This window comes from Brassica napus, chromosome C4 (genome assembly GCF_020379485.1).
Source record: "Brassica napus cultivar Da-Ae chromosome C4, Da-Ae, whole genome shotgun sequence".
NCBI lineage: Eukaryota > Viridiplantae > Streptophyta > Magnoliopsida > Brassicales > Brassicaceae > Brassica > Brassica napus.
Genome location: NC_063447.1, coordinates 23850357 through 23922445, shown reverse-complemented (window position 1 = coordinate 23922445; position 72089 = coordinate 23850357). Strand labels below are relative to the sequence as shown.

Genomic DNA, 72089 nt, shown 5'->3' with positions numbered 1-72089 from the left:
TGATGATACGTATGATGCGTATGGCACAAAAGAGGAACTTGAGCTTTTCACATATATATGCATTGGAAAAGTACTCGTTCTCCAAAAACTTAAAAAGTTTTTTTTTTTTTTTTTTGGATTTATCGATGGCTGGCTTATTACATGACTTGCTAATACAGGTGGCTTCCCGAAGCACCTAACGGGATACCTGACAGCATGAAACACCTTTACCGGGTCATAATCGATTTCTATGATAAACTCGAGGATAAGCTTGAGAAGCAAGGAAGGTCCGGTTGTAGCTTCCATCTTAAAAAATCAGTTAAGACATTAAGAGTCAATTCTACGAATACTTTAATTGTTTTTTATTTATTTTAAAATCCTCATATTCAGACCTAACTGATGATTTTTTCTTAATCAGTTGAAATCAACAGCCAATGGATACATGCAAGAAGTAAACTGGTTGAGAAAGGATTGCATTGCTAAATTTGACGAGTATAAAGAGAATGCTATCTTGTCTTCCGCTTACTATGCCATAATGGGCGTGACATTCGTGGGAATGGGAGATGTGGCGAAACTTGATGCTTTTGAATGGTTAAGTTCGCATCCTAAAATTAGGATAGCAGCTGAGATTATCTGTCGATTCACAGATGACATTACTAGCTATGATGTGAGCACAAACTTCGAGTTTAGAATCCTAACCATATATAAGTATATCCAAGTTTTTCTAAACTATATATACACGTATGTCTCAAATTGAATATTCTTTTGCCAAGGTATTGAGTACTTTTGACATATTGACATATCATAATTGCAGTTTGAACACAAAAGGGAACATGTAGCGACGGGCATCGATTGTTACATGAAGCAGTTTTGTGTTTCCAAGGAATTAGCCTACATGGATTATTCAATATTGTTTCAAATGCTTGGAAGGAGTTGAATCAAGAGCTAATGAGGCCTCACTCGTTTCTATTCCCTTTCTTGATGCGAATTCTTAACCTTTCGCGTATCATCGATGTCGTCTACAGGTACGAAGATGCTTACACCCACCCCGAATTCTTGAAAGAGCACATTGTCTCTTTGCTCATTGAAAATATCCCCATTTAAGAATTTTTATTGTGGTGGACTGGTGGAGATTATTACAATCCACGGAATTTGACCTGATCCATTACGCAATGATGGCAAGGTAAATTTCTCATATTATGGTAGTTGAGCTATGTCGATCCCACATATTATTTGTATTTTTTAACCCCTCTTACTTAGTCTGTGTTACTGCTGTATTTGTACCTATTTTTATCAGTAAATTGTTTTTTTATAACATCTTAACTTTATTAATTTCAAATCAATGTAACATATTACATGAATCATAAGAAACATCAAACATGTTGTTATGTTGTTAAAAAGAACATTTAACAGAGACAGCAGTAACACGATGCTTCCTAACGCATTCGTATGATAGGCTGATTCGCTAGCTTTCTTCCACTTCGTTCTTGATCTTATAAGATCTTTCTTTTGGCTCTCAATTCTTGTGAGTAAATGCATTTTTTCTCTAAAAAGATCATTGGATACGATCCATCTGTTACATCGCAATCCGTCCCTAACACTCCCAAACCGGGAGATAACATGTTTAATTATACCTGTCCATGGCGTTGATATTCTTTTGCTTTGAAACCAATAAAGCAATAACTTCAAACCGTTTTGTTGTTGAGATATCTTCAGACTCCTTGCTTTAAATCGTACACTTCCCCATTCACTCCTCTGTATTTTATTCTTAATCATCAACACCACTGGATCATGAAGGAAAGCTTTTAGAATAAACAAGATGAGTAGCAATTGCACCACGTTTGTACGACATGAACCACCAAAAGTATAACCCAATGATTATACACCACGTTTCCAACTCCTCATGTATGACACGCATCCATCTCTTGAAATCTCCTGGCCATGAAGGTATTTTTTGTCGATTCCTTATTTGCACAAGGCAAGATCCTCGAATGATTATATCAACTTGCAACGAGTGCAAGGAAAGGCCATCGATACTGTAACTCCATAAGACTAGGAATTCCAACACCGGAGAATGATACCCCCGTTGGGAGAAGAGACGCACACCCAACGCTCAACGAAAACGCATAACTGATGATATATCTCCGAAAAATATCATAGGTGATATTCGCCGCTGACTAAATCCGGGTGATCGCAGTGGTGGGGTGACAACAAAACGCGATTTGGTTTTCTCCAAATCGAAAAACTTGATGTCCAATTCATCATGAATTGGTTAGATTACTAAAGTAACAATAACTAAAAAGAAAAAACAGGAAACTCCGACGGCCGAAGCCGCCGGAAACGTGGACCTCCGGTGTAGAAATGAGTTTGGTGGTGGTTTTCAAAAATAGCCTATAGCGTCGCTTTGCAGAGCGGTTTTTATCATTTATTTTATCAGTAAATTGTTTTTATTTCGATTCTTCTACCCATTTGTATTTTAACTATTATTTCCATGACTTGATTTCTATTGGGATATTTTATATATATATATATATATATAAATATATATTTGGTCGACTTCTACAGTGTTGTAAATAACAACCACACAATGGCAAGAAGAGTTTGACCTTAAACCAGAATCAGACACATAAACTCATTGGCATATTCTCTGACGAGCTCGCCGATGTAAGTTAGAAAGTATGAGTTTGTCGAAATATGGAGAATTTAAAAAAAAACACTGAGTAAACATAGAAGATAGACACAAACAATTGTTTATCCAGAGTTCACTTAGAATGGCTACGTCTCAGTGCCTGGCAAAGAGGCAATCCATTATAATCTCGAGTACAAAGATATAGAACATCTCTCTCTCTATCTCTCTCTCTCTCTCTCAAGCCTAACGGCTTGCTTAGTGTGAAAACACACACACACAAAATTGGAATACACGAGCTCCTCTTATATAGAAGGAGTCTATTACATTTTCCTAGTTGGATTAGGGCATTCGCCTCTTTCCATAATCATATTTCCAAAATATTTGCAACTTCCATAACTCCATTAAATAATATTTCCAGGATTCTATCTGTTGAAACCACGATAGACAAACTGTTTGACTTTAAACCAGAATCAAACACACAAACTACGACACACTTTCTGACAGAATCGTCGACGTAAGTTAGAAAGTATAAGTTTGTAGAATTATGGAAAACAGAAGAAGAATGCGAAAATATAGAAGATGGACACAAGTAATTGCTTACCCAGAGTTCACCTAGAATGGCTACGTCTCTCGGGCCTGGCAAGAGGCAATCCAGTATAATTTTAAGAACAAAGATATAAAACCTCTCTCTCTCTCTCTCTCTCTCTCTCTCTCTCTCTCTCTCTCTCTCTCTCTCTCTCTCTCTCTCTCTCTCTCCCTCACACACACACACACACACACACAATCTTACAATAGGCTTACTTCGACAAGAGAGAAGAGAACACACGAGCTCCTCTTATATAGTAGGAGTAGGGGTGTCAAAATGAGCTAGCTCGCTCAACTCAGCTCAGCTCATGGTGAGCTCGGGTCTTTCATGGGCTAGCTCAGCTAAACTCATTTATTATATGAGCTTCAATATACAAACTCGAACTCAGATCATCTCGATCATGAGTTAAATGAGCTAACTCGCGATCAGACATAAAAATTAAAAATAATTAAAAATATAAAAAATATTCTATTTTTATAGTATAATTTTAAATTAAAAAATCCAAAGCGTTAATATTTAAATACTGAATAAAACCAAGACCTAATAATATATTAAATCAAAGCTAAATCAGTGATCCAAAAATATATTTTACATAAAAGTCTTGTGATGATTCATATTCAAACTCTTTATCTATTCAAATCGTAAAGTTATATATATTCCGCATGAAAGTCTTAGGAATATTTATTTTTATATTTTAGTTCTAAAGATATATGATATGAGGATTTATATCAATATTCTTTTACATTTTAGTATATATTTATTACTTTTTGGTTTTATATTTTAATTTTATAAGATAAATATGATTAATATAGAAATTAATTTTTCATACATAAGAAAAATAGAAGTCATCCATATATACACATATATAAAACGACCAAGCTCATGAGTTAGCTCATGTTCATTAAAGATCGTTCATATAACTCGTGATCTAATTTAAACTCGATCATTAATAGACGCCTACTGTAGGAGTCTATTACATTAACCTAGTTGGATTAGGGCATTTGCCTCTTTCCATAAACTTATTAGGAATATTTCCAAAATACTTTCAACTTCCATAAACCATGAAAGTAATATTTCCAGGATCCTATCAATTTCCATAACTCATAAAAGTGACATTTTCCTTTCCTTATATGACGTCCTTGTCTTGGTTTAAGTTATGTGATCTTGTTTGATATCTATCGCCAAATCCTAACGAAGTCCCTGACGAATTCCTTGACGCTGTCTATGATGCCGTCCTTGATGAATCCCAACAAACTCCACCTTGATGACATCAAACATGATCCACTATTTAGGTTATGCAAACTCGTGCTTTGCCAGGCAATGCTGAATGATCCTCAGTGTTCGGACATCACAAGGAAGTCCACAGTTTCCTCAAACTTCTTTACCAGAACCACCTTGGTTAATATATCAGCAGAATTCTTAGAAGTACATATCTTCTTCACACTACATCACCTTGAGCGATAATATCCCTAATGAAGTGCATCTTTCTGCTAATGTGCTTAGTTATCTCATGAAACACATTATTATTTGCCAGACACAATATACTTTGAGAGTCACACGATATATCCACCGTGTCTTGCTTGAATTCAAGCTCCTCCGCTAAGCCCCTTGACCAAATTCCTTTTTTTGACTGCTTCAACCAGCTCCATATACTCCGCTTCATTCGTTGACAAAGCCACTACACTTTGTAGACTTGATCTCCAACTGATTGTATTCCCACCAGCCATGAAAACATAACCTGAGATCAACCTTCTCTTGTCCAAATCTGAAGCAAAATCAGAACCACATAAACCTTCAACCGTAAACACCTCATTCTTCCTGAAGAAAAGTTTCACATCTTGTGTTCCCTTCAGGTATCTCAATACCAACTTAAACGCATTCCAATGAACCATCCATTGCTTTCTCATAAACCTGCTAGACAACCCCAATGCATACGCCAAATCACACCTTGTACATATCTTAGCATATGCTTCCGATGGCATTAGCATATGGAATATCATCCGTACTTGTCTCTGCTTCATCATCATCTACGGCAGACAATTTGAAATGTGCGCCAACAGGTGTTGACATACTCTTTGACTCATCTATGTCGATACCTTGAGAATCTTCATGATATAACTAGATTGAGATAGTGTCAGAATCCCCTTTCCACGATCCCTCTCAATATCCATTCCTAAAATTCGTCTTGCAGGACCCAAGTGCTGAGTAGCTGCTTTACCTTCCTGATCTCTGCCGCATCCCTTGACGCAACCAACATATCATCCACATATAACAACATATAGATGTATATACCCTTAGTTACCTCCTTGATGTAAACACATTGATCATATTAACTCTTCACAAATCCATGACTAACCACAAACTGATCAAAATATTTGTTCCATTGTCTTGGCGCCTGCTTTAGTTCATAAATAGCCCTCTGAAGTATACAAATGTGATCCTCCTTTCCTTTAACATGAAACCCCTCTGGTTGCTCTATGTAAATCTCTTCTTCAAGTGTACCATGAAGAAACGTAGTCTTTACATTAAGTTGCTCAATCTCCAAATCCAGATTCACTGTAATTGACAACATAAATCTTATGGATACATGTTTCACGGCGGGTGAAAAAATTTCTTGATAATCAATACCCTCTCTCAGAGGGTATCCCTTAGCAACTAACCGAGCATTGAATCTAGGCTTCTCAACACCAGGTATACCAGACTTCGGTTTAAATACCTAATTGCAGCCTATCACCTTACACTTACTAGGACTTCTCACAGTCTTTCAGGTTTGGTTCTTATCCTGTGAAGTCATCTCTTCACCACATGCTTCATCCCACTGCCTTCTTTCTTTGATGTTCATTGCTCTATGATAGTCTTGAGGTTCTTCAGCACATACGTCATCAATTACATATAGAGCAAATGCTGCTATATCCTCGAACTCAGAGTACCGTGCAGGTGGCACTATTCTTCTCTGAACTCTATACCTTGCTAACTGATGATATCCTTCAAAACTTTCACCTTCTTCATCATTTGCGTCAACAGCTACACCTAAAGTCTCAACTTCTGGTTCTGATGCAGATCATGCTGCTTCTTTCAGCGCAATCTGATTTCTTAGCTCTTCTATGTCATTTGGTTTAACCTTGTAGACATTCAAATTCTTTTAGACCTTATCTTCTGTAAATACCACATTCCTGCTTATAACACATTTTTTCTCTTCAAGAAACCAAACTTTGTATCCTTTCACACCTGATGGATAACTGACGAAGATTTCCTTTTTAGCTCTGGCCTTGAGCTTTTCTTAATCTACATGGAAGTAAACCATTGATTCAAGTCTTCTTAGGTGCAGATAACCAGGCTTCTTGCCTAACCAAATTTCCCCAGAATGTTTTCATCTATGGCAGAAGATGGACTCATGTTTGTCACATACGTTGACGTAGACAACGCTTCAGCCTAGAATTGTTCCTCTAGACTCGACTCAACAAGAAAGCATCTCACCTTCTCCATCAGAGTCTTGTTCACACGTTCAGCTACACCGTTCTGCTGTGGTGTATATGCACATGTCATGTGTCTCTTGATTCCAAGGTGCTTGCAGAAGTTGTCAAACTCTGCGTTACAGAATTCAAATCTATTGTCTGTTCTAAGACGACACACCTTCATCTTGACTAGATTCTCCACCAACTTCTTCCATTCACAGAATTTACTAAATGCTTCTCCTTTAGCAGCTAAGAAATATATCCAGACCTTCCTTGTGTAATCATCGATAATAGACAAGAAGAATTGCTTTCCTGACAGACTTGGCGTCACATTTAGAGATCCGCATAAATCAGCATGTACATTCCTAAGAGCTTCACATGTAACTTGTCTCCCGATGTGGAAGCTTAATCTCTTGTGCTTCCCTATCAAACAGCTCTCACAGAAATCCAAAACTTCAATCTTCCTCTTATCAATAACCCCTTTCTGGCAAGAATTTGTAGATTCTTCATACTCATGTGACCAAGACGTCTATGACACAAGATTGTCTCATCCTTAGATGGTTTCTTTATGACACTGCTGTTTACTTCACTTGACACAGTTTCACCATGTAACAGGTACAATGACTCACACAAGGTTCCATGCTTGTAAAACCTAATCTTCCCATGTCCACTATTATGCTCAAAGCCTAAAATATCCAAGGTTCCAGTAGATATCAAGTTCGTTCTTAGTTCCAGAATATACATGTCATTCGTGAGTCTCTTCACAGAACCACCATAAGCTTTGATGTTGATTGTACCAATCCATTGCACTCCAACCGCGCAACCATTACCAAGAAGAACTTATCCCGACAGCTCTTGGAACGTGTGAAACCTATCCCTCCTACACGTCATGTGGTAGGAACATTCATAATCAATTAACCACTTATCATGATGCAACCTATCTGAAACTGACAGTGCATCATCCTCTGATTCAGTATCTATCACAACGGTTGTTTCAGCTTCGTCTTCTCCTCTACCATACATCTTCTTGTATGCATAACACTTCCTCTTGGTGTGTCCCTTCTTCCTGCAGAACCAACAAGTTATCCTAGACCCTGAGCTCGATATAGAATTTCCCTTATCATTCTTCACAGGATCTTTCTTCTCAGTCCTTCCTCTAGCATAATATCTTTCACCATTATCTTGTGAATCCGTAGAGGTCTTGAAATTCTGATCTTTAGACCTTGCTGCACTTGTCACCTCTTTCAACGACAATGTATCCATGCCGTACTTAAGCGTTTTCTTAAGAGAGTTAAACCGTGAAGGAAGCAAATTCAGAAGCATAATCGCTTGTACCTCCTCTGACACAGTTACATTCACGCTTGACAGGTAAGAGACAATATTCAAGAAGTCATCGAGATTCTCATCCATACTACGAGTATCAACCATCTTGAAGGTATAAAATTCGTGCTGCAAGTGAATTCTATTCGGTAGAGTCTTTGAAAGATATACCTCTCCAGTGTAGACCATGTAGAAGCAGCTGATGTACACAACTCGATCTTCCTTAACACGTGATCTCCAACACCGAGAATGATTAGATTTATCGTCTTCTCTGATCTTTCAAGCCTTTCGGCTTCCTCTTTCACCAACTGTTCCATGTAAGCATCTTCGTCTTCATCCTTCCGAATCGCTGATACAGAAGGTAACGTAGACTCTTTTAATACATCATTTAAACTAAGGACAGAGAGATGCGCTAGCATCCTCCACTTCCACAATCAGAAGTCTCCCTTCCCATCAAACCGCCCAACCTCAATTCTTGCATTCGTCATTGACAACCACAAACCTTGCTACGATACCACTTTGTTAGCAAAACTGTTTTGACCTTAAACCATAATCAAACACACAAACTCCGACACACTTTCTGACAGACTCGTCGACGTAAGTTAGAAATTATAAGTTTGTAAAATTATGGAGAACATAAGAAGAACGCGAAATTATAAAAGATGGACACAAGTAACTGTTTACCCAGAGTTCACCTATAATGGCTACGTCTCTGGGGCCTAGCAAGAGGCAATCCACTATTATCTTAAGAGCAAAGATATAAAACCTCTCTCTCTCTCTTTCACAAGCTTACAATAGGCTTACTTGGAAAAGAGAGAAGATTACACACGAGGTCCTCTTATATAGTAGGAGTCTATTTCATTAGCATGGCTGGATTAGGGCATTCGCCCCTTTCCATACACCTATTAGGAATATTTCCAAAATACTTCCAACTTCCATAAACCATGAAATTAATATTTCCAGGATCCTATCAACTTCCATAACTCTATAAAAGTGATATTTCTCTTTCCTAATATGATGTCCTTGTCTTGGTTTAAGTTATGCGATCTTGTTTGATTTCCATGACCAAATCCTAACGAAGTCTCTGACGGATTCCTTGACAAATCTATCAACTTCCATAACCATAAAATTGATATTTAAATTTCCTAATATGACGTCCTTGTCTTGGTTTAAGTTATGCGATCTTGTTTAATTTCCATCACCAAATTCCGATGAAGTCTCTGACGGATCCCTTGACGTAGTCTCTGACGCAGTCTTTGACGAATCCCAACAAACTCCACCTTGATGACACCAAAACGATCCACTACTTAGGTTAAGCAAACCCCGATGCTCTCGGTCATCCCAAGGAAATTTACAGCTTCCTTAAATTATCTAACATGAACCACCTTGGTTACAATATCCTCAGGAACTTGAAACCCAAAATCGAAGCCCAAGTTGAACTTGAAATAAAAACCCGAATATAAAACCAAAATCCAAATCCTGGCAGTGCTTTAATATGTAACTCTTTCCTTATGCAAAAATTAGGTAGATCCATCGCTTAGGTAACAATATCTTTTTTCTTTCCGGGAACATTCAACACAGTGTTAATATGATTATCAAAAAAAAAATTCTCAACCTGTATGAAGTCCAAGTTGTGGGGAAGAAGAAGGTTCATCTAATACGGAAATTCCCAAAATATAATCTTCTTCCCCCAGTTGTGATATTTGCCTTAATCAGATATACTACGAGAAAGGTTCTTCTGTCCATTTCCTCCACAATCGGCTGTTCTGTGCACTCTTTCAATGTTGTTTATTCTTTCGGTGAGAATTTCCTCTCCTGTCAACCATAGTAGAGGAGAATCAGTAATTGTCTTCCTTATCCAAACGCTTGGACAGATCGCCTGTAAGGATAACCCATAGGCAGAAACGTTCAATGATTTTCAAACAAACAATGTATTTTTCCATGTTGTAACCAAAATTACTTCGTATCATCTAAACAATATGGACAAGTTAAAAGACCATGAGTCATCCAACCTGACATCATGTCATAACCTGGAAAGTCATTAATTGACCAAAATAATGAGGCTTGGATTGTGAATTTTTCCTTCCTCGAAATATCATATGCTTTTACCCTGTCACTCCATAAAGTTTGCAATTATTCAATCAACGACTGCAGATTATTTTCAGTGATCTTCTTTGGATGTCTTAGCCTGTAAACTTGTACCGATAAAAATAAATATTTTGTTTTTATACATATACCGGGAGGTAAGTTATATGGCGTTAAAATTACGGGCAAGACCGAGTGTTTCACCATTCATTCCAACTGGATTAAATCCATATGTTGCTAATCTTATATAAATCCAACTTTCTGCAGCAAAATTGGGATAAACCTTGTAAAATGCTTCTATGTTGCTTCGTCAGAAAGGTGATGTATTTATCCTTCATGAGAGACATATTTCGTGTGCCATCGCATTTGTGATGCAGTCACCTCTAGTTGATGCTTCAACGTCTCCATAATAGGTGTATAAAACATTCTTTGTTTCAGAAGTTTTTTCCCCTTCCCATGCTTCTGGTAATATCTATCTTTCCCACAAAACCAATACACCAACAGCTCATGATCTTCCTTCGAAAATAACATGTCATTATCGTAACAAATATCAATCTTGACAACATGGAGACCAATCACCTTCATCACCTTCTTCGTCCAATAAAATGACGCTAGAGCTTTATTTGGTTGTGACAGAACATCTTTAAAAGTTTATGTTATCTCATCCACCCATGACTCCACCAAATTATGATTGGTTTTTACTTTCATTAAACGTGAAGGCAAGTATAATTGAGTAATTCCTTCAACACATCCATCATATAGTGGTTGATTGGCTGCTTCAAAAGTTGAAACCTTCTATCTTAACATTCCTCATCATTAGGTGCTTCCATTGCATTCTCCAATATATGGGTTGACCCAATGTCTCCTCCCATATTAACATTTATGTTCTGCTGATATGACTCTTCTTCCGCATATTGTGTTTCTTCTCTCATAAATTGACCAGCTGTTGATGATTCTCCAACATCATAGTAATTTTCTCCACAGCTTGACCATACATTAATTACTTTGAAGCCGACTCAGTTGATGAGTCTCATAGATGTTCTTGCATCACATTTCGTTTGGTTTTGACATCTTCCACAAGGACATAACATGGGTTTCGTCTGGTTGAAGAATTTTGATTAGAAGCAAATGTAATAAATACTTCAACACCTTCGGTGAACTCTCTTTAAACATGATTATGGATAGGATCAAATATATCGATCCATCCACTCTCTTGCTTAAAATTTATTTGACACTGAACTCTCAAATTTATTTCTCTTAAGTTTACGTTTCTTGCAAAGCTTCTTACAATACGAGAGTGAAGGGTAGTTTGATTTTATAGAAAATAGTAGCCACGTTTTTCTTATGATTTTTGCCACGGATCTAAATTTAGATCAAAAAGAATATTTATTAAAAAAAATATTTTTTTTCTCTCTAAAGAATACGAGAGAATAAGAATTTTTGTTACTAAATAGACAGTGTATTAAATTATATTCCAATTTACCTATGTCAACACTAGAAGATTTTGAAATCTATGGAATTTACTAAAATAATTAAAGCATATTATTACAATATCAAAATAATAAATAAATTAAATATTACATAAAATAAATTAAATACAATTATCATACAAAAAAATTGAAGTTTATTTTTGCAAAATTTTTAGATATTTAAAAATACTTCAACATTGGATAAATATAATATAGTGTTGGTAATATTTTAATATTTAAAGTATTTTTATTTACTATATGAATAATTTGTATATTTAAAAAAGATTCAAATCGGATTTGGATATTTTAATATTTTAAATCAACTTAAGAAATGGGACCAATGTCTGAACTTTTTGAATCGGATTAACTTAACGGATCGTATCATAGATCCTAAAGATTTTGTCCATCCTTACAACTAGGGCACTAGGTACTATCATGATAACAAATTTACCAAAAAAAAAAAATATCTTCTAATTCTAGAGAAAAGGAATGACCACAAATTGGGTATATGGTGGGTGGATAAGTATCACATGATTGTAGGCACCAAATTTACTAGATAGGTAAATTTGATATGTAAAGCAAAAAATTTACAAATAACATGAATAAAAAATACAACAATATAATACCGTAGTTGGAAAAGAACAAGGTTGAAGCAGAGTCGAGATTAGATCTCTTTCCTTAATCCTTTAAACGTCCGTAGTGTGCCGGTTTGATACATTTAAGAATCTCAGGATACAACTGCATATATCTTCAGTCTCACAGCACTTGAGAACCAAAGCAGCATGACGAACATATTTCTATGTTATACACTAACACAAAACAAAAAAAGAACTAGGAGAAGATGGTTTTGTTTGTATTGGATGTGTGTATTTTCTAAATGGCTAACAAGCGTTTATATAGAAATAAAAGAATGAGGATCATCATCATTACTTTATGATACAAATCATAAAGGTATGATTTTCTTTCTTCAAAATCACACAACAAACGTAAAGTGGTGTTATGGAGCATTAAGTCACATCAATTACCATAATGAAAAACAAAATTTTCATTAACCCTTGACCGTAACTTACTAGCAAAAATATTAATATCTTTGACCAATCAAAGCTAATTTATTTTGTTATGATTTTACATTTTTATATTTAAACAAATATAAAAGATTACATAAATATGATTTAAACCATAAGTTATTAGACACAAAGTCTATCTAACAAATTTAAATCAAATTTAAACTCCAAAATCCAATGTGTGCATTTACTAGTTTTTATAATTAGCCAAATTTAAAAGTTATAAAAGTTTTTGAAGACACTCATTTTGGACCTTCATTTCTCATTCAAAACCAACTTTGATTTTGACATATAGGTACACTACTTCACAGTGTCCAACACCCGGTTATTCCAACGAACGTCTTCGCTCGGAAACTTACCACAAATGATCTAAAACCATTTTTTCAAAAACGAGTTCCAACAATCCCCCACATGAATAGAAATGACTCTAAACACTAGACGACTCGATAGACTTGACAGACTCGACAGACTCGAAAAAGACTCGATAAAAACAAGTTTTGAGAGTATAAACAAAAAATCCACTGCATGATGAGTTGGTAGCAATTTTTCAGCCTTGAACCAGTAATTGTTAATAACTATCGGATTTACTCGGCCAGGAGGTAGCCATAATGTCTTGAACCTCCCGGGCTTTGGTGTAAACCTAGACAATAGCCAAAACACAACTTCATTTTCCCATAGATTAGGTTCTCTATTTCATTTTAGCCGTGAATAGTCCTGGTAATCATGAGGGAACTTGGAGAATATAGTCTTTCCTTCATTCTCCTAGAGACGACCACATTTCATACTCACAAGGTGATTTGCCATTAGTTTTGTTTAATAATTCAACATTGCCGTATAACTCTATCCGACAAAAACATATGAATTACTTTATAAATAATCAAACCAGAGATAATCAATAGCATGTGTTGACTAAGAACCATTAACCGATAACAACCAAATCAAGATAAACCGAATATTAACCGGATCAAATAATAAAGCTTTTTTTGCACAAAAAAAAAACTAAAAAACCGTAAAGTTTGAAGCCGATTGCTTATTTTATCAATGAATCAGATTCAGTGAATAATTAATAAAAATTGAAATACGTGTTGAACTAGATTGAAATTCGTACAACAATGATCAACCAAATCATTTTCTATAGATTAACTATTATCTAATGAAAACTTGTTTGAAATAACAGCAGCAGACGTAGTAAAACAAAACGGCAACATAACGAATGCATGAGCAAATTAATTCAAATCAGAAACACAAGCGGAGAACAATAAACGAATCAGATTCGCAGAAAATAATATTATGAATATAATATGCAAAACGCTTATGTCCTGCAAAACATATTTGTTAGATCAAAGCATATCCAAAGCGCTAAGCTTCTCCACGGCACCGTTAAATGTAATTGCTTCACAATCAAATATTTCAATAGCGCAACAAGGCAATATGAAATTTTAATGGATTAAGACTGTAGGCACCAAATTTAGTATATAGGCAAATTTGATATGTAAAGCAAAAAAATTACAAATAAAATGAATAAAAAATACAACAATATAATACCGTAGTTGGAGAAGAATTAGGTTGAAGCAGAGTCGAGATTATATCTCTTTCCTTAATCCTTTAAACGCCCGTAGTGTGCCGGTTTGATACGTTTAAGAATCCCAGGATACAACTGCCTATATCTTCTGTCTCACAGCACTTGAGAACCAAAGCCTGTCGAACCTATTTCTATGTTATACTCTCAGACACAGAACAAAAAAAAGAAGTAGGAGAAGGTGGTTTTGTTTGTATTGGATGTGTGTATTTTCTAAATGGCTCACAAGACTTTAAATAGAAATAAGAGAACGAGGATCATCATCATTACGTTATGATACAAATCATAAAGGTATGATTTTCTTTCTTCAAAATCACAACAAACGTAAAGTGGTGTCATGGAGCATTAAATCACATCAATTATCATAATGAAAAACAAAATTTTCATTAACCCTTGACCGTAACTTATTACCAAAAATATTAATATCTTTGACCAATCAAAGCTAATTTATTTTGCTATGAGTTTACATTTTTATATTTAAACAAATATAAAAGATAACATAAATATGATTTAAACCATAAGTTATTAGACACAAAGTCTATCTAACAAATTTAAATCAAATTTTGAACTCCAAAATCCAATGTGTGCATTTGCTAGTTTTTATAATTAGCCAAATTTAAAAGCTATAAAAGCTTTTGAAGACACTCATTTTGGACTTCCATTTTTCATTCAAAACCAATTCTGATTTTGTCATATAGGTATACTACTTCACAGTGTCCAACACCCGGTTATTCCAACGAACGTCTTCGCTCGGAAACTTACCACAAATGATCTAAAACCATTTTTTCAAAAACGAGTTCCAACAATCCTCCACATGAATAGAAATGATTCTAGACACTAGACGACTCGATAGACTTGACAGGCTTGACTACCTAGACAAGACTCGACAAGACTCAAAAAAGACTCGATAAAAACAAGTTTTGAGAGTATAAACAAAAAATCCACTGCACGATGAGTTGGTAGCAATTTTTCAGTCTTGAACCAGTCATTGTTAATAACTATTGGATTTACTCGGCCAGGAGGTGGCCATGATGTCTTGAACCTCCCGGGATTTGGTGTAAACCTAGACAATAGCCAAAACACAGTTTCATTTTTTCATAGATTAGGTTCTCTATTGTGTTCATTTTGGCTGTGAACAGTCGTGGTAATCATGAGTGAACTTGGAGAATATAGTCTTTCCTTTATTCTCCTAGAAACGGCCACATTTCACCCTCGCAAGGTGAGTTTTGTTTAATAAATCCACAATGCCGTATAACTCTATCCGACAAAAACATATGAATTACTTTATAAATAATCAAACCAGAGATAATCAATAGCATGTGTTGACTAAGAAACATTAACCGATAACAACCAAATCAAGATAAACCGAATATTAACCGGATCAAATAATAAAGCTTTTTTTGCCGAAAAAAAAACTAAAAAACCGTAAAGTTTAAGCCGATTGCTTATTTTATCAGAGAATCAGATTCAGTGAATAATTAATAAAAATTGAAATACGTGTTGAACCAGATTGAAATTTGTACAACAATGATCAACCAAATCATTTTCTATAGATTAACTATTATCTAATGAAAATGTAACGACCCGGTTTCTTAACCAATTTGTTTATGATTATATTTAATTAATTTGATCTAAACCGATTTGATTTAATTAATTATCTCAATCTTCTGGTTTCGTGATATATATAAAGCGTATATATTCTCTTCCTTCTAAACCTAAAGGCAAAGGCCAGCCACCATTATTTTAGATCGAGCCAGAGCTGATGCCATTGTTATCCACCTCTGATCATCACTCTCTCCTCTCCATCTCTGTCCTCCTTTGTTCTCACGTTCTTCTTCTCCCTCTGAAGCTGTGCGTTGTTGTACGAGATGCGAGGCGCAATCACCACCACCACCACCGTGAACCATCTCACCTCGTCCCTCCGCGGAGCCTTGGTTCACACCGGAGGAATTACTCTTGTCACTAGAGATGTGGATCTATGGAGCTTTAGCTTTTCCGAGAAGGTTATTGCATTTTGTAGCTGTTTCTTTTGCCGCAAGCAACGTCTTTTATTAGTGAAACCTAAAGCTAATATTGTGTACTTATATAATCTTGTTATGGTATTGTCCTTATGCAATCGTGCTCTGGGTCGTGTTAAATCTCCAATGAAGTTGGCAAACCCATCGCTTGCATGATCCGAGGTGAAACCCTAGGTTTCTTGGTAATCAAGTTATCTTTGGTTATTGTCCGATTCATTTCGGGTTCTCCGACATTGGCTAAGGTGAGGGTTTTCCCGTTAAATCCCGAGCTAGTTTAGTACTGCTATTATGGAAAGTCTAGTTTCGAAACATGATCTGTCTCTGTGAATTGAGTATGTTTGCGAGTCTTGTTTGTTTATTATTATTATTGATTGTTAAACCAGAAATAGGATAATAGAGGATTCAACGGTTGAATGAATTGAGTGATGTTAAAAACTGCTATATATGTATATATAAATATGTCCGTTTGTGGTGATTGCGGGTGCACAAAGACGTTTGTGTAAGCCGCCGACGAGCAGTGTGATTGCGGGTGCACAAAGACGTTTGTGTAAGCCGCCAACGAGCAGTGAGATTGCGGGGGTACAAAGACGTTTGTGTCAGCCGCCGACGCGCAGATTCTAGGAGTACAAAGATGGACTACTTTACGCCTAGAGATATACATATATCCTTATGAGAAAATGTGGGGTGTATAGAGTAGCATGTACTATCAGTGCACTGGATGTTTTATGTGGTGTATTAGACACTGTGTTTGTTTCATGCTAGAGCTAGGCCTACATGGTCGTAGTGCTATGTACTGAGTCAGTGGTTTGCGGTTTAGCATCCCATACCTCACGGAGTAACTCCCCTGTTACTCACCCCTCTTTCTTCCCCTTGCAGGTGAACATGACGAGTAGTTAGATATGTGGACGGATTGGTGTCTTGGGATCGTTGTATTTTATTTCGGTTTTAATTAACTTTTCGATTTAATGTATTTGGTTTTAAATTATAAACTTGTTTTATTTGGAAATTATTTGATTAAAAGGTTTGACATTTTATTCGGTTTTATAAATTGGTTTAATTTGGTATTTTTCGGTTAGTAGCACGCCGTTCTCGAGAGAGGAGGAGACGGGTGTTACAGAAAACTTGTTTGAAATAACAGAAGCAGACGTAGTAAAAAAAATATGGCAACATAACGAATGCATGAGCAAATTAATTCAAATCAGAAACACAAGCGGAGAACAATAAACGAATCAGATTCGTAGAAAATAATATTATGAATATAATATGCAAAACGCTCATGTCCTGCAAAACAGATTTGTTAGATCAAAGCATATCCAAAGTGTTAAGCTTCTCCACGGCACCGTTAAATGTAATTGCTTCACAATCAAATATTTCATTAGCGCAACAAGGCAATATGAAATTGTAAAGGATTAAGACTGTAGGCACCAAATTTACTAGATAGGCAAATTTGATATGTAGAGTAAAAAATTTACAAGTAAGATAAATATAAAATACAACAATATAATACCGTAGTTAGAAAAGAACTAGGTTGAAGCAGAGTCGAGATTAAATCTCTTTCCTTAATCCTTTAAACTCCCGTAGTGTGCCGGTTTGATAAGTTTAAGAATCCCAAGATACAACTGCCTATATCTTCAGTCTCACAGCACTTGAGAACCAAAGCCTGTCGAACCTATTTCTATGTTATACTCTCAAACACAAAACAAAAAAAGAAGTAGGAAAAGGTGGTTTTGTTTGTATTGGATGTGTGTATTTTCTAAATGGTTTAAAAGCCTTTATATAGAAATAAGAGAATGAGGATCATCATCATTACGTTATGATACAAATCATAAAGGTATGATTTTCTTTCTTCAAAATCACAACAAACGTAAAGTTGTGTTATGGAGCATTAAGTCACATCAATTATCATAATGAAAAACAAAATTTTCATTAACCCTTGACCATAACTTACTAGCAAAAATATTAATATCTTTGACCAATCAAAGCTAATTTATTTTGCTATGAGTTTACATTTTTATATTTAAACAAATATAAAAGATAACATAAATATGATTTAAACCATAAGTTATTAGACACAAAGTCTATCTAACAAATTTAAATCAAATTTAAACTCCAAAATCCAATGTGTGCATTTGCTAGTTTTTATAATTAGCCAAATTTAAAAGCTGTAAAAGCTTTTGAAGACACTCATTTTGGACATCCATTTCTCATTCAAAACCAACTCAGATTTTGACATATAGGTACACTACTTCATAGTGTCCAACACCCGGTTATTCCAACGAATGTCTTCGCTCGAAAACTTACCACAAATGATCTAAAACCATTTTGTCAAAAACGAGTTCCAACATGATTAAATTGTGTGAGAATCGATACAAGTCCTACTTGTTCAATAATTGTATGTATTGTGGATACAACACAAAATCGTTTTGGCAGTTTTCAGGAACATGTGATTACGTTTCTTTTTCTCCTAGCGTAGCATGTGAGTAAGTTGTGAGGAAGTAAGGGATTCCTTTCTTCTTTTTTTTATAATAATATTATAAAATATTTAATTTTGACTACAAAAACTATTATATTTTGCAAACAAAATGTGATCTACAATACCAGACCGGAGTAGAAAACATCGGACACCAACGAAAACAAACAAACCCAACACGACCCAAAACTGGAAAGCTCAAATCCAGAATCGAGATCTTCAGACGGCGAGACGAAAGGAAGAAAGAGAAATAGAATGGAGAAGTTTGGTCAGACGGATATGCAGGGCCGTGTCTGAATAGAGGCACATAAAGCATGTGCTTCGGGACCAAACAAGAATTATATATTTAGAGAGCTAATATTATCATAAAATTTACATAGCTCGACTGGTATGGACCTCAGGATGCGTATTAAAGGTGCAGAGTTCGATTCATAAGACTGAAATTTTAACTACTTTCTCTGATTTTTAAAGATAAAGGGGCCAAAAAAGAAATATTTTGTGGGCAGAAATTTTTCAAACCCGGCCCTATAGACATGGGAGCATAGACAATTCCATAGGCCTGGGTCAACCAAAATGACACGCGCCACCAGAAATTTCCAACTGACACCTACTAAAGGGAAACAAAACATCTCACGCCTTGCAGAGTCGAATCTCTCAAACCCATCTTGAGTAAGGTAGGGAGCCTTCCACTGCTGGAACACCAAGGCAGTGTAGCTAAACCTAACATCAACACTCCACACCGGAGACAAGGTCTGACAAACAAAACAACTCTGGAAGATTATTCACCAACCAATACGCACCTCCACCGCTGATGAGAAAGGAAATCCCCAAAGCAGATCTGGAAATTTGGGAACTCCCTTTGTCGTCAACCAAAGAGCTGGCCTCCGCATCTTCCCCGACAAATTCGCCTTATCTTGACTCCATAAGAAGCCGGTTTCGAGGAGGGCCAACACCGGGGCCCCGAAACTGAAACATAGCATCCACCGACAAACTCTAGAGAAAAAGGATATAGGAGAATCAAGAGAGGAAGAGAGGCAGAGGCAAATATAAAACAAAGGAAAGAGGAGAGATATCCGCCGGCAACGGTGGTCTTCCACCGCTAGCGACAGCTAAAACGAAAGAATGCTTGAGAGTTTTTTAGAGGTTGAAAAATATTTTCGTTACTTTGACTTTTGTGAACAAGTTTGGAAAAAGATCATATTTAAAATCTATTAGAACTTGATCCGCGCACTAGCGCATGTATTTTTTTATTTTTAAAAAATATATATATTTATCTTTTATAAATGTAAATATATATTTTTAAAATTTATCTGTATAAAATAATTTATACCATTTTTAAACAAAATAATTTTATAGTTAATAATGAATAATTTTCTTTCCTTTTTTGATATGTCAATTGTATCATCTATATTTTAAAATTTGATCCGTGTGTACGTCAGAATGTATTTTTTTATGGATCAAAATTTCAATGCAAAATAAATTTGTTATCTATGATTATATTTTATTTATACAATATAAAATTCAATATATCATTTATATTTTGTGTTTTATATTATGTATTTTATAACATTTTTGGGTTTTTCGACATAGTTAATAATACCAAAATTAAAAAGAACCAACCCATAATAATGGACATCTTTTTACCTCTTTGGCATTGATTAAATATAATTTAATTTTTAGCTAGATTATACTCTATCCGTTTCTAAATAAGTGTCACTTTGACATTTTTAATTACACATGTTTGACCAATAGCATTTGAGATAAATAAATTTATTTATAAGATCAATGCACTTTGCAATTATTTTAGCTGAAAACTAAATAAATTTTGCATTGGGATTTTAAAGTGATACTTTTTATGTAACATGAAAAAAATACTATAAATGAAACTTAATTTAGGAAAATGCATTAATAAAACAGAAAAAGACAAACATTAAAATATGTAGTTTAATAATTAGTCAGTGGTAAGTGTAAATAAGTTTTAAAACTAAGAGGCACTTTTTAATGGTCCTTCTATTTTAATAATATAGATTTGAAGCTATATTTCTTGAATGTTTCTTCGGAAAAAGAACAAGCAAAAGAGTAAGTGTCCTGAGATGAATAACTGTAAAAACTAAATTTTAAAGAAAATACCTAATAGTGGGTTGCTTCCCACTCAGCGGTTTGTTATAGTCATTTAGCTTGACTTTGGAGGTTGTTTTTGACTAGTAGTGATCAAAGTGACCACTTGGTCGTATGCAAGTGTCCACTTCATCGTTGCTCATTTGGAACCAAGTGCCAATGAAGCTTCTTATGGCCTCATCTCCTCTGTTCCACTGATGCTTTATTTGTTCTCTAGCAACCTCACCAGCATGCATCCTATGCTGAAGATTCCCAATGATGCACTGTTACATTTCAAGTCTGGCATATGTTGATTCGGAGTTGTCCTTCAGCTTCTGGTAGACATCTTCTTTCAGCAAGTCTTGAGAGAAAGTGATCTCATCAAGCTTATCATCTAATGACTTCTCGGTAACTAGCTTGTTTCGTAGTGCTGCATAGTTGTCGTCGATCGATGCTCGAGTCCTTCTGTCGATCGATGGTGATGGTTCTGCTCGAGATTTGAGTTGTGTCTGAATCGTATCCATCTCATGTTGGAAAACGTCCAGACGTGTGGTCAAGGAATCTACACTATCACGTAGTGGGGTAGTAAACACCATCAAGCCGATATGTGAACGATTGTAGCCTATCTTCGAATGATGTGAGTCGAGCGTCGATCGATGCTTGGATGTGAGCGTCCATGGATGGTTGAGCATGAGTGGCGATCGATTTTGATCTTCCTGCACCGACTGCATGTTGTTTCTGAAGTATGGCCATGTCTTGCTTCATCTCATCCGTTCGTGTTGTCAAACAGCTGATCAGTTGTTGAACGGGTAGTAGATGTCATCGAGCCTCTTCGAATGATAATTATTTGAAGTTCTGATATCTCTGTAGATCTCTGCTACTAACTCATCAATTTCTGCTTTGCTGTAGTTGTCTTGCTCTGGCACGGTCGGTATGAATACTTATGTGTTCTCCCATCGCGGTTTCCTCTTTCTGTTCTGATGAAGTGTGCTTCTTCTGCATTCGAAGTGACCGTCGATCGATGGTGCTGTCGCATTGTCGATCGATGGTAGATCCTCTGATTTGTTCTTCGGGTTGAAGAAGTTACTAGACCCATTCATGGCAATGATTTCAGTTATGTCCTCCTTGGATATGTTGAGAATGAGTCCATGCATTGCTCTTGCTTGGCCTTCTTGATCCCTGAAAATATCAAATTCATCGGGAGTTAGATAACCATAATATGTATTATCTTGAACATGTAACTTGGAATCTGGTGTGTGATGAGTATCGATCGATGGCTGGAAGTCGCTGTCGATCGATGTTGACGTTGCATCTGCAAAAGATGTATGGAGAAGTCCTCTATCATCCATGGCTAGGTCACGGTACTCAATAGTCTTTTCTCTGTGGTAGTCCTCGTCATACTCATCAGTTTCCATCTCAGGTAATGCAGTGTCTACTGCAAAGCTCTCATGATGGCTCTCGTCTGGGGGGTGTTGATATACCATGGATTTTACCCATTTTTAGCCATGGTATATAGGTGGTTTTAAATACATATTAGTTGTTTTGGAGTCTTTTTAGTATGTTTTCATGTTTTGGAGTGATTTGGAGGAAAGTGGTGATTTTGGTGCATTTTGGAGATAAAATGATAAAGACCCGTAGATGACCATCGACCAGCCTAGCGATCGATGATTCAGGATGATAATTGATTGAGACACACTCTGTGTTGTCGATCGACGTCGAAGCGCGCAGATGCCAAAATGGTTTCAGCCGACTTTAAGCCCAAGTCCCACAAGAATTACCAGATTACCCCTAACGAGTCTTAACCTAATATTTATGTGCTCTGCCATTGTTCTAGGCAACACACGCTTTTCTACACTTTCTGATTTTCACAGAAAAATACTTAGAGTCTTAGGGTTGGAGAGAAAATCCAAGAATTCCTTCAGAGATTTGTGATTGGAACTCCAGTTTTTCTACTCTATTCTATCTATGCAGTGTTTATATTATTGTTATAAATTGCTTAGCCATGTTTGAGCAGTTTTCTTTGTTAGATTTAGGGTTCAGGTATTCATGAGGGATTAACCCAAAATATAGAATTGCTAAATGTTAAGATATGAATCAATTAAATTGTTCTTAATGCATTTGTTCTAGAGTAACTAACTAGGATCTTGCCTATAGATATTAGGGCGCAAGCGGAAGCTTGGTTCTCTGTCTGAATTAGTTTAGATTGTGCTAGGATTGCTAGAAATAAGCGGAAGCTGATTTAGTTAAACCTAGTGAACAGATCGTGCGATAATGCTCCTTGGAAGGTTCATCGATCGATAACTCAGTAGTTGTATCGATCGACGGGCTGAAAGGTGTATTGATCGACACGCCGTTGTTGGAAATGATCGACACCTTCTCAGGACCAACAAGTGACAGCTGAGGTCCTAGATCCGGCGATAGATAGTCTAAAAATACGAAAGTTGAAAGACTATTCTTATTGTTTGAGTTCTAGAATATCCATATATGCTTATTATCTATATCTCTATAATCCTGATTGTCTGAATAGAAACCCTAAGTCTAACGCTTCCCATATCTGTCTTAAAACCCCAATCAATCAATCGAACAATTACTTGTTCACCCCTGCTATTTACTGTTTTAAACCTATTTACCTAGCTTAACTACATAACTAGATAGATCTATTGTGTGTCTTAGCTGCCTGTGAATTCGATCCTTAAGTGCTACAACTCGACATTTTATTTGAGAGAGTAAATCACTCCTTACGATAGTTTGAGTGATATGAGTCTTTAAAATAATTATAAATTAATACCGAGTGAGATTACTAATGGAAATTTAAAAGGTTGATTTACAAAAATCATATATATTTTTGAATTGAGGTACTCAAAACTTGTTTAAAAAAAAACTATCCTGTTATATTTCATTAGGTTCCGGGACACGTATTTTCGTTTAGAGGCAGAGCTGTGCTTGACTATAGGCTGATCAAGCACATGTTTGGGGCCCTAATGTGTATAAATATTTTAAGGGTCAATTTTTTTAACAAAGTGTGGTTAGTTCTACTGATCTTTGTCCAATTCTTTCATACAAAGGGTTGGGGGTTCAATTCTTTGCCCCATAAATTTTAATGCTTTTCCATGATAAGTCGGGCACTGCCCTGTTTAGAGGATGGGGTTTCCATCTAATCTATCTTGTTGTGTTCAAAACAAAAACGCTCGCTTCGATTTGTTTTTATTCGTTCAAATGGAAAAGGCCCTTACGTTCGAATTGCTAATTGATGAACTGGAGCTATCAAACGTTTCCATTTTAGGTAATTATAAAGAATACTCGAACAAAATAATATAGAGCGTATTGGTTTATTGTCACTGTAGACCATCCAAAAAGCCAAAAATAAAAAAGGAGCACAAACAAAAATATTTCATATCATTGACAGTTCCGGTTCTTTTTTACATCTCATGGACAATACCGCTAAAATATATATTTTTATGTATTAATATATCATTGACAATTATCACATGCATACGTCAACTAAATCTTTATTGTACTTATCCTAGGCCTAATTTATCCAAAGAAAACAATTGTCCCACGACTCAGTTATGAAAAAAAACTGTATTATATTTATTAAGAAAAAGAAGGAAAAAAATCTGAATTGTAATGATTGCTTTAATTTTCTATATATATGTACAGAGAGGTCAGTCGTTTTGGTAAAGCTTTGTCTAACCACAAGTTATTAAGTTGCGAAGACGATTGCTACCAGAAACTTTTAACATGGAGAGTGAAGTTCAGCGACCACTAGCCGATTTTCCAGTGAACATATGGGAAGATATCTTAACGTGGTTTTCAAATTCTGATCTTGTATGTATATCATTTTCATAAAATTATTTATTTCATGCATGATTTATAATTAATCACTTCCATTCCATATAGGCAAGTGATACACTTAAAGAGAAGCATAGCATTCTAAAGGAGACTGTAAAGGAGTCGTTTATGGCTTCACGAGCGAATCCGATAGAGAATATCAAGTTCATCGACACGCTATGTCGCCTTGGTGTCTCCTATCATTTTGAAAAAGATATCACACATCAACTGGAGAAGTCTTTTGATTCTCTTGATTTTAATCAGAAGATAAGACAAGACGGATGTAATTTCTACACGGTTGGAATAGTTTTCCAAGTTTTTAGGCAATTCGGGTTCAAACTTTCTGCTGGTAATTGTTTTATACTATAAAACATTTCAAGTGGTTTACAAGAAATTTTCTTTGCATTTTTAGTTACGAAAAAAAACATTTGTTTGCATTTCACGTAACGCAATTTTGTATATTTACGTCTCAAGATGTATTTAACAAGTTCAAGGACGAGGATGGGAAGTTCAAAGCACACTTAGTGGCAGATGCAAGGGGCACGTTAAGCTTATATGAAGCTGCACAATGGAGTACTCCTGGAGAAGACACTCTTGATGAAGCTCTCGCTTTTTCAAATGCTCATTTAGAAGAAATTTCTTCTCGGTCTAGCCCTCATCTCGCTATACGCGTCAAGAACGCCCTAAAACATCCATTTCACAAAGGCATCTCCAGGATAGAAACGAGGCAATTTATCTCATACTACGAGGCTGAAGAGAAGTGTGACTCAACATTACTTGAGTTTGCAAAGATCGACTTTGTTGCAAATGGTGTACCGCCATGAGCTTGCTTGTGTAACAAGGTAATTATCTCGGCTGCTCAGCACATGCATATAACCGTACCTGAGATATTGGGATCTAACTCAAAATAAATATATATTAATTTTAATAGGATAAAATATAGTGTGTAAAATAATTATAAAAGAGAAACAGTTTAAATATGTAATTATTTTTATTTTTTTATCATATAATTATATCTACATAACTATATCATAATAACATTTGATAATTTTATATATTTTACCCTATAGTTATATCTCATAGCTAAATAGTAATATTTATTTCACATAATATTATATTAAAATTTTGTCTATTTTAATATAATTTAATTTAAATTTAAAATTCGCTGGGTAAACTATTTTTATGAAAATTCTTTATAACAAAATCTATAAAACAATTTTGCCACGCTTTTATTGCCGATATTTTTTTAGAAGTAGAGTTCTAAAAATGGGCTATTGAGATGTTTCATTGAAATGTCACCAAGACCGGCTCTGCAACACATACAATACAGGGACGGATCCACGTATGGAGTGGGTGTGGCACGAGCCAAATGCAAAAAGAGAGAAGTAGACATGCGAATTTTGTCGGAACCGAATTAACTGAATCAAACCAAACAAAAACTTTAGGTTTTAGTTTGGTTACCGGTTTGAGTTTGATTTATTTCGGTAGAGTTTTGAAAAATAATTTGGTTTTTGGTTTCATTTTCGATTTTCAAAATAAAAACCAAAATTAACCAAAAGCGGAATGAAACTGAACTGAACCAATTTTGCTGCAAATGCTGCACCACCAAGAGCTTGCATGTGTAACAAGTTAATTATCTCGGCTGCTCAACACATATAGCCGTACCTGAGATATCGGTGCTCTATTCAAAATAAATATATAAAGATCAAAATTTATATAGGCTTATAATAGCTTAGCGAAATAAATACTCTCACTTCAGCTTTTGTATAAATCAATTAGATGAAAAAAGTTTTAATTGTTATGGAGTGAAGTGGAAGGTCCATAACCTAGACCATAAAAGTTCAAGACTAGAGTCCATTGGGGGGTTTATGGAAGACTCATTCAACCTTAGTCTTTATGAGTTTGACCATGTCATTATGTAGAGTATCTTTGTAATCAATTCTCCCTTTGACTCCACCTTGTATGAACCACTATATATAGTGGTGTAAGCAATAAGAAATATACAACACATTCTCACAAATCTTCTCTCAAATCTTAACACGTTATCAGCACGAGACTCTCTCCACCTGAGCAATCCCATCCGCCGGCGATCATCTCTTTTCCGGCCATCTCTTCCGGCCCTCAGCCTTGCTCCGCCGGCCATGTCTATCCCTCTCACGGTTTTCCGGCCAGCTCCTCCACCTCTCTCTCAACCAGCTCATCCGCGGATCAGCTCTCTCTCACGGTGGTCCATTCAGATCAATTTGGTGTTTTCTAAAAGGTAAACTAATCTATCCATAAAATTTAAGAACACCACATATCTGAATCATGATTATTAGATCTATTTGAATCATAAAACTTATAAAAATCTATAGATCTAAAATTATCACAAATATTAATCTTGAATCTAAGATCTATATGAATCTTGATTCTAAAATTATTTGAATCTCTAAAGATCTAGGAATCTCTAAAAACTTATAAAACTTATTAATAATCTAAGATCTATATGAATCTTGTTTCTAAGAACTATTTGAAATTATAAAAGATATTAGAGAAAATCATAAACCCCTTTTAGCTAGCAAGCCTTAAAATTGGTTCCCCTTTCTCCTATTTTGATCCGGCCTTAAATCCGGATTGACTAAAGGATTGAAACCCATAATCTTTGTTTGGCCGTATTACCGGCTGTATAGCCAGATGAATAAGCTGGCCATCAAAATCTTAATCCCATTCGATGTGCTTACTGATCCAAATCGGCCCTTATCCACATCAAAATCTCAAATCCCCTTGTTTGTTTTATAACCGGATATGTATCTTGATGGTCATTATACATATCAATTCCCTAAATCCTTTTTGCTTGATTTTTATCAATCCCCTAAACTCTAAGCAATAATCGGCTGAACCCCTAAATCCAAATCCGGACATGATTTTTTTTTTCCGGCCATGACCTTTTCCGGCCACAATCTTTTCAGCCATAATCTTTCAGTCAAACCCAAAGATATCAAAACTTAAATCCTAATCAATGCATATCTTTGACCATTGATGTTTTATATTGTAACTGATCAAAATTTAAAACTTTTATGATTGTTTTAAATGCATATCTTTGACTAGGTAGAATTTATCAAAATATTATAACATATAGCTTGATTTAAATAGTTATGATATAGGCTAAAATAAATACTAAGTTGAAATCATTTGATCACATAGTTGTTTGTCAAAATTTATCTAAATCTAAACCGGCCTTGAAATCGGTTCATTATAGTTTGAACAAATGATATAAATTTATCTTGATCTAAAAACCAACCTTGAAAAGTGATTTTGTGATGATTGAATTATATACTGATCATATATAAATATCTGATAGCATCTATTAGATCAAACATGGATTAGTAAATTGTTAGATCATACACATATCATGAACTGATCATTTCCATGCATCCGCTTGTCATATAGTTTTATTAAAACTGAGCATGCATACATATAATAGATCATTCTAATCATGGGGCATTTAAAATAAAATCTAAATTGGTTCATATTGCTTGCATCTAATTAGATTAAATCGGTTATTTTTAAAGTTAAGCATGTTTGTTTAATTTGAAAACATAAACTAGCTTTGAAACCGATTGATTGAAAATCTAATTGAATTTGTTCTAGACATATCCTGAAAATTATAAAATTTTCTTGTCTTGGTTTACCCTGTAAAAGGGGGAAGGAATCGGTTTTTGCTTTATGATCTTTGAAAACCAAATATCCTCATGCATTAGGAATCACATATAGATTGTTTAAGTCCAATGCTTAGTTCTGAACATGCATTCAGCTATTTCTTGATCCATGCATTTGCTTGATTTCATCCATCTTGCTTGATCTAATTTAATAAAATAATGATTGATCCTTATTCAAATTCTAAAGGGCCTTAATACCCTATATATAATCAATCCAATTTGAATTATAATTAAAAGGATTACTAGATGCAATGATCAATTAATCATTCTCATACTAAGATTGCTTAAGCAAATAGATTATATGATTTGGGGGAAAGCCTTATTGAAATCATATACATTGATTTATTCTATTGCTTACATAGAATTCTGAGTGCTTGAATTACTCGTTAAATATTCAGATGTCGAGATTTGAACCCTCAGATTACTCTGCCTTAAATCTCTCTGGAGATAATTACCTAGAATGGGTAAAGAATACTCTTGTTGCCCTGAGATCCAGAGGACTCGGACAATGCATCAATGAGTACAATGATATCATTGACAGTGAAAGGCATAGAGCTATAACGATTATTCGTTATCATCTCACTGAGGAATTAAGAGACCTGTATCTCCATGTTGAGGATCCTTGTGACCTTTGGTTACAGTTAAGGAAAAGGTTCAAACCGGTATCGTGGCAAAAGGCCAACCATGAATGGGAGATCCTCAGATTCCAGGATTTTGAATCCGTGGACAAATATAATTCTGCTCTGATGGATATTGCTTATAGTCTTGAACTATGTGGTGAAAGGATAACACATTATTCTTTATTATATAAGACCTACTCCACATTCCATCCAAAGGATGTGCTGTTGCTACACACGGCTAAGAAGTTCACCACTTATAATGACCTTTTGTCATATCTTTTGGCTTCTGAACAAAGAAAGCAGAAAATCAAAGATACCATCAACAGATTTGACAAGCTTCAGAAAAGATACATTGAGCTAAAGAATAATGAGATGAGGCCTCCTATAGCTGATGAAGCTGAAGTTGAGCGCCATATGGCAACACATGCATTGTGAAGGCCATATTATATAATTGTCTTTTGACATTCTCATTTTCATGTTTCCTGAGTTTATGTTTCATGAATTGCTTTGATACTTTGCTTTATACACGACTTCATTAATAAAATGAATTACTTTGAGTTCATCATTATCTTATTCAAATTGTTGTTTGATAAGAAACTATATTTATATGCCTTTATTGTGCCAAGATAAATATGATCGAGGATTAATACCCCAACTCACTTTTCCAAAGAGTTCAAAGAAGCCTTTGACAAATGGCACGACATGCTCTGCCATCCAGGCTCAGTTATAAAATACTCTTGAACTCAACTGGACATTCCTTGAAAGAAAGGAAAAGAAGCTCGACCAAGGCTTTGCCTAAATGGCATTATATTCACCCTATAAGGTCCATTGAATTGAGAAGAAAAAATGGTTTCCAACAATGGACAAAAGGGAATAAGAGTACCTAAATTAAAATCGCCTAAGTGGTCGAGACTACATTCTCTATTGATCTAGTGATCAATATGATATTAGGCAAATAGCCAGGGCAATCATGTTTGATTAACCCACGAAATTTATCACTTAGATGGCATTACCATACTTAGCCATTCGGATTATGATGCAAATATTTAAAAGGGCACAAATGTTATCCCATAAGATCTCACGTGTGTGCAATATATCTATGCACAAGGGAATTTATTGTCCCAAGCACCACGAATTTGAGTATGTTCATGAGGGGGAGTGAGGACAAATCCCATGATACATGACCATACTAAAATCCGTGAAACATGGTCCACAACCATATTACATATTGGTTGAATTTGATATAAAGACCATTACCTATAAGGTTCAAATTCTAAAAGTCCATATGCTTGGGAACATTATGAGTTATAAAAGAATGAACCTGCATCAGGCCATAGTAATTATATCAGGCCATATAAGTGATCATAGATATTCCCACCTCAGACTGATATGGGTCATGAGTCCAGACATATATCATCTTAAGATATTATGAAAGAATCCACCACAAATATATGTGCCATCTAAGATCATGTGATCTTAGAAACTCATAATGAGGATTGGGAATATATGTTGGATATATATTATGAATATACTTTTTCCATAAGTTTAAAAGAAACCTTGAGCCAAAATGGGTGATCTAATTATAGACCAAGGAACAAGGATTACATAAGGTTTATGAATCCGAATATCCAACAATGAAAGGAGAAAAGTAATAAGCTGGTATAAAGAATGATAAAGAATGGTATCTACCATCTGGTATCAACCATCAATGTCTTGGCAAAGATCCTCGGACTAGAAAATAATTTATAGACGTCCATATGCTACAATGATAGCAAAATAAAATGCCAGACACATTGACCCGAGAGAAAGAATGACTATGTCATCCCAGCTTAGCACCACACGGTTTTGATGTCTTAAAGACACAACCAAGTTGCTACAAAGTCTATATAGGATAGACCAAATAAATGTTCCAAATAAAGTTCCATAAATTCTAAGGAACCTCGGAAAGAAAGAAAGGTGCATGAGATAAAATCCGAGTTTTATTAAAGGAAACCATTCCAGACATTGAGATATAAGGCTGGCCAGCTGAACAACTAGGTACCATACCATATAGCTTGGGACGCCAAGTTATAAGGTTATTAAGGTCCTAGATAATGAAATCTCAAATTGATTTATACCATGTCTGGAACTAAAAGGAACTATATATATATATATATATAAGTGTGTCGACACATACATTAATAGAAAATGCGCAAGTATGTAGCACATGAATACAAAGATATGTATCGAGGATCATAAACCCACACAAGAGTACTCATAATGAATAATGAAAGAAACGTGGGGTTTAAAGTGATATATAAAAGACGTATTGTATTGGCCATGAATATGTAAACGCCATATGATGCCCAGTGAATATATAAATCCTGAAAGAAGGATAAATCGTGAGACAGACCGGGAAAGGTCTATATAATCCAATGTGGTGGATACTACTACATATTTCACTACATATGATGTCTGGAAGAAATTCAAAAGATGTAGTATGCTATATATGACTCACTGGATGATGATGATAATATTATTAGTACAAAAAGGTTTACCAAACGATATTGAGCTCATAATCAAAAGATGAGAAAAGAAGTTCTTTTGAACAGCATTTTCCTAAAGTTGTTCACGGACTGAATTAAATTACTACATGTAAGCAAGTGAAGAGTTCTATAAGAACAATTCAAATCAGTCCATAGAGGAATTTTAAATTCCTTGTGTTTTATACTAACCAGCCTAAGATAGGTTAAATGGTTATTCATTAAACCATAGAAAAGGTTATAGACCATCACCACAAATTAGCCAAATTTTGGTAATACTTATGGTTGGTCGAATTCTCAGCATGAACCAACCAAGCTGTGGTATGAATGAATAAGCTATCATAAAGATAAGCTATAAGATCGAAGTTCATCTTTGAACAAAAGGTATAGGACCACATTATGCGTCCATATGCGACCCAACGGGTCCGACCATCATATATGAAGATAATGCAGCTTGCATTGCTCAACTCAAAGACGGGTATATCAAAGGTGACCGAACCAAACATATTCTACCCAAGTTTTTCTTTTCCCATGAGTTGCAGAAAGCTGGAGAGGCCAACGTCCTTCAGATCCGGTCTAGTGAAAACTCAGCCGACCTCTTCACCAAATCATTGCCCTCTTGCACATTCAGGAAGTTCACGCAACAAGATTGGCACGCATAGACTCAAGGACCTTCAGTGATGTCCAAATCAGGGGGAGTAATGTGTGTTGTACTCTTTTTCCTTTCTCTGGTTTTCCTTTTCACCACATTGGGTTTTGGGTTTTCCGGGAGAGGTTTTAATGAGGCAACATTAGCATGTTACAAACCCTATTTGGTTATAACATCCAAGGGAGAGTGTTATGAATCATGAAGTGGATGGTCCATAACCTAGACCATACAAGTTCAAGACTAGAGTCCATTGGGGGGTTTACATCCAGCCACATGGAAGACCCATTCCACCTTAATCTTTATGAGTTTGACCATGTCATTATGTAGAGTATCTTTGTAATCAATTCTCCCTTTCACTCCACCTTATATGAACCACTATATATAGTGGTGTAAGCAATAAGAAATATACAACACATTCTCACAAATCTTCTCTCAAATTTTAACATTAATCATTTTTTATATATTTACTCCGGTCAGTGTTTAATCAAAGGTACGTAAAGTGACTTCTTTTTGTATTCATAGTTATCTCGGAGAGAATCAATTAACCGTAGATGCAACATTTATTTTTATTTTATCATTGTTTATTATATAATTTTTTCCTAATTATTCTAGTTTATGGACTCCCATTTACATATTATAAATATGTTAAAAGATAATTCTAAAATAAAAAATAACAATTGATTTTTTAATTACATATCATATAATTTATATCTTAACTACATAATACAATTTTTTTATTATTTTTTTTTGAAACATAATTTTTTTTGAAACATTTTTTTAAATTTCTTGTATATGTTATCATATAACTTAATGTAATATTTGAATTACACACTATTAAAAAATATAAAAAATACTCTTTTGGCTCCACCAAAATTGTAATTATGAAATTCTTACACACTATTAAAATTAAGTTATAATACCAAAAATAACTTTATTATACTACACATTTGGAAGAATTTCATAGTAAGAAATTCTTCACTCTTTTCAGAATTCAACATATCCGAAAGCAAAGAACACAATGTCTGATAAGCTTACACGAAGTGCTCGGACTCAGTCTTCTGCTATATATGGTTTATGATGATTCGATTCCACCGAGTTGGCTCTCGGACTCGAGATCTTCGTAGTTTAGTATAGCCTATGTTGAAAAAGTTATTTTAATACATAATTTATTTTTAAAAATAATGTCTGAAGGCGATGGCGGAAACCCTACCGATGAAGACAGCACCCCACTCCGAATTCCAGCATCGGCGAGCCACGCTCCTCCAACTCGAACCAAACCACTCCACTGAGGAATGCCCAGAAATCGAAATCGTCGAAGGAGTTGCTTCTATTCAGATGCAATTTTTGATGAAGCATAGCTCCTTTGGAAAAGTTTCGTGGTTGGTTACTTCATTGGGGGTGCGCCCCATGTAGGTTCCATTCACGCTACTGTGAATCGAATCTGGTCATCTCCAAAAGCGGGGTCCAAAATTGATGTTCAGTTCATTGATAAGAACACGGTTTTGTTTCGTATTGACAACAATCAGATGAGGTCTAGAGTGATTGGTCGTAAGTACTGGCACATCTCCGATGTGCCACTTGTAGTGAATGAATGGTCACCGGAATCGGCGTTAAACCCTCCGGATCTTTCAGCTATGCCCGTATGGGTTGATCTCAAAGGGGTTCGTAATGGTCTTTTTTCCCAAAAAGGCCTAAAGTGTCTTACCAGAGCGGTAGGAAAGTTTGTTAAGCTTCACCCAAACACTGAGCGCTGTACGTGTCTGGATGTAGCTCGTGTGCTAGCAGAGATTGATTTGCATCAGCCTCTTGTTGAGAAGATCGTGTTCAAGGATAAAGATGGTTTGCAATGGGAGATTGAAGTGCAGTTCCCGTGGCTCCCTGCTCGGTGTAGTATCTGTCATGGCTGGGGTCATAAGAACACTGAATGTAAGGACACATGCATAAGGATGTTGAGGCGTTCAGAAGATGTAGGAGAGGAGACTAGCTTTGGTACAGTTCCCCAAGAGATTGTGGTTGTTACTACTGCTGTCATTGGTGGTACGGTACCCCAAGAGACTGAGGTTGTTACTACTGGTACTGATGCTATTGGTGCTACTGGTACTAATACTACAGAAGCTACTGCTGCTACTGGTGGTATGCTAGGCCTTCTAAAAGAATTAGAAGCCTTACCAAAGGATGGTTCCCTTCAGGCGCTGAATAGTTCTGTCTCTAAGGAAGCCAATCCAGAAAAAGTTTTGCGGATCACGCTCACTGACCCAACGATTGAAGTGTTCCCAGCAACTGAAGTAGGAGGCTGGGCAACGGTTTATGGTAAATCACACAATGAGTCTGAGACAGTTGAGATTGAGAACCAAAGTTTGGAAGAGAGATTTGCGACGGTGGAAGATCCTATTGTGGTTTCTCCATCACGTTTTAGCCCGTTGATGGGCATTGAGGAAGAGGAGGTGGCAGAAGTAGAGGATGAAGTAGAGGAGGGAGAGATACCGGAAGAAACAGGGCACCCTATTAATCGTGTTTCCTCTGCAGCTAAGAAGAGTTCATCCTCAGTGAGCCATAAATCTTCGAAGCAGAAGGTTGTACGAATAAGAGACCTGAAATTCGTCAATCGACATGGAAACTCTAAAAAAACTTCCGTTAGGAAGTTATGACGTCATTTTTCTCATGGAATATGTCTGGCTTCAATATGTCACGCAAGCACCGCGCTCTCTGGAGTTGGATACAAACAGAAAAGCCATTGTTTGGTTGTCTAATGGAAACAAGGGTACGTGAGGAGAACCAGAGGAAGTGTATGGATGCAGCAATGCCATCCTGGAACTCAATAACAAATTATGATCATCATCATTTAGGGTGAATCTGGTTTTGTTGGTCTGATAGAGTTGTTGTTACGCTGCTGCACCGGAGTGCTCAAATGATTACTTGTGCAGTTAAAGTCCCTGAAACTGGCGAGCAGTTCATTTGTTCAGCAATTTACGCCTTTAACACAGCAGCAGAGAGGAGTCATTTATGGAGAGAGATTAGGGAGACGCAATCAGCCCATGCTCATCTGAATTTGCCTTGGGTAATGCTGGGCGACTTCAATGTCACGCTATCATCAAGTGAGCATTCTCGCAGTTTGGACTATCGGACAGATCAGATTGGTTTGAGGGCTTTTCAGGAGGTTTTGACGGACTGTTCTCTGGTTGATTTTTCTTATGGAGAGGCTCTTTTCACTTTGTGGAACAAGAGGGACGAGGATCCAATAGGGAACAAGTTGGACAGAGCTCTAGTCAATGGAGACTGGCTGCGTCATTTTCCCAATTCCCATGCTTACTTTGATGCTGGAGGAGTATTAGATCATGCTAGGTGTTTGATCAGACTAACTGGAATACATGATTATGTGAGTAAACCTTTCCGTTTCTTTAATTTCTTGGCAGAAAACGAGGAGTTTTTGCCAACCATTCAGGAAACCCAGAGCTCAACTGCTAGGCTGTTCCACTCCCGTACAGCACTTTCCTCTTTTCACAAAAAGCTGAAAATGCTAAACCCGGTTCTGCGGACTTTGAACCGTACGCATTATGGAGACCTTCCCAGCCGAACCAAACAAGCTTTTGAGGAACTGTGTGAGTGCCAGAATAGGGTATTGTCTGATCCTACCGCAGAAAATTTTTCGCAAGCAGCAGAAGCTTATGACAAGTGGAATAAACTGGCTCGTATTGAGGAGAAGTTTTATAGGCAGAAGTCATGCATTCGTTGGCTTCAGGCAGGAGATCAAAACACATCTTTCTTTCATCGATCAGTTCAAGCTCGAGCTACCCAGAACACCATCCGCAGGCTGGTAACAGAGCAAGGGGAAGTGCTCACGGCCCCTAGTGACTTTAAAAGAGAAGCAGTGGCCCATTTTCAACGTTTTCTGCAGGCGCATGAGCAAACACAGGAGATTTCGATTGAGTCTCTGCAGGATTTATAGACGTACAGATGTCCTACTGCTGCCTCGACATCCTTGGTATCTCCAGTCACTGCTCAAGAAATCTATGAGGCTCTCCTATCTCTCCCCAATGATAAAGTCTCAGGACCAGATGGGTTTACTAAGGAGTTTTATGTTGCTGCCTAGAAAGTAATTGGTTAGGATTTCATCACAGCGATCCAGTATTTTTTCCTTTTCATGTTCTTACCGTCAGGTATTAATGCGACGATACTCTCCCTTATCCCCAAGACTGAGAATGCTGAGAAGATGAAAGACTTTCGCCTCATTGCCTGCTGTAACCTACTCTATAAGGTCATCTCAAAGGTTCTTGCGAACAGGCTGAAAGTGATCTTTCCAGATGCAGTTGAGCCAAACCAGAGTGCTTTTATCACAGGAAGACTTCTTCAGGAAAATGTGTTGTTCGCATCGGAGCTGGTGAATGGCTACCATAAAACCTCTACTACGCAGAGAAGTGCAATTAAATTTGACATCTCAAAGGCTTTTGACACTGTCAAATGGTCCTTCATTACCTCCGTTTTGAAAGCAATGGGTCTTCCGCTTCAATTTGTTCATTGGATTCGACTATGTATATGTACTGCAGCATTTTCTATCTCTGTTAACAGCAGTCTGGAGGGTTTCTTTACCAGTGCTAGGGGCATCAGGCAGGGCAGTTCGCTCTCGCCGTACTTATGTTATCCTGAGTAATGTGCTAACTAAGCTCCTTAACAAGGCAGCAGAGGCTGGGAGGTTTCAATATCACCCGCAATGTCGAGGAGTCAAACTTACACATTTGAGTTTTGTAGATGACATAGTCGTGTTCACAAACGGTACAGTTGGCTCACTTCAAGGCGTCGTGGAGGTCATGCAGAATTTTGCGACCATGTCAGGATTACACATCAATGCTACTAAATCCACAATTTTTGCATCTGGACTGGACGTGGCACCCCTTCTTGCAGCAGCGGCTAGCCTGGGTATCAGTGCTGGTTCCCTTCCTATCCGTTACCTAGGTATGCCTCTGATGACTAAATCTTTAACGCCTCTTGATTATGAACCGTTGATCGACAAGGTGAGCAGTAAATGCTAAGCTGGTCCAACAAAAGCTTATCATTTGCTGGAAGGCTTCAGCTCATCAACTCTATTATCACGAGTACAGTCAACTTCTGGAGCTCAGCTTTTTTGCTTCCCGCTAAATGTCTTGAAACTATTCAAAGTATGTGCTGCGCTTTTCTCTGGTCAGGATCACCCACACAAACTCATAAAGCTAAGGTAAGCTGGGCAGAGCTTTGTTGCCCAAAGGACGAGGGCGGCCTGGGGGTCAGAAGACTGAGGGATTCCTCAATGGTATTTGCCTTAAAGCTTATTTGGCGTCTGTTTACTCAGCATACATCACTTTGGGTCTGTTGGGTTAAGCATTATCTGCTCAAAGATAGCTCCTTTTGGGACATTAGGGACACTCAAAAAGGTTCGTGGATGCGGAGAAAACTTCTCAAGTTGCGTGGTGGCATATGGATTTCTAAAGTTTGAGGTTCATGATGGGAACTCTACTTATTTCTGGTTTGACAATTTGCTGGATATGGGGCGTCTAATTGATATCACAGGTGCAGCGGGAACAACATATCTTGGGCTACCTTGTAGAGCCAAGGTTACTGATGCGGTAAATGAGAATGGCTGGTCTATTCGAGGACAGAGAAGCAGACACTACCACGACCTCTATACTACCATTATAGATCAACCGGTCCTTGCTCCTCAAAATGGGAAAGATGCAGTTCTCTGGAAGTTTGGCGATGATGATTATCATGACTCGTTCTCAACTTCAAAAACTTGGGAACAAATTCGCAATAAAAGAGAACCAGTGGGGTGGAGCAAGGTCATCTGGTTTACACTGGGAGTGCCTCGATTCTCTTTTATCACCTGGTTAGCAGTCAAGAACAGGTTGTCAACAGGTGATAGGATGCGTTCTTGGGGTATGATTCAAGGGTGCCCTTTATGTGGAGAACCAGACGAGACAAGGGATCACCTCTTCTTCGCATGTCATTATTCATTTACGGTATGGCATGGACTGGCAAACCACATTCTTGGTACTCATACTGATCCGGACTGGCACTTGACGTTGAGCCATCTGCAGGGTGTCGGGGGAAGTAGTCTTGATACCATCCTTATCAAAGTACTGCTCTTTCAGACGACTATATATCACCTTTGGAGGGAGCAAAATGCGAGAAGACACCATACAAGTTGGATGACAGCAGATGCTATGTGCACTGTGATAGACAAGGCGTTGCGAAATCGTATCTCATCACTAAAGTATAAAGCCGATCAAAATTTCTCAGGCCTTATGCAGCGTTGGTTTTATCACACTATGTAGATTTGATCTTTTTCATTCATTCGAACTCTTGATTTACGCTTAGGTAGCAAGATAAAGTAGTCCCATATTCTTTTGTAAATGTCAATTCCCTAAAAGGATGAATAAATTTGAAATTTCATCAAAAAAAATTAAGAAATTTACATACACAACTGTTAATATTGATAAAATTATGTAGATTTGATCTTTTTCATTCATTCGAACTCTTGATTTACGCTTAGGTAGCAAGATAAAGTAGTCCCCTATTCTTTTGTAAATGTCAATTCCCTAAAAGGATGAATAAATTTGAAATTTCATCAAAAAAATTAAGAAATTTACATACACAACTGTTAATATTGATAAAATTATGGGTGCATGTGCCCCATTAATGTTGTACTGCTTTAGCCCCTGGTTAAAGCTGAGAATTAAAGAATTTAATAAATAATTTTTTTTTGTTTCACAAAAATTATAATTTTTGTTTCAATGTAACTTTTAGCTTCTTCACCTATTTTGCCCATATTTATTATGATAATAACTACAAATAATAATTTTTTAAAATAAATTATGTATTAAAATAAACTTTTTCAACATAAGCTATACTAAACTACGAATTATGTATTTGACCAATCACTTTCTAGGCAGCAACATAAAACTCCTTAGTAAACCCATCGGCTCGTGAGACTTTATCTTAATTTTCAGCTAGCTAAAATGGACAAAGTCTTCATGTGTACTCCCGACATCTCATGTTCGTTCTCAAATTTGTTATTTTTATGAGTTTATGCACCCACTAATAAAGTTTTCTAGACTGGCCCCGTCTATTAGTCCATAACTGGTATTTATTTGAAAGTGGAGTCCCATAAAAAAGGGCCATTAAAATGTTTCATGAAAATGCCATCAAGACTGGCTCTGCAACACATATACATAATTATACATATAGTTTTGGTCTGGCATGTACTTGACCTTCTTCACTACATTTCAGGTGGCACAAAGAAGTGGAATTTGAATCTAAGATAACGTACACAAAACATAGAGTAGCCGAGGCGTACCTGTGGGCACTTGGAACATACATTGAGCCTGAATATTCTCAAGCACGAGTTACATTAGCTAGTGTAGTCATCTTACTCACAGCGCTTGATGATATGTATGATGCATATGGCACAGGAGGGAACTTGATCAATTCACATATGCATTGGAAAAGTACTCGTTTCGCAAAAAGATAAATGATTTTTATATTTTTCGTATTTTTCGATGGCAGGCTTATAACATGGTTTGCCCTAACAGGTGGCTTCCCGAAGCCCCTACGGGGATACACAGCATGAAACATCTTTACCGTGTCACAATAGATTTCTATGATAAACTCGAGGAGGAGCTTGAAATGCAAGGAAAGTCAGGTTGTGGCTCACATCTTAAGAAATCAGTTAAGACCTTCAATAATCACTTTTAAGAACACTAATTGTTGTTTTCTCTTTTGAAGCATATTTAGTTCTAACTGAATTTTCATTATCAGTTGAAATCAACAGCCAATGGATATATGCAAGAGGCGAAGTGGTTGAGAAAGGATTACACTGCCAAATTTGACGAGTATAAAGAGAATGCTATCTTGTCTTCCGCTTACTATACCATGATGGCCATGACATTTGCGGGAATGGGAGATTTCGCGAAACTCGATGCTTTTGAATGGTTAAGCTCACAACCTAAAATAAGGATAGCTTCTGAGATAATATGTCAATTCACAAATGACATTACTAGCTACGAGGTGAGCACCAACATCTGATTTTAAGCTCCTAAATATATTTTAAGTAGCTAGGATGACAAATGGGTGGTCCGTGTCAAAAACATAATGGGCCAATCGTAGACATAGTCATATACGAAGTGGAATCAAATGGCTAAGCCCAATTTTGTCTGTGGAGAAAAATTGGATGGATTACGTAGACATTGGTTGGTCCAAAATACTTAAAATTAGGTTAAAATGACTTGGAGGAAGTCATCAATGTTCACACAAATAAAATGTTCATTTAGACATGGACAGTCCATTGAAAACATTTGTTTGCCAAAGTATTGAATACATTTGACATGTTATAATTGCAGTTTGAACACAAAAGGGAGTATGTAGCGACATGCATCTAATCCATTAAAATAGAGTCCTATTTGAAATTATCATGGTATAATTTTTTTGGACCTATTGAAAATGTCATGACTAAATATAACACACACTTCATATCTCTCTTATTAATAATGTATATAATTTTCACTAAGGGTACAATTATCATCTAATTCTTAGAATATTCGACTGAATTAAAGTTAACATACCTCATATTTGACAATTATATGATTTAACCTAATTCATACACGTTTTTTTTTTGGATTGATACACGTTTTTTTCCCAATTCAGTTCTTCTGTGTTTGTGCATCTCATCATCATCTATCAGCAATGGCTATTTGTTCTGTAGTGAGTAGAAAAACCCTAGACAGCTTGAAGGAGATGTCTTCAAGATTTCTGGGTTTCCTCAGAATCCTATCATTTACGCTTCCTGATCTTAACTACGATTACAATATGTTGGAGCCATCGACAGCTTCGAGATTATGCAGACGTATCACCAGAAGCATCACCCACTAATTACAACCATTTCCTTGAGTAGCTGGATCAGGCTGTGAACAAGGAGATGCTAGCAGAATGCCATAAAGTTAAACAGTGGAGGTTTTTTGAATTTTTTTAATTTTTTTTATCTCGGCTCTGTTTTGTTCTGTTGGTTGTGGAACAAGAAGATGCTTCCATGGTCGTCAAGTTGTAGAATACCATAAAGTTAAACAGTGGAGGTGTTTTGAATTTCTTTTAATTGTTGATCTCGACTATATTGTGTTGTATTGGTTGGATCTCAGAATAGATAAATATAAAAGTTACAGTCTTTTGATCAATCAAGTTGAGTTAAAGAAGTTTAGTTGTTAAGGTATTTGAGTTAGTAGAGAAATCTGGTTTTGCTGATCAGTTTAGTTGTGGTGAGTATAGTCTGATATCAAGAAGGAATCTCTTTTAGAGCGGATTCAAAGTTTGATTAGTAATGAAAGCTGGTTTAGGAGGTTCTAAAGGCTACTGAGCCTTGAGCTCAGAACCAAATATATATGATTGATAGTTTAAGGAAACCCAAGAAAAAATCGAGCAGAAGTTTTGGGTTTTATCTTTGTTCTTGATGTTTCCCCAAAAAGCAATGGAGAATGAGTGTTTTTTGTGTGTAAGAGAATGAAAGTGATTGACTTTATTACTAATGTACAAGTCATGTGAACCACTCATTTTTGGACGAACCTTGCTGCTGTCAACATGAGTTTGTAGTCTCTTTATGTATCTTCAATTACTGTTCTTTGCTTAATGGTGTGTATTTGTAACATATTACAGCAAGTTCGTGGAGAGCAACTGAAGGGTGCTTTTGGTGGCGCCATAAACACTAACTTTAGCCTCTAGAAGGTTTGGTGAAAAGAATGAGTATTGAAATTACTGTTCTGCAAACAAATCATGATGAGTGTTAGTATTTAAATTTTTAGGATAGCAACGAGCCTATATCAGTATGGATAACTTACAAAAACAGAAAGAATAGATCTCCAAAAATTTTCCTAATCGAGTTCCTAAAGGTAGAGTACATGTATAGATTTTAAAAACTCATAAACTGATTAGTTTATATTGGGCCAATGGTTTATAACTTTTTTTCAGTGGGTTAGAAATTAATTTTTACCCCTCTACAAAAAATATGATTCTAATATCAAACATTTGTTTGATTAATTCTAATAATCAAATAACTGACCAAGTAAAGAGGCAAACAAAAATTCATAAAGCACAATTCTATTATTTTTGTCATATCGAAATAAATCACAATACGTAATAACATTTGAAACTAAATTAAAAATGTATAAAAGCAAAGTACAGTAAGTAAGATTTTTTTTAACTTTCTTTAACTTTTAATATTGGTTTTCCTCTTATTTTTCATCATTGATTATTTTTTGTATCAAATATTCCAATGATGAGTTGATATTTATAATAGACACTGTAAGATAGTCTAATAAAATTCTAAGAACCCACAAAACAACTTTGCCGACCCCTATTTATAGAAAGTGTAAGATATGGTATACAAACACTTATATTAAAAATGAGTTCAAATATATTATTAGTGTTTTTTTGTTTGTCATCATATTATTAGTGTTATATACAAAGAAATTGTTGATGAAACATTAGGTGATATCTAAATTAATTTATATTAATAATTAATTTTATATTGTGTAAATTAAAAATGTCAGTACATTTTTGTTTATATTTATCTTAACATTACCCTTTATTCTTTTGTCTACAATAATATAAAATTAGTTATATCTATACATGTAGAGAAATATCATTATGTCCAAATAAAAAATAATGTAAACCACAAATTTGAAACAGATTTAATAGATTAGATAACAAACATTATGATAAAAGCAAAAATAGTTCTCCTCGCAACATAAACTCAATACATTGTAAAAGAAAAAATAACATTATATATAGCAGAATAATATACATTAAAAATACACAATAATATAATAGTATAGTCACACCGGTATATCTCATAAACAAATTAATAATAACACCATAAAAGTGATACTTAACCGCACATGGCGCGGGTCGTATCTAGTTGACTGTTATATGAAGCAATTTTGTGTTTCTAAGGAACAAGCCGTTCAAGTAATAGCGAACATTGTTTCAACTGCTTGGAAGGACTTGAACCGAGAGCTAATGAGGCCTCACTCATTTTGTTTCCCTTTCTTGATCAGAATTCTTAACCTTTCGCGTGTCATCGATGTTTTCTATAGGTATACAGACGCTTACACCAACCCCAAGTTCTTGAAAGAGCACATTGTCTCTTTGATCATTGAAAATATCCCCAATTGAGAATGTTCTCTTGGTGGTGATTATACCAATCTATGGAAATGGTACTGATCCATTACGCAAACTGTGAGAACCAAAATTCAGACCGTCAATTTTCGTTTAGTTTAGGAAAATCAAGAAACCCTAACTTTCTCAGAGGTCCGGATTCTCTGCGAAAGCCAACGACAAGTAACCAAATAAATGCGGAAAATATGTAAAGACAATAAAGCGAGTTTAGAAAGAGTTGATCTTATTTCGAATCCGCGTAAGAGCGTTTCTATCATTGCAAAAGATTACAAAAGCTTCGGCCGCAAGAGCTGTCAGCGAGGTCCCTAGTTCTAACGACCAAAAACCTTCAACCTAGTTGAGTCGCAGCTCGATAACAACAAACAAAAAAGATATGAAAAAAGGTTTTGATTTGATTTCGGATTGAACCTTACGCAAGGCTGCCTATGTACCTCTTTCAAGGATCAAGCCGAAAATAGTTCGATTGAAAGAGTAGAATAAGAGATCGAACTGCCTGGGCGAGTTCGTCTAGTAATCGGGTGCAAATCATAGAAACAGAGCATGTCGAGAATAATGCCTAAAAGTTTCTAAGTGCAGAGAGTTCTAAGTTTAAAAGAATTTTCCCCTTGCCTCTTCAACCTCGACGTCCTTATATATTCCTCCTAGAGGCGGTTTGCTCTTTCCCTTTCTGCCCTTGGTCGAGTTTATCGCTTCGCGGAAATATTCCATTTTCCTTCGATCTTCGTGTTTATCTTTGGAAACTTCACATTTATCCTCCGAATTTGACATTTATCTTCTCCTGCATAACAAAAGATAAACGGTCATAACGATTGGGCTTGATTTGGTATAAAATCGTAAGTGGGCTCTTAGCCGTATTCTGGGCCCTTTCGGGTCGTTTTCCGACTTAGGCGTTTTTACGATTTTATAAAAAGAGCGCTTTCGAAACGACGTCGATTCCGAAGAACATTCAAATTCCTCGTATAGCTTAAGAAATTTGAGGTGTTCAGCTTACTGTTGCCGTTTTATACGATCAACCCGAATGTTATTCGAGAGACCGAGTTCCCGCGGTTTTTAAGTCGTAAAGTTCCAACGATGCCTCCGATCGAGACGAAACAAGAATGAGTTCGATGCAATCTCGGGAGAGGAGTTACTAGGACGAGGTGAAGACGGATTCCGGTCGATCCAGCTCGGCCGTTCGCCGAACTGGACTGGTCCAGCTCGGCAAACGGTCGAGCGGAATCCGTGTTTGATGATCAAGTTTGTTTGTTTCTACGAACTGATCTTTAGACCTTTGATAGTTTTTCCGTTCTTTCCCGACTTCATTTTTTTCTAATGAAGAGAAATCTTCTCGGACGTCTTTTCTGACATTGATTCCGTCGTGACCGATTTTGACCTCAACAGTTAGCCCCCCAGCTCGTTAGAACCATGAGCTTCTAGCATGAGGTTCTAGCGAGTGGCTTAGGCAAGTTAGGCGGAATTAATGGTTGAAAAGGTCCGTCGTAAGTGGTCTTCTCGCTCTTCTAAGAGTGGAACGCGATAAGATTGGGGCTCACCTTATGACGGCTGCCTACGTACCCTTGTTGAAGGGATCAAGCCTTTCATAGTTCGTTTTGGAGTTAAGGTTCTTATGACATGTTTTCCAGCGAGACCTTTACGGTCTAGTTTATATGTAGAGGTTATCAGGCATGTTGCTGCCGATGGCATTTTATATGGTTGTAGAGGGAAGACTACGATTTGTCATCTCGTAATCTAACTCTGTGCGTACTGCTATATATGTGATCTGTTTCGAGAGTTTTTCGCAGTGCGTAAACTTGCGGGATTTCTGAAGACGCTCGAATATTAGCCAAGAGAAAAATTTTGGGATCTCGTATCAGGGTGTTTGATATTATGCCTAGAGATGTTAGAGACCAGTGTGCTCGGTTTAGGGCAAGACCTAGGTCTAATCACGGCTTTAGGGGGTGCGATTACTACTTCAACTTACGTTTCCCGTATCATTTTTGACCTGATTCCATCCCGTTTTAAAGTCCATGATATGTTCTCGGTTTACGTGACTTGTATGGTAGGAAACGAGCATCTCTTCGAGGAAAATTTTAAGTCTCCCGAAAGTGCTGACCAAAATTTTGGATTTTTTTTATATAGCGATGTTACCCTTGTGCCGGGTGTTTGAGAGCGATCTCTACGAGATGGCTTAGTCTGTTTAGGACGTTGAGAGTTTGTTGTGATCAGCAACAAATTTATCGGCAGATATTACCGTTTTTGACTCTTCGCAAAGGATACGTGTTTGAGAAGATGTTAGTGCGTATGACTGTTTAGTCTTCCAAGAAGGTGTTTTTATCGAGAAATGTATTTTTGTCGAAAAAACTTATTCTTCAAGCGTCTGCGACGTCTCGCGATACTGAAGGTTGGTTTTTTCTTTTGCATGTCGTGTTTTCGTGTTGCAAGAGTTTAGTCTTAACCCAACGTCGGAGAAACATTTTTGGTTTGTCTGCGGATGTTCGCAGCCAAAACTGTTATTATTGTTCGGATGCTAATAGTTTGATTTGCAATCGAGGAATTAGGACCGAGGGGACGCATAAATTTGTCCATGGGAAGAAGCGTTTTCCTTCATAGTGCTTTGTGAAGTGTTGGCCTACCAAGATCTATTATGTGCCTTTTTGAGGATGTTTCGTATAGCTCTAGGAGTTTTGTTACGAATTTTTCCTTACATGCCGCGTATTATGGATAAAACATAGCGGGCTAAAAGTGAATTGTGGAATGTATCGAACTTGGTCGATTGTCGACAAGTTTAGGTTTTCCGTTAAACATTTTGTTGTTAGGACTGAGTTTCGTTACGAATAATTTATCATAAGATTTCCGACTATGGACTATACGATAATTATTCCCTTAATAGTCACACGACGTTTTTTAAACAAATCGTAGATTGTCGTTTAGCCGTTAAGTGATGGAACGATGGTTTCTCAAATAGTTCGGCTTGGCGTGAAGGATGTGTTCACTCAGATAGCCAACGACGTTGTAGGTCAAGGATTAGACCATGGTACTTTCGTGTTAACATTAAGGTCATTTTAGTTTACGATCATTCTTAAAGGGCATGCAGAATTCTAGTTCTGACTTTTACTTGAATTACTTGTGAGTTTTCCTTTTGAGATTTTCACTGTCTCGTTCTTCTTGTTTATTTTGGCCTTTTCAGGCGGTTAAACAATAACAGTCTTTCAGGAATTTGCCCTGGGTCTCTATCCAAGATTGAGGGACTTACTCTAGTGTATGTCCCTAAACTCTGCTTCCTATCGTTTCCACGGTCTTATAAAATATCATTTGAATGATATTTAACCAACTTATTCTGTTATTGATTCTTAATGTGCAGCGACATTTCTTATAACAATCTTAGCGGTTCGCTGCCAAAAGTGTCTGCCAGAACTTTCAAGTAAGCTTTACTAGCCTTATCCAAGGTTATATCTCTCCAGTGAAGCGAAATTAAATTTGTTTTAGTTTCTTGGAATCTTAAGGGTGATCGGAAACACTTTAATCTGTGGCCCAAAAGCTGTTGCAAACTGTTCTGCTGTCTTCCCGAAGCCTCTCACGCTTCCACAAGACGATCCATCAGGTATTAGCCGTCTGCTTCTACTTTTGCTTCGATGGTGACCTTTTCACTTACTTCTTTGGTTGTTTTTGTTCTAGATGAATCAGGAACTCGTACAAATGGCCATCACCTAGCTGTTGCATTCGCCGCAAGCTTCAGCGCAGCATTTCTAGTCATATTTACAAGTGGAATGTTTCTCTGGTGGAGATATCGACGTAACAAGCAAATATTTTTCGACGTTAATGGTTAGTATCTTGAAAAATTCTCTGCTTTTGCATCATCTTGTGCTTGTTACAACAGTCCCATCTTAATAATGGATATTTTAGCAGAACAATATGATCCAGAGGTGAGCTTAGGACACTTGAAGAGGTATACATTCAAAGAGCTTAGATCGGCAACCAATCATTTCAACTCAAAGAACATTCTCGGAAGAGGCGGATACGGGATTGTGTACAAAGGACACTTAAGCGACGGATCTTTGGTGGCTGTAAAGCGTCTCAAAGACTGGAACATAGCCGGCGGAGAAGTGCAGTTTCAGACAGAAGGAGAGACTATAAGCTTGGCTCTTCATCGCAATCTCCTCAGGCTTCGAGGTTTCTGTAGTAGCAACAATGAGAGAATCTTGGTCTACCCTTACATGCCTAACGGAAGCGTGGCTTCCCGCTTAAAAGGTAATGCAGTTTCTTTAACCAACTTTTCGGTATTTTCCCGCTCTTTTTCGAGAGTTTTAAATTTTGCTGCAACTTTTTTTAGATCATATCCGAGGAGAACCAGCATTAGACTGGTCGAGAAGGAAGAAGATAGCGGTTGGTACGGCAAGGGGATTAGTGTATCTCCATGAGCAGTGTGACCCGAAGATTATACACCGTGATATGAAAGCAGCTAACATTTTGTTAGATGAATTAAGACTTTGAGGCAGTTGTTGGTGATTTCAGGTTAGCCAGGCTTCTAGACCATAGAGACTCACATGTTACGACGGCCGTTCGTGGAACTGTTGGCCACATTGCACCTGAGTACTTGTCCACTGGTCAGTCCTCGGAGAAGACTGATGTGTTTGGCTTTGGTATACTGCTTCTTGAGCTCATTACGGGTCAGAAGGCTCTTGATTTTGGCCGTTCCTCACACCAGAAAGGGGTCATGCTCGATTGGGTAAGCTTCTTTACTCTGTTTCTTGCTTCACTTCCTAGAATCTTGGAGGTAATTGATCGCAATTCTGGTTTATTTCGGTTCAGTCTTGCTTGAGAGGATACTTAAACCAACATAAAATTTGAAATTAACCATAATTTGGATTCAGAGCGGTTTAGATTTAAACTCGGTATTGGTCTAATCTCGGTTATGTTCCATGATTGTGATTTGGAAGAGATTTAGAACTTTTGGTTCCAGTTGGATCACTTTCATTAGCATAATAAGCTTTAAATTTGGTTCGGTCTAGATTGAATTGCGAGTCATATCGAAGAAAGACTAAATTTCAATTTGGTTTGGTTTATTGGTCTGAGAAATGAGACATGTTAAAAATGGCAGGTGAAGAAGCTGCATCAAGAAGGGAAACTAAAGCAATTAATAGACAAAGATCTTAACGACAAGTACGATAGAGTGGAGCTCGAAGAAATAGTTCAAGTTGCTCTTCTTTGCACTCAGTTCAATCCATCTAATCGACCTAAAATGTCCGAAGTTATGAAGATGCTTAAAGGCGACGGCTTGGCTGAGAGATGGGAATCGTCGCAGAACGGTGGGGCGGCGTCGCTGCCACCGCCCTTGCCATCGGGGGTGGTGATTTCATCGCCGCGGATGAGGTATTACTCTGATTATATCGAAGAATCATCTCTTGTCGTCGAAGCCATTGAGCTCTCTGGTCCTCGATGAAGAGTGGTGATCATTAGGCCTGGGACGGATCGGGTATCCGGGCAATTTTAAGATATCCGGATCCTTATCCGGCGGATCCATAATTTTACTATCTTTATCCGGATCCGGGGTTCGCGGATATACGGGTGTCGGATATCCTTCTAAAAATTATAATATCCGGCGGATATCCGGATCCGGATTTGGATCCTTAAAATAAATAAAAAATAATATTAATATATATAAAATATTAACAATAATTCAAAAATAAAAAAATATATAAAGTTTTTAATTATTTCTATGTATAATATTACAAAATTTACATTAAATTTATATATACTATTATAAAAATGAAAATATATTAAATAAAATTAATTTTTATATATAGATATTACTATTTTTGAAATAGTTATTAATAAAATTTACGGATCCGGATATCCGGAATAAAAAATCAAAATATTTGGATCCGGATTCGGCTTTGACGGATCCAACATTTTACTATCCGGATCCGGATTCGGTATCTCCGGATATCCGGATTTTCGGATCGGATCCGGATCGGATCACGGATCGAATTCGGATCTCGGATAAAAGTTCCAGGCCTAGTGATCATTCGCTTCTTTTTTCTTGGGCTCGTTTTTGTTTTGTTTTGCTTTTTATTTTATTTTATTTTTCTTTCCTTGTAAAAATGTTTATATAGCTATGAGTTGAGTATAATTTCCCGTAAAAAATATTAACTGCAGAAGAAATTGTTGTTCTAAGACTTTGAACTTTATTATACAGCACCTAATAGTAACAAACCTTTACATATACTTACGAAGTAGATCAGGGATGAATATTATATATAAATTATTTTTATGTATTATATGTTTTTTTACATATTATGAAATAATAAATATATATTGAAAAGCAAATCACCAAAATATCACATTTCTAAGTTTACGTCACAAAAATAGCTCTCAAAAACTAAAATGATCAAAATAGCATTTTATCTTTTGAAAAATTTAAATTTTTTTTATTTTTTAAAATTTGAAATCTTATCCCAAAACTCTACTCCCCAACTCTAAACCCTAAAACCTAAACTCTAAACCCTAAACTCTAAACCCTAAATCCTAAACCCTAAACCCTAAATTCTAAACCCCACCCCTTAACTCTAAACCCTAAACCCTAAACCCCACCCCTAAACCCTAAACCCTAAACCCTAAACCCTAAATCCTAAACCCCACCCCTTAACTCTAAACACTAATGTCTAAATTAATTTACCATTGGAGTATAAGTATATATTTATCTCTTTTGATAAAACATTAAGTGTTATTTTGGTCATTTTTATTCTTAGAGGCTATATTTGTGACAAAAACTTTTTTAGTACTATACTAGTCATTTTCTCTATATTGAATTGGTGCAAATACATAAATAAATTTTAATAATCCACACAAACATTTTTTTCTATTTTGTATGGTATAAAATTAAGTTTAAATGATATTAACATATATATATAATACATTTTTAATATTGACAACTGTTAAAAAATATTTTATACTCATATTATTTTTGATCATTTGTATTTCTTTATAAAAAAAATTTAAAATCACTGATAACAAAAAAAAATTTGTGGGATGTTTAATAGTTTTAGTAATTTATAATTTTAAAAACATTCAATGCAAAGTTTAAAATCTAAATATTAAGTTGTCAATATTTGTTCAAAATGTTTATCAAAAAAATTCAAAGCAAATTTCGAAATTAAAATACTTATGTATTTTTTATGGTATATAATTTATTTTTAAAAAATATTAATATTAATATACATATATATATATATATATATATATATATATATATATATGTATATAATATTATTAAATGAGACTTCCTACTTATGTAATTTCGTAATCATTTATATCTTGTTATAACAGAAATTTTAAACCATGGATCACAAAAATTTCAATGCTAGATTTTTAATAGCTTTAGTCATTTATAGTCGTTTTTAAAATTTCAAAATATAACTTGTATGAAAAAATCTAAATTTTTATTATATAGTTAATGTGGTTGTTTAATTTATTTTAATAAGTTAAAATTTTAAAAAGTGATAGAGAATAGACTAATTTTTATCAAATCTTTATTATTGAAAATCATTAATTGTCATATATATTTTAGCTACATCAGGTAATTCCGTGATTTTTATTTAAGGAAACAATTAAAAACATTAATTATTAATTTATGGTTAGTTTAATAAAAAACTTATTATATATTTATATGGACCAACATATTTTTCTAAGGATTTTAAGAATGATTGTGGTTATGACACGTGACTACAAAAATATGTTGTAATGCTTCTCTTTTAATATATAAGGGATTTTTTTTTGTTTCTATTAGTGTTAAAACCGCATCGCAGTTGTTTATATTTATCTTGCAATACGTCAAAATGTATCATTTGGTTATTTAATTGAAAACTAGATTTTGATTTGGACATCCTTGCGAATGTTTATTTTATTTTTTTACTCGTTTTCAACCCGTCCGGGAGGAATTAAATTAGCAAATAATTTATGTAATCAAGGTAAATTAATATTGATTATTTTTGTTTTTATTAGTATTAGAACCACACCGCAGTTGTAAGTATTTACCTGGCAGTACCTCAAAATGTATCATTTGATTATTCTAATGAAAACTAGATTTTGACATATGCATTCGTACAGATGTGTATTTTATATTTTACTCGTATTCAATCCGCCGGGGAGGAATCAAATTAGCAAATAATTTAAGTAATCAAAGTAAATTAATATTAATTGTTATTAAGGCCATGTTCATTTATGTATCCAAACGCCGCATCTAGATGTTAGCATTCTGATGCTGTTCGTATGTACACTATATTATCAGCATCTAGATGCAACATCAAAATGAAGTATCTAGATGCAACATCTATAATATCTAGATATTTGAGATGTTAAAAAGCAATTTTTTATGCTACATTTTCATCTCAAAACCAAAAAGACCTAACTACCCTTTATACAAATATAAAAATTAACCAAATTAGTTATCATAATTATTATATAATATTTTTAATCAGAAAAACGTGTTTTCCTGGCAAACCCGTAAACGTTTTTTTCCACCGCAATCAAAAAACGTATTTTCCCACCAACACTTGAAAAATGCGTTTTTCCGCCAAAACTCAAAAACATGTTTTCCCGACAAAATTGGTGTAGAAGAATCCGATCACAGTAAACGCTTGTAGTGTTTCTTCATGTTGCGATCGATTCTCGTTTATTTCTACTCTTTCTATCTCTTACGACTCTCGTTTGTTCGCAGATCGCGACTCCGCACACACACTCAAGAACGTAAAGCGAAAGAAAGAAAAAGAATACTACACACACACAAAGTTTTAAAGTTCCCCTGAGCTTGAGTACATCTCTTTCCGGATCAGTACCTGGAATTCACTATGCTTGGAGGGTTACACGAGCTTATGTACAACAATGGCAATAATCGCCTTTCAGAGAACTAAGAAGGAGAAGATGAGGTCATTAGGTTGTTATGTGAGTATCGATCCTCTGCGTCTCATCCTTACTATTTATGTGTACGTGTAACTCAGCTTACGGGCTTCTCTCTTTCACTTAAGGCCCGGCTGACTCTTATGCTCTTCTAGTTACAGATGTTCGGGCCCATTTGAAAATGCAAGGCCCAATAACCAAGTCCAGAGCAGCTCACTCGCTTGCCAATATCACAATCTCCACCTTGGAAAGCCGACTGAACTGAAGAGCTTCCTCCATATGCGACCGACCAAACCGTTACCGCTTCACCGATTCTAGTCTTCCTCCAAGTCCTTTTGTCCCCACTTCAAACTCATTCCTTCGATCTGTTGTAGAACAACCTTATTACCCGTCTCTTCTGACTTCCGAGACTTAATTTAACTTCATTCGCCTTCTCAATTCCAAAGACGACTGCACTCCAGTTTCCTTAGTCTTCTTCAACAACACCTAGCTAAGACAAACATCCTTCGAACTTCTCTCCAGGTAACGTATTTTTTAGCATATCAGCTGGATTCTGTTGGGATCAAAATCGGTTACGACGGAATCAATGCCTAAAAGTTCCCGAGAAACATTTCTTCTCTAAAAGGAGAATAGAAATACGGAAAACTAAAACTTCGTAAAAAAGTATTACACGACAAGTTACTCGGAAAGGATCATTCAATCTCTCTAGCAGACGATCCATGAGCATCGAAACAACCAAACCAGCCTCGTCCAACCCACCATCGGGCGTGATGGACGAACCACATCCACCTCGCCTGAAGGCGAGTTGGATCGACCACGTCCAACTCGCCATTGGGCGAGTAGGATGTGGTTGGATCGACCGCATCGAACTCGCCATCGGGCGAGTTGAATCAGCACTCTCGTCTCACCCTCTGGAACTCTCTCGTACGAGTCCCGATCAAACTATCTCTTGCTTGATCTCGATCGGAGTTACCGTTGAAACTTTACGATAAAAATAACAAAGACTTATTTTCTCCTATAAGTTTGAATCAATCGTATAAAACGATAACGGTTAACTTAACACTACAGTTATCTCGGCTATACGATTGGTTTGCATTATCTCATAAAACCGATGTCGTACCGAGGATGATTTCTCAAAGAAATCGTAAAAACATTTACGTCGAAAAATGGCCCGAAAAGGCCTAAAACGTGGCAAAGGCCCACTTGCGGTTTTGGACGAGAATGAGCCCAAGTTATTATGACGGTTTATCGAATATTCACAAAACAACATAAATTTCAAGTTTCGAAGGATAATCATGAAGATCGAGAAAAATAGAATATTTCCGCGAAGAGATAAACTTGAATCAAGGGCAGAAAAGGAAAGACGGTTGACTTTGAAGGCATGTATAAGGGAAGCCAAGGAGAGGAACGCAAAAACAATTCTTTTTAGACTCTAAAAACTCTCTTCACTTTGGAATTTTAGGCATTATTCTCGACATGCTCAGTTCCTATGTCATGCACTCAATTACTAGACGAACTCGCACATGCAGTTCGATCTCTTGTTCCACTCTTTTAATTGAACTACGTTCGGCTTGATCCTCAAAAGGGATACATAGGCAGCTTTTAATAAGGTTTAGTCTGAAATCAGTAAAACCTTTTTCGTATCTTTTTAGCTTGTTGTTATCGAGTAGTGACTCAACTAGGTTTAAGGTTCATGGTTGCTAGAACTAGGAAACTCGCTGACAGCTATTGCGGCTGAAGCTTTTATAATCTTTTGTAACGATCGCAACGCTAATACCCAGATTCGAAATATGATCTACTTTTTCTAAACTTGTTTTATTGTCTTTATGTATTATCCACATTTATTTGGTTACTCGTTGTTGGACCTCGCAGAGAATCCGGACCTCAAGGAAAGTTAGGGTTTCTTGAATTTCCTCCGTTTACGAAAATTGACGTTGTGAATTTCGGTTCCCAGAGATTCACTGAAGTATGAATTTTGACAACTCTGACCTCACCGTCTGCAATCACTTATCTTATAAAGTTGTACTTTGTCTTGATATGATTTATCTTCTCACTGTATATGAAGTTCTTAGCTAGGTAAATCACACTTTTTGAATCGCAATGAACCTCCACCACACCCTTGCTTAGCTTCATTTCTTCGCAAATTCCCTTTAGCCACAACCCTTATTTGACTTAATCTGATAGAGCCATATATTCTGCCTCTGTTGTTGATAAAGCTACTACCTTTTCAGGGACGGCGTCCAGCTGACTGTGTTTCCTCCCACGGTGAACACATACCCGATGATCGACCTGCTCCTGTCTAAGTCTGATGCGTAATCTGAGTCGTAGTAACCTCTAATCATGAAGTCTTCATTACTGGTGAAAGTTAAGTTTAATCTCAACGCTCCCTTAACATACTTCATTATCCATTTCACAGCTAAACAATGATCTGTGCCAGGTTTGTTCATGAACCTGCACACAACTCCTACAGCATACGCAAGATCAGGTCTGGATCCCACCATTGCGTACATCAAGGTACCAACTGCACTGGTGTAAGGTATGTCTTCCATTGCTTTTGCCTGCTGCACTTCTTCTGGATTAGATTGACTTTGTAGCTTAAACTGAGAACCTAGCGGTGTACTCACCGCTCTACAATTAACCTACCATCAGCCTCACATTTCTGATCTCTGTACAATTAAGCTTGACATATCCAAAGCTTTTGATACAGTAAAATGGATGTTGGGGTCGAAAACGGTTACGACGAAGTTAACGTCCAAATCCCCGAAGAAGAAAACGTAGAAACCTTCTTCGACAAATACTTTTTCGAAATAGATTTTTCTTTACGAAAAGCTTTGTGGAGGAAACGCGAGTCATCGGACAAGAGCTCGAAAAGGGGTCGCTACGCAGCGACCGAACACGTGCTCCGCTCGGTCGCTACGTAGCGACCGAGCTCGAGCAGAAGCTCGGTCGCTACGTAGCGACCGAGCGTTCATCCGCTCGATCGCTACGTAGCGACCTAGCTCTTCCGAAACGTCGATACCACATTAGTCCATGCATTCTCGTCTAACCTTCGATGCTATCTCCCGAAGACCGTAGCGAACCCATTTCACGTTCCCCACCATTCTAAGTTATCGATCAAACTTTACCGTAAAAACAGCGGAAAGTTCGTTCTTTATCGAAAGAATCCGTAATAAACGCTTCGAGTCGAAAGACGGCCCAAAGGGACCTAAGACACGACTCGAGGCCCAACTTACGATTTCTTAACCAACAGCCCGTAAGCCAGCCCGTAAGCCGCATGACGGTTTACGCTTGGTTCGCAAGGAAAGATAAATGTCAAGTTTCCGCGGATAAATACGAAATTTTGAAGATAATTACGAAGATCGGAAAAAATGGAATATCTCTATTTTTATGCTATGACGGCTTAAGGGCAGAAGGGGAAAAGCGTAAACCGACCTTGGAGCCAGTATATAAGGAGTCCTAGGCGAGAGGCATGGGGAGGACTTTTCACAGCAAACTTAGCACTTACAGCGATTTTAGGCAATTTTCCGTTTTTGTTATTCGAGCTGCGACTCAATTAGGTTTTTGCCGTCTTAGGGTTTTGGAACTAGGAATCTCGCCGACAGCTCTCGTAGCCCAGACACTTACCTTGTTGTAAGCGCTCAAACGCAGATTCGGAATAAGAACTATCTTGCTCTATTTTTTTATTTCTTATTTTATTACTGTTCTCGTTTCGTGTTCTGATTGCTCGGCGTGTGGTATTAGCAGATATCCAGGACCTTTGGGAAACTAGGGTTCTCCTACTTTCCTAATTTAAACGGAAATCGACAGTGCGAATTTCGGTTCTCACAATGGAGCTTTATTACATCTGTATTACACGCTTTGGCTTTGCCTAGCCAATTCATTCGATGGATCTACCTTTGCATCTCCACGGCTTCCTTTTCGGTGGCAGTAAATGGGGAGCTTGCAGGATTCTTCTCTAGTACTCGGGGTATTCGTCAAGGCTGCTCACTATCCCCATACTTGTATGTGATAGTGAGTAATGTATTATCAAACAGGTTGAACCAGGTGGCAGTGGATAAAAAGTTTGGATATCACCCAAAGTGCATGGAGGTCCAGCTAACTTATCTTAGTTTTGCTGACGATATGTTGGTCTTCACTGATGGAACTGAAGATTCTTTAAATGGTGTCTTGGAGGTTATGGATCGGTTTGCGGGATTATTGGGGCTTCACATAAATGCTTCGAAGTCTTCTATTTCTGCAGCAGGATCGAATTGTCACTCTCTTAGTCAGGCTGCGACTGAGAAGGGGTTGAATGTTGATACGCTACCTATTAGATATCTTGGCATGCCGTTGACAACAAAAGTTTGGAGCAAAACAGAGTACGAGCCATTAATTGATCAGCTGCGTAATAAGTTCTTTTCTCCGACTCATAGAGCGTTGTCATTTGCATGCCGATTACAGCTTATTAAATCGGTCATAACCAGTATGGTGAATTTTTGGAACTCTGCTTTTATCTTACCTAAGGGCTGCCTTGATACCACTGAAAGCATGTGTAGTGCATTTCTATTATCTGGCTCGCCAACTAGTACTCATAAAGCAAAAGTTTCTTTGGATGATGTTTGTTATCCTAAAGAGGAGGATGGTTTGGGGTTACGTAAACTCAGAAATACATCCCGTGTGTTTGCTCTGCGGTTGATATGGCTTATGTTTACTCAAACTGGATCCTTTTGGGTGGCTTGTACAAAGAAGTATTTACTTAAATATAGATCCTACTGTGATGCGAAGGAGGGCTCTGCGGACTCTTGGGCCTGGCATAAGCTCTTAAAGCTCCGTCCTTTGGCGTATGAATGCCTGAGATTTGAAGTAAATGATGGGAGATGTGTGTTTTTTTTGTTTAATAACTGGCTAGGATTGGGGAAGGTGCTGGAAATTACAGAGGAAATAGGGACAAGGTACTTAGGAGTTGCTCGCCAGGAAACTCTTGCTGATGTGGTGGGTGAGAACGGTTGGAAGATTCACAGTAAGGGTCATCAGAACTTCCCAATCATCTATGAGAAAATAAATGCTTTCGAGCTGCCTAACCTTCTAGCTGGACCAGATAGAGTACTGTGGCGCTATGATCATGACCTTTCAAAGATAGGCTCTATTCAGCAAGTACTTGGAGTTATCTGCGAAGTAAGAAGGGCACAGTAACCTGGCGGAAGCTTGTCTGGTTTAGTCAGGCTGTGCCTTACCATTCATTTATTGGATGTCTTGCTTTTTGATAGACCATGGATTTGACCCACTTTTACACATGGTTTATAAGTGTTTTAATTACTAATTATTATATTGTAGAGTCTATTTAGAGTATTTATAGGATCAGGAGTGATTTGGAGGAAAGTGATGATTTTGGAGCATTTTGGAGATATTTGGAGTAAACACCCGAGATGACCATCGAGCACGACCATTGGTCGATATTGAAGAGGAATAATCGATCGATGTTCACATCTTGACATCGATCGACATCGAAGCGCGCAGAAAGCCCATTTGGTCACAGCCGACTTAGAGCCCAAGTCTTCACCAATTTACAAGATTGCCCCTGGCGAGTTTTAACCTAATTATATAAGCTTTGCTAACATGTTAGAGACAAAGTGTGCTTTCTTGTTTTACTATTTTCACAGCAAAGGTTTTGTAGGATTTTAGTAGATTGGAGAGAAGGTCCAAAGTTATTTTGTGATTGGAACTTCATTGATATCTATTTACTATTCTAATGCAATTTTCATACCTATTTGTTGTTGTTATAAATTACTTGGCCATGTCTGAGTAGTTCCCTTGTTAGATTTTAGGGTTTAAATAGGTTATGAGGGATTAGCCCCAACAATAGATTGCTAAGTTGTGATATTAATCATTAGGATTGTCATTAATGCATGATTCTAGATTAGCTACCTAGAACTTGTCCTAGGATTGTTAGATATAAGCGATAGCTTTCATCTCATCCTGAAACCATTCTAATTGAGCTAAGATTCTTGCTAAGAATAAGGCGAAAGCTGATTTAGTGAGCTTAGTGAGCACATTCAACCCGCGCATTAACGCTTGACCAACATCATCGATCGATATTCAAATAGAATAATCAGTCGACGTTTTGAATAGTGCATCGATCGATATTCATATAGAATCATCGATCGACACTGGTCAATAGACGAACTTAGAAAGCGAGAGCCTAGTGGTTCGTTTACAAGTGTTGAGCTCTACAATATCATGCATGCAACTTGTTAGGCATCTATAGGATTATAATTCCAACTTTCCTGAATAAAAATCCTAAATCTAGATATTTTCTTATAAGCACCAAAACCTCAACCAATCAATCGAGTAATTACTTGCTTAACAACTGCAACTTTACATTTAGATCACTCTCCTCCGTCTGTAATATTCGTCTTACCTTAAAATGATAAAATGTCAAAATATGTTAGCAAAGAGAATTATGAATAAATAATAACATATAATTAATCGTAATCTTGTACTAACCTCTTTTATTGTAATCGACCTGTCAAAATATAAGAGATAAGAATGTTTTGATGCCATTACTAAACCTCATCAAATTATTGATTATAAATTCCAAAACAATTATATAGATGCTTGGGATTCAACCTCTGCACCACTAAGAATTGTAAAACTATCTTATTTCTTGGTACAAATAACAATATGTCAAATTTAAATTTGATTATAGTTTTAGATCTAAGAATATATATTTTTATATTTTATCTTGAAATCAACAAAGGGTACATAACTCTAAAAAGAGGCATATAGTGGTCTTGAGGGCAACAAGGAATTCCAGCATAAGTCAAAGATTCCTACTAAGTCAACAATGGCGATTGAGCACTACCACCAATATTTGAACAGAAGAAGATACATATATAGAGCAGAAACTCAATAAATTAATACTCGATAAATTAATAAATACTATAATTCAATTCAAACAGTATAGTTTCATGGGAATCTTTTTTATTTCCATTTTGGCTGACTAATAAACACTTATTTAATTATACATTTTAAAAAAATTGAACTTTTAAGACATTGCTAAAACCCACACTACCAAAAAAAGAGAGGATAGTTTTACATCATTTATTTTCAATATTTTCATTGATCATAAACTATGTAAAATAATTTTTCTTCACATAAAATAGTGACTCTAAAAGTTGTGATGCAAATAGTTTAGGAAAAATTCGCAAAAATGACTCAAAACTTGATTTGGAATAGTGCTCCAAATTCAATCAAATGCAAAAGTAACCTAAAAGGCTACTGAAATTACAACAGCCTCCTTATGACGAAACAAAAAACATGTATTGAGTTTTACCATTATAGCCCTCCGTGTGAGAAGACTTACAAGGAAGTATTCTCGGAGAAGACTTACAAGGAAGTATTCTCAGAGAAGACTTTGTTGTAAGTCTTCCCGTTCAGTTGATCTTTAAAATAAGTATTTTGATGGAGAATAAAACGGAATCATGTAATAATAAAAATATATAAATGATGTAAATTTAGTTTTACTAAAATTGAATTATTTTCAACATAGATGAGTAAATACGGATTGAGTCATGATAGTCATTAGTGTAGAGTTTGGTAATATATGTTATAATATTGTTGGTATTTTTAGGGTTAGATTTTGAAATCTTATTTTTTTTTGTTTTTTTAATTTGACATAAATGTGTTTAGTGACTATCTAATAACTTGATTTAAACACTTTCTAAGTATCTTTTAAGTTTAAGCAAGTGTTTTTTTTTGCTTAGTTATTTGATTATAGGGCCTAGAGGACTCACAGAAGACTTTCCAAGAAGCCTTCTGACATATTCCGCCTAAATTTTAGAAGAATTTAGGTTTTCCGCATAAATCGAAGTCTTCCAGAAACCTTCCAGGGGAAGTCTTCTCACGTATTAGATCTTAACAGTAATTAATAAATTTTATAAAAAATATTTTGAAAGGAAAAAAATTGAAATGATGTATTAATAAACATTTCTAAATGATAGAAATTTAGTTTTACTAAAATTCAATTATTTTTAACATAGATGAGTGAATGTAGATTTAATCGTGATAGTCTTTGGTTTAAGTTATGGTAAATATTTTAAAGTATTGTTATTATTTAGGGTTAGATTTTGGAATCTTAACTTACAAAAAAAATTAACCTACATTTGTTTAGTTTTGTGTATATTAAACACTCTATAAATTGATTTTAAGTTTAATGAATTATTTTTTGCTATTTAGTTAGTTATTTGATTAGGTTAGGGTTTGGAAAACTTCGAGATTGGAAGACTTTCCAAGAAGTTTTCTAACATGTTTCCGCCTAAATATTAGTAAAATTTAGTTTTTCCATCTAAATTTTTGTAGAATATATGTTTCCCGTCTAAAGCGAAGTTTTCTAGAAGTCTTCGAGAAGTCTTCTCATGTATTACATTTTAAAAGTAATTTATAAATTATATTTTGGTAGGGAAAAAGTCCAAATCATGTAAAATATAAACATTTCTAAATATGTAAGTTTAATTTTATTAAAATTGAATTATTTTCAACATAGATGAATGAATGTAGATTGAGTCATGATAGTCTTTTGCTTAGGGTTTGGTAAAACAAGTTATAGTATTATTGGTATTTTTATGGTTACATTTTGAAATTTTAACTTAAAAACAATTAAATTTGACATTTATGTGTTTAGTTTTGTGTATATTAAAAAGAAAAAATGACTGCTGACTACATGAAGTATCGGTCATCACATGGCTAACTATGCAAACTAAAGTAATGTATACGCTACACGAAGTATATGTTATGCATGACAACATCCCTCAACTTAATGATGTTATGTAGTTAACATCACAAGTTAATTTCATTCATTCAAAAGCTGATGTAGATGTCAGAGACCGTTTAAATATTTCGTTTCATCAATTAAAATATAATCAATCTAACCGTAATTTAACTAAAATTGGGTTTTAATCCGCATTTTAAAAGTGTAAGAATATTTTTAACAAAATTTAATTTACAAAATCAATATTTTTTAATATTTTTTTATAAGTAGTGTTTTAGCCTTTTTGTTTTAGTGTATTTGATAACTATATAATTAGATTATTTTATTTATATTAAATATGAAAGTTATATAGGATTGTTTAATTTTGTTTTTAATTATTCTAATATGTTTTGTTATTGAATTTTAATAATAGTTCTGTAATTCGTTTGATTAATTATGTGATATATACTTATCTGATAATTTTTTTTATTATAAAAATTATTTGATGTCTATTTATTGCCTCTAACATTTTATTTGTTTAGTACAAAATTAATTAAATTAATGAATTATTTTATTTATATTTTCATAAACAAAAATTTTCATTCATTTAAACTTAGTAAAACTTATATTAGATTTGTATTATTAGATTACTTTTATTCTAAAAAGTATACAATTAATAACTATATACGCGAGATAATATTGGGTTTAAGTTGACATCAAATAGGTTTTAAACAAAGAAAATGTCAGATTGACGTCAAATAAGTTTTATAATTAAAAAATAAAATAATATCTTATATAAGGTTTAAATTTAATATAAATATAAATGATATAATTATATAGTTTTCAAATGCTAAAATACTAATTATCAAAAAATATTAAAACAAATTGATTTTGTAAATTAAATTTAGTTAAAAATAATCTTACGCTTTTAAACGCGGATTAATATCTAATTTAATTTAAATTACGGTCAGATTGGTTATATTTTAATTGATGAAACGAGTTATTTAAACTGTCGCTGGCGTCCACATCAATTTTTGGATGAATGAAATTAAACTCGTGATGTTAACTACATGACATCATTAAGTTAGGGATATTGTCATGCATAACATATACTTTGTGTAGCTAAGTATAAATTAGTTTAGTTTGCATTGTTAGCCATGTGATGGCCAATACTTTGTGTAGCAAGCAATCATTTTTCCTATTAAAAACTTTAAGAGTTGAATTTTAGTTTAATGAAGTGTTTTTTGCTATTTAGTTAGTTATTTGATTTTATGGTCTAGATTCTAAGAGAAAAGTCTTCAGTATCGAAAATATTTAATCTAATTGGAATTTTTATCTTCATATATAAAGAAAATTTACACATTCTCTTTCTTCATCTCAAATGGTTGCAACAAAAATATAAATTCTCACTCTAAAACTCTCCAACCTCTCTCTAATCTATTTGAACATCAAAATACCAAACTTTATATCCATTTCTCATTTTTTTTTCTTATATCTTCTCGCTAATTCATCTTCTTTTTACAGGTTTTTCATCACATGGTTCTCATCTTTCACTCCTTTAAAGGTAGATCTATTTGAACATCAAATTTTGTGTGTGTTTATATGTTATCTAAAAAGCAATAGATTCAACCTAAGGTGAATGTTTTGTTTATTATTTAAGCATAAAATTTTTATTTTTGAAATTTTTCTTTGTTTTGAAGCTATTTGAATGTTTTTGAATTTGCAGGTTTTTTCAGGTCTGAGATAGATTTTGAAAGAGTTCTTAGTAGTCTTCTAATGCATTTAATGCTAGAAGACTTCCCACGAAGTTTTCAGTAACTTCTGAAGTCTTATGTCCATAGTGGTACAAATTTTGGATATATCTTTTGAGTATTTTATATATTAGATTTTAAAAAGTTATAGATTCAACCCAATGTGACTGTTTTGTGTCTTATTTAGCTTAAAAAAAATATTTCTAAAGTTTTCTTTGTTTTGAATCCTTTTGAATGCTTTTGAATATGCAGATTTTTCAGATCTGAGTCACACTTTAAAAGACTTCTCAGAAGACTCTTGGAAGACACTCGGAAGACACTTCTGAAGTATTCTATGGTCTGTTTTATGATTTGTATGTGTACTATTTTAGTTGTGAAATATTTTGTAAACTTGAAGAGATGTTAATCAAAAGAATTTGTTAAATATGTTTATCTTTACTCAAAAGTAATTGACATTATTAAAATTATTGATAAAACATACCAAGAAATCTTTTTAACCATTCTACCCACTCATAACAAATCAGGACAACACAAAAAACTTAGTCAAATTAACTAAAAACTAGGAGAGAATATTTCTCAAAAAAACTTAGTCAAACTCACAAAAAATCAAACAATACATAAGTCTCACTAGAAGAATTTTTGGAAGACTTCAATAAAAGTCTTATGGTAAGTCTTCTTTATAATAGTACAATATATGTTACCAAACCCTTATTCAAGAATACCATGACACAACACATTCACTCATCTATGTTGAAAACAATTCAATTTTATTAGATTTTAATTTATATCATTTACAAATGTTTATAATCACATGATTTCAATTTTGCCCTCATCAGAATATTTTTTATAAAATTTATAAATTATTTTTAAGATGTACAATATGAGAAGATTTTTAAGATGTATTATAGGGTTACATTCGTAAAAATTAATTCTGTTTTTTTTTTTTGTCATAAGGGACTGGTTGTAATTTCACTAGCTTTTTAGGTTAGTTTTACATTTGATTCAAGTTTGGGTATACTTTTGGGGTTAAAATCAAGTTTTGAGTCATATTTTTTGACAAATTCACCTAATTTTAATTCATTAAAAATATATATATAAATAATCATTATGAGTATTAATGTTAATACATGTAAGAAGTAATTTCTCAAATAATATTATATATTTTAACTATTTACTTTTAATAATTATATTTTCATTAATAATGTTTTAGTTAATAAATTAAAACCAAAAAACAAAAGAATTTATAGACAAACATAATCTAGCTAGAACTGTTAATATAATATATATTTTAACATATAACCTAATTATGTAAATATCATTATAATTTTCCTTTTAGCAAATAAACATTTTTAAAAAAGCAAATAAGCATATAATTGGAAAGAAAATATATTTTGGAAATTCTTTGAAAAAAATATTGATCATATATTTACTTTACAAAAATAAAGGAAAAAGTAACTAATATAAATCCATACAAATCCCTGATAAATTTGTGCATAACTTGAAGTATCGAAGAAGTCTACACAAATCAATCAAATCATGATTATCACATCACCGATGAATCCTCCTCTGCCGCGAAACCTAACCCATGATCCCGAGCCTGAACCAAACGCTAAACCGGTTTTAAAGAGCCAGGAATCCTCCGCCCAAACGATGAAACCTCTCTCTCCCAGAAACCCTAACCCACCTGATCTTGACACAACGGAAGCAGTAATTTCAGAATCCAGTGCGAAAATTTTACCCCGTGTAAGATATTATTTTGTTCTAGAATACTTTTGGCTGCGATTGATAGTTTCTGACATCTTTGGTATATGTTCCTGTCCTTTTGATTTGCTTTTGGTATATGGTTGTTTAGGAGGAAGACTTTCAAGAAAAGAATGAACAGCTTTCGGGAGAGAAGGATAAGATGGAGACAAAGCCTGTCACGGAGGTTGATAGCAACATGGTGATCGTTAAAACAGGAGGATGGATAATACAACATCGGACGCAATATGAGATAGCTGAAGATGCAGTCGCTCTCTTGTTGAAACATTCTGTAGGACATCAAGAAATTAGTAAAAGTGAAGAGAGTGGCCCTAGTAGAAAGAAAAAGAAGACGGATGATGATTCATCATGGGTACCTCCTCAAGGTAAGGCGATATACTATGTTTTTTTAATCAAATCCACATGGTGATAATGCTAATGAGTAATGTGACAGGACAATCTGGTGATGGACGGACCTCTCTGAATGATCGTTTTGGATACTAATTGGCATCAAGGGAAGGTCAAATGTGTGGCTTTAAACATATGTCAAGTTTGCATCATTCATAGACAATGTTTTATACATTGCAAGACATGACAGATTTGGGGCATGAGTTAAGAGTTATATAAGCTAATTAAAACCAAATCATCTGATTTTGACATTTATTATTTGCATGTGTATGCAAATATGTAGGCATTGGCAACTTGGTATCCAATCAAGTTCGATTCGGACTCAATCAGGTTTCATTTTCTGCACATGAAATTTGACCCATTTGGATATTCTTACAGTACGGTTCCGATTTGGTTTGAAGTTTTTCTGGTACGATTGGGTTATAATGAGACACCGCATATCCAGTTGAATTTATTTTAACTTCGGGTTTGGTTTTACATACTTGTTTGTAATTTCAAAGTACACACTCTAGTTCATAAAATTGGCAAATTTAAACAAGTTTCATTAACAAAAGCTTGGTAGAATGATTTAGAAGTGGTCCGCTAAGAGGCAAAAAAAAAACATAAACAAGTTGAAACTACCCAATAAGAACTCCATAAATCTAAGAAACATTATCTAAACTTCAAAATAAAATAATATTGTTTAAACTTCATAAGCAAGCATATCCATAATTAAACTTGAAACGCAATTATCAAAAGGAAAAAATGATAGCCAGCTATCTGAAGTATTGACCAACACATGGCTGACCACGCAAAGTAAAGAAATACACACTCAACTACACGAAGTATATGGTATGTATGCTAACATCCTTGTATTTTATGTTGTTATGTAGCCAACATCATTACCTTAACTTAAATAGTAGGAAATCGTCACATGGACGTCGGAGATGGTAACACCGTGTGATTAGCCGTTTGGTTAGTTTAAAACCGACCCACACAACCCAAATAAAAATAAAACTCAGCCCATTTTTAAGATAAGAGTGTTATTGGGCCCCAATTAAAATCCGACATCGACCCAAATTAAAGAAATCCGACATAACCCAATCAAATATGATCTTAACCGGTTGCTTCATTCTTCTTCATCCTCAACGTCGAAGAAAACCAGAGACCCAAAATCAAAACAAATCAAAGTGAAGGGACACCATTCCACAGAGCTAAACATGTAAGATTCGCGGAACCACTAAAGAGATGTTTGGTTTTTGCTTGATTGAGAGATGAGATGTGAGTAATTGACCGGTTGTTTGATAGATAGATCTAAAATCGGGGTCATCAAAAAACACTAGGACCAAAGGTTATTGTGGTCGCAAATTGTATGCTTGTCGGTTGTCAGAAAATGTTTTAACGGCTTGGACAGACAAGAATTTAGGCCGAAGGTTCTTTGAGTGTGAATTATACAAGGTGTAGATCGAACAAATGATTTTTGGGATGTTTTACTAGTAATGAGATGGGTTGTAACATGTTTTGTTGTGTCATCAAGAAGAAGGTAATAAGTATTATTCTTACTGTGAGTGGCTTGATAAAGAAAAAGTCAATGGTTGGCCAAAGAGGGCTTTGCTTGAAGCACGAGATGAAACCCAAGAAAAGAAGAAAGAAATAATTGAACTAATTGTCTTTGTCAATTTCCTTCGTATGGAATTGGAGCAGCAGAAGGTGGGGAAACTAGGTTGTAGTAATGGAGATGAAGAGAACAAACGACTGGATCAATTTTATATTAATTTGGGTCAGGTGGGTCAGTTTAGAACTAACCAAACAACTAACCATACGGTGTTACCATCTCTGACGTCCACGTGGAAATTCCTGACTAATTAAATTAAACTAATGATGTTGGCTACATAACAACATAAAGTTCAGGGATGCTAGTATGCATAACATATACTTCGTGTAGTTGAGTGTGCATTTTTTTACTTTGCATGGTCAGCCATGTGGTGACCGATACTTTAGGTAGCTGACTATCATTTTTCCTTATCAAAACATGGAAACTTTAATATTTGACCAAATACCTAAAATATAAATTAAACTAAGTATTTGAGTTAATTATTCATATTATTGTACTTTAAATACTTGGTTTTGGTATGAGTTTTTTTCTGGATTTTGAAAATTTTAAGTTTTTCATATATCTATTCGAGTTTGGGTTCGGTCCAGAAAAAACCCGGAATGCCGTAGAAAAATAGAAGTTTGGTATTTATGTTGAAATCGGTTTGGTTCGGTTTCATTTTGATCGGATCGAATTCGATTTATTTCTATATCCCTACTAATATGTATCTCCAAACAACGTATTTCCAACAATTAATGTTCATTGCAAGAGAGTCTAGGACTTAAAAGAGGTTTTGCTAAAATATTTTTTGTCAATTTCAGTGATTAATTATGATTCCATTTACAAGATCTAAGGCAAAGTTGCAGGCTCTATGCCTGTTAGGACCTGATTGGTTTAAACGCATCGGTTTCGGTTGCGGGTGCGGAAGTTTACAGAAACGGGTGGTTGCGGTTTCAAGCGCACAACGTTTGAAAATTGTTGCGTTTGTGGGTCGTTTTTGACTGGTTTACCCACAAATGCAAAATTATTTAATAGACAAAAAATTTATTAATTACAAAAATGATAATATTAAAACACAATAATAAATAATAAATATAACAACTATATTTATAAGTCATATTATTATAATAAATATAACAATTATATTTATATAACTTTTAAAAAATAAAAATTTACCCTTCCGCAACCGCAAACGCTAGATGAAATTAGCTTTTGATTTTCAGAAGTTTGGAGCGGTGTAAAGCGGTTTGTAGCTTTTTGTGATTTTTGTAAAATGACAACAACCGCTACCAACCGCAAAAGCTGCGTTTGCGGGTGGTAACGGGGAAACGAGTCAGACCCTTAATCTTAGTTTTCAGTTGAGGCATAAATATGCACTTTTTCGTTTCCCTTTGTATAAACAGAAGTGTAAATCCCTTATATGTTAAATGAGAAATATTACAACATTGTTTTGTAGCCACGTGTCATCATGAGAATGAAAATCAAAATTTTTAGAGAAATAGGTTGGTCCATCTTAACTTATATTATAATTTTTATTAAACTAACTATTAAATTGATAAATAGTGTACAAAAAAATATTCTCGCACTTTCCTTAAATAAAAGCTACGGAATTGCCTCGTATGATTAACGTATATATGACAATTAATGATTATGAATAAGAAATATTCTATAATAATTTTTGTAACTTAGCTCTTTTTGTTTAATTTTATATTATTAAAAGATATTAAAAAACCACATTAACTATATAATAAAAATATTTTTTTATTATATGTTATATTTTGAATTTTTAAAACGACTACAAATTATTAAAAACGTTAAATATCTCACACTAAAATTTTGTGATCAATGGTTTAACTTTTTTCGTAATTACAAGAAACAAATGATCATAAATCGTATGAATATGAAGTTTCATTTACTAGACATTCATATTAATATATTACTATAGTTTAAAATTAAACTATATAACATAGAAAATACTTAAATATGATATTTTCTAAATTTGTATTGAAAAAGTATTGAAACCTTAATATTTTAATTTTGAAATTTGATTTAAAAAATTCGTACATTAGAAATTTTGTGTTTATCATATGAGTATGAATTCTCAATAATAAATATTTATATTAAAATATACTATATATCTATGTCCATGTCATTGAAATTTAGTTATATATCATATAAGATAAAATAAAATGATTGTTTTGATTTATTTACCAAAAAAGTATCTTAAATAATTGTTTTGATTTATGTCTTCACTCTAATTTAATTATATACATAATACGTAAATAAATACAAATAAATAATGATAGATAAAAATTAGTTTTATATATAACATTCGCACAATTGCACAGATCTTAAGCTAGTTGTAATAGTACAACATACAGTATATTGCATCTTAAATGACTCCCAACAAAACCACATCAATGAGACAATAGATAAACATTGTGGTTTGACCTTTATGCCCTCTAATATAAAGCGTCTTTAAGTAGCTCTAAATGGCTAAATCCAATGATTTTTCTGGGAATAAATGGGTGAACCTTTAAATTCACATCTCTTTATAGGAGCAATCAAAGTGCCACGTAGATAATTAATTAAAAAATATTAAATTTATTTAAAAATAACTAAAAAAAAGAATAACGCTAATTTTAACGACGATGACGCCGCTGGCTAAACTGTAAACCATAAATCTTAAATTCTAAACCCTTAACCTTAAATCATAAACCCAAACCCTAAACCCTAAACCCTAGACCCTAGACCCAAATCCTAGACCCTAAACCCAAATTGTATACCCTAAACCCAGACCATAAACAATAAACCCAAACCATATACCCTAAACCTAAATCCTAGACCTTAAACCCAAACCTTATAGCGTCTAGGTTTAGGGTTTGGGTTTAGGGTTTACGGTTTGGGTTTTAAGTCTAAGATTTGGGTTTAGGGTATATGGTTTGGGTTTAGGGTCTAGGATTTGGTTTAGGGTATGGGGTTTGGATTTAAGATTTACGGTTTGGGTTTATGTTCTAGGATTTGAGTTTAGAGTATACAGTTTGGGTTTAGGGTCTAGGATTTAGGTTTAGGGTATTGGATTTCGGTTTAAGATTTACGGTTTAGGTTAAGAATTTAAAATTTCGGATTTACGGTTTAGCTGGCGGCGTTGTTAAAATTAGCATTTTTTTAGTTAATTTAAAATAAATTTAATATTTTTTATTAATTATCTATGTGGCACTTTTATTTGTTAAAATTGGCAATTTATGGGTCAGCAATCTGGATGTAATCTAACCGACCATCATTCTTTCCACTTGTAAACAAAAATAAACCTAAAATTTTCATCCAGTCAGGAAGAATAAGATGATAGCTGTGATCGGACTGCTTCTGGTTTTTCTAGTTTCAGCATTGTTCTTAATCCAAGGAAAGCGAAGATCAAACGGCGGTCAGGATAAGAAGCAATCTAGTAACGAGCCTAAGGATTCAAAGCCTAAAAGTTACAGCAAGAGTGAGGTCGCAGAACATAACAAAAGAGACGATTGTTGGATCATAATCAAAGATAAAGTCTATGACGTTACTTCTTATGTTGAAGAGCATCTTGGTGGTGCGCCATTCTAGATCATGCTGGTGATGATTCTACTGATGGGTTTTTTGGTCCACAACACGCAACTCGTGTTTTCGACATGATCGAAGATTTCTACATCATGGAGGTTCCTCTCTTCGCAACCCTCGTTATAGACAAAGTGGATTCAGGTGTACTTAATAAAAAGGGAAACGTTCTGGTCCATCAAAAATACAACGTGTGCAGGCTCCTGGATGTGGAGAAAATTATTGAAATACAGAGACATTGCCAAAGATTTCCATTAGAAGAAGGTGGGTAATGGAAATCAGAGCTCATTCTGGTTCGATTCTTGGTCGCCACTAGGATGTCTGATTGATATTACTGGTGTACGAGGCTGTATTGATTTGGGGGTACACCTGCACGCAACGGTTTCTACGGCTCTGCACGCACGGCGTAGGAGGAACCACCGTATAGAAGTATACAACACTATTGAGTCAGCCATAGAAGAACAACGCAACAAGATGACAGAGGAGGCAGACTACTCTGTCTGGAAGAACTCCCTGGGCACATACAAACCTGTTTTCCACACCAGAAATACTTGGAAGCTCCTTCGCCAGAAAGGGACCATTGTAGACTGGTACAGAGGTGTATGGTTCACACATCATACGCCAAAGTACGCTTTCTTTACTTGGTTAGCCATTCTGAACCGTCTAACCAATGGTGATCGTATGCTTACTTGGAACACAAGCGTCAACCCTTCATGTGTTTTCTGTAATCAACTCGAAACTCGTAACCACTTATTCTACTCATGTCCCTACACCTCTGCAGTCTGGACACAACTGATGAGTGGTTTTCTTGGATCTCGTTTCATAATAATCTGGGAAGATATAATGGCTCTCACCATTGATAACAGTCAAGATATGATTACTAATTTCCTCACTCGCTATGGCTTTCAGGTCTCGCTCCATTCTCTATGGCGAGAAAGAAACGACAGGCGCCATGGCGCTTCTCCAACCACGATCTCCACCCTTGTTACTATGCTTGATAGGCATATTCGAAACCGATGTAGCTCCATCAGGAAGTTGGGAGATCAAAAATATGCTGCAAGTTTGAGTGTGTTGTTTGCTACACGTTAAAGAAGGAATGGCACGAGTAAACTAGAACGATAATTTCTTTTTATTACAAATTTGTAGCACTTGTGGCAAAAACAGTGTATTTTTTCTTTTGAGTAAATTTAACATATATTCAAAAAAAAAAATTCTACATTGGAGAGCTTCGCACGTAAGATTAAAAAATTTGAGATTGTGGAACCTTTTGTGTTGTGTTTCTTTGTCTATTTGTCTCTACTAGTTCCATTGTAATGCCAAATTTCCTCCTTTTCTGCAAAATTTTCACGAAAAATCTTGAATTTCAATCAGGGTTTCAGTTGAGAGTGAGCTTGATGATGCTTTGTTTCAAACGTTCTAAACTCATCAGTATTGTTGGTATATTGGTTTAGAATAATAGAGACTGTTCAGAAAGCTTGTGTGATAAATATATTGAGTTTGGAATATATATTGAGTTTGGAATGCATTGAGTTCAATCTGTTGCTGTTGAACATCTTGTGAGAATCAACAAGATCATAAGAACATAACTATTTTAATTGTATAGAAAACAAGTTCTGATAGATTGAACAAACTACCAACGTTCATGTGAAGAAGATCGGCCTCCAGCTCGGCTAGGACGGTCATAAGGACCTGGTCCGCTTCTATAGGCTCTTCCCTCATCACGTAACGGTCCCATAGCTCCATACCCATCTCTTGCGTATCTGTACCTATCATAGCTCCGCTCTCTCCTGCCATAATCATCCTCGAGATGATGATGGTGTTAATGCATCCCATACTTATCATTCACCAAACGGTCTCAAGGTGGACCGTACCTGCATCGGTTTATGCATCAAAAGATCAGGACTTTCCTAAACCAATACATGTTGGAACTAATTAGACAAGAGATAACAAGAGTTACAAACCTCTCCACTGGATAGAGGTCATACTTGTCTCTCTACCTTCAAAGCGGTGTCTGTAGCTATGTCGTCCATCCATGTAGCGATCACGATCACGTTCCAGCTCATAGCGATCTCGGTGTCCATCGTATTCCTCAATTCTTGAGCAGGGACTTTCAGACATTGGTTCCGTCGTGACCGATTTTGACCCCAACAGTTAGCCCCCCAGCTC

The 72089-nt window shown here is 35.5% G+C and overlaps 3 protein-coding genes, 1 long non-coding RNA gene and 1 pseudogene across 7 annotated transcripts; all 5 read left to right on the top strand.

The window, feature by feature from the left end:
- Positions 1 to 168: 168 nt before the first annotated feature.
- On the top strand, positions 169 to 1673 carry LOC125585396 (alpha-humulene/(-)-(E)-beta-caryophyllene synthase-like). The gene is made up of 3 exons (XM_048754347.1): positions 169 to 297; positions 398 to 720; positions 794 to 1673. Exons 1-3 carry the CDS (start codon positions 196 to 198, stop codon positions 816 to 818), a joined length of 450 nt encoding a protein of 149 aa, XP_048610304.1. The 5' UTR covers positions 169 to 195; the 3' UTR covers positions 819 to 1673.
- A 22743-nt stretch (positions 1674 to 24416) lies between these two features.
- Positions 24417 to 42416, top strand: LOC106392754. Of its 4 annotated transcripts, none has more exons than XR_007322321.1 (6): positions 24417 to 24557; positions 24652 to 24931; positions 25057 to 25424; positions 26632 to 26842; positions 39332 to 39549; positions 39634 to 42400. XR_007322321.1 is itself a non-coding variant. In XM_048754346.1 (3 exons), the coding sequence occupies exon 1, from the start codon at positions 33598 to 33600 to the stop codon at positions 34717 to 34719; it is 1122 nt and encodes a 373-aa protein (XP_048610303.1). In that variant the 5' UTR covers positions 26889 to 33597; the 3' UTR covers positions 34720 to 39549; positions 39634 to 39769; positions 39860 to 42416. The 4 variants fall into 4 exon arrangements, 2 of the variants coding, with proteins under 2 accessions (XP_048610303.1, XP_048610301.1); XR_007322320.1 differs by having other exon boundaries at positions 24422 to 24579; positions 39634 to 40717; XM_048754346.1 differs by lacking the exons at positions 24417 to 24557; positions 24652 to 24931; positions 25057 to 25424; positions 26632 to 26842 and having other exon boundaries at positions 26889 to 39549; positions 39634 to 39769; positions 39860 to 42416.
- A 3915-nt stretch (positions 42417 to 46331) lies between these two features.
- On the top strand, positions 46332 to 48884 carry LOC106430396 (protein NSP-INTERACTING KINASE 3). Its single transcript, XM_048755629.1, is given in 9 exon segments — positions 46332 to 46369; positions 46431 to 46502; positions 46605 to 46664; positions 46747 to 46844; positions 46919 to 47065; positions 47150 to 47491; positions 47574 to 47725; positions 47727 to 47969; positions 48342 to 48884. Coding segments are annotated over 9 exon segments (1494 nt in total). The 3' UTR covers positions 48684 to 48884.
- An 8895-nt stretch (positions 48885 to 57779) lies between these two features.
- On the top strand, positions 57780 to 66027 carry LOC106396004. The gene is made up of 3 exons (XR_002657653.2): positions 57780 to 64357; positions 64467 to 64740; positions 64809 to 66027. It is a non-coding gene; the product is annotated as an uncharacterized LOC106396004 (long non-coding RNA).
- A 3240-nt stretch (positions 66028 to 69267) lies between these two features.
- LOC125585395 overlaps positions 69268 to 72089 on the top strand; it is an 8971-nt pseudogene continuing 6149 nt past the window's right edge.

Excerpts from the sequence above, each read along its gene's own strand:
- LOC125585396 (XM_048754347.1), top strand. The coding sequence starts at position 196 with ATGAAACACCTTTACCGGGTCATAATCGATTTCTATGATAAACTCGAG. Across the intron at positions 298-397 it reads GCTTCCATCTTAAAAAATCA|TTGAAATCAACAGCCAATGG; the intron begins GTTAAGACATTA and ends TTTCTTAATCAG. Across the intron at positions 721-793 it reads TTTCTAAACTATATATACAC|TTTGAACACAAAAGGGAACA; the intron begins GTATGTCTCAAA and ends TCATAATTGCAG.
- LOC106392754 (XM_048754346.1), top strand. The coding sequence starts at position 33,598 with ATGAGGTCTAGAGTGATTGGTCGTAAGTACTGGCACATCTCCGATGTG.